At 38.3% G+C, this 72,089-nt stretch overlaps 1 protein-coding gene and 3 long non-coding RNA genes across 8 annotated transcripts in view; 1 reads left to right on the top strand and 3 right to left on the bottom strand.

Annotated features, from left to right (window-relative positions):
* The window catches only part of LOC143207744 (uncharacterized), a 7,134-nt gene extending 2,790 nt beyond the window's left edge, over nucleotides 1-4,344 (bottom strand). The window contains exons 1-12 of one of the 4 annotated variants that reach the window (XM_076421517.1): nucleotides 4,029-4,344; nucleotides 3,268-3,422; nucleotides 3,076-3,177; nucleotides 2,878-3,002; nucleotides 2,625-2,808; nucleotides 2,379-2,482; nucleotides 2,172-2,288; nucleotides 1,973-2,088; nucleotides 1,837-1,885; nucleotides 1,307-1,492; nucleotides 1,016-1,211; nucleotides 1-902 (exon numbers count right to left, since the gene is read on the bottom strand). The exon at nucleotides 1-902 is cut by the window's left edge and continues 37 nt beyond it. In XM_076421517.1, the coding sequence (XP_076277632.1) occupies nucleotides 1-902; nucleotides 1,016-1,211; nucleotides 1,307-1,492; nucleotides 1,837-1,885; nucleotides 1,973-2,088; nucleotides 2,172-2,288; nucleotides 2,379-2,482; nucleotides 2,625-2,808; nucleotides 2,878-3,002; nucleotides 3,076-3,177; nucleotides 3,268-3,422; nucleotides 4,029-4,047 (2,255 nt within the window). In that variant the 5' untranslated portion in view covers nucleotides 4,048-4,344. Of the gene's footprint in view, nucleotides 903-1,015; nucleotides 1,212-1,306; nucleotides 1,493-1,836; nucleotides 1,886-1,972; nucleotides 2,089-2,171; nucleotides 2,289-2,378; nucleotides 2,483-2,624; nucleotides 2,809-2,877; nucleotides 3,003-3,075; nucleotides 3,178-3,267; nucleotides 3,423-3,821; nucleotides 4,000-4,028 lie in introns of those variants that run through there. The other 3 variants (XM_076421518.1, XM_076421516.1, XM_076421515.1) reach the window with 3 other exon arrangements.
* Nucleotides 4,345-15,148: 10,804 nt separating this feature from the next.
* Nucleotides 15,149-16,045, top strand: LOC143207853 (uncharacterized). Its single transcript, XR_013008778.1, has 3 exons — nucleotides 15,149-15,249; nucleotides 15,314-15,627; nucleotides 15,710-16,045. It is a non-coding gene; the product is annotated as an uncharacterized LOC143207853 (long non-coding RNA).
* A 17,033-nt stretch (nucleotides 16,046-33,078) lies between these two features.
* Nucleotides 33,079-43,082, bottom strand: LOC143208071 (uncharacterized). Of its 2 annotated transcripts, XR_013008832.1 has the most exons (4): nucleotides 42,873-43,082; nucleotides 42,680-42,777; nucleotides 35,661-35,756; nucleotides 33,079-35,494 (listed from the first exon to the last, which is right to left on the bottom strand). It is a non-coding gene; the product is annotated as an uncharacterized LOC143208071 (long non-coding RNA). The 2 variants fall into 2 exon arrangements; XR_013008831.1 differs by having other exon boundaries at nucleotides 42,680-43,082.
* A 607-nt stretch (nucleotides 43,083-43,689) lies between these two features.
* Nucleotides 43,690-45,060, bottom strand: LOC143207814 (uncharacterized). Its single transcript, XR_013008762.1, has 3 exons — nucleotides 44,631-45,060; nucleotides 43,926-44,016; nucleotides 43,690-43,851 (listed from the first exon to the last, which is right to left on the bottom strand). It is a non-coding gene; the product is annotated as an uncharacterized LOC143207814 (long non-coding RNA).
* Nucleotides 45,061-72,089: the final 27,029 nt, after the last annotated feature.

The following is a 72,089-nucleotide window of genomic DNA, read 5'->3' as shown; positions in this document are numbered from 1 at the left end:
GTTGCTCCGCTGTCACTGATGCCATCTTCTTCTTTGCGTTCTTTCAAGGACGTTGATCCGATTTCATTATTTGATATTCTTGACGAATCTTTTTTGATCGCGTGCTGTATATTGGACGTTCGAATATCCGTAAAGTCCGTATTTACATCGCAATGCTTTTCCATTCGAGAATGCATTTGATTACCAACATTACTATCTTGATTAATTAGCGTTATATCCGTATTGGATATCGAAGCTAAAGCATTATTTCGAAATACGTTAGACTTCGAACTATCATTAATATCTACATTTGCACGCAACGATTGCTTTTCGTTTTCGTATTGTATGTCAAGACTTCTTCTGACCTTCTTCGATTTATCTTCCGATGCGTGTAGCGAATTCGTAATAACATGGTAAATTGTTCTTTTCAATTGCGTGTTTAAATTATCACTACTTGAATGCGACGAATGAGGCCTCGGACTTGGTTTCTGTAACGAACATCGAACATCACTGTTGGTTTCCCGTTTTCCAACAAATGACACATCTTCAAATTCCTCGGTTGTTAAAGAAATAACATTGCTAATTTGAATATTCGACAACGAGTCACTGGAATCGCAATCATTTTCTACATTTAAACGTATCGTTTCCTCCAAATCAATGGATTCTTTATCTTGTAAACTGTGCAAACTGTGTTCCTTTAATCTGTCAGACTTGGCAACTCCTAGATTATTACTATCATTTTGTCGTACTGTTGCACTGTTCGTGTGTAACACTTCTTTTCCAAAACAATTAGAACTCTGTATCGTTGTATCACTTTCCTTATCCTTAAGGACATCATTTTTTAACGGAAAAACATTACTCTGTACAGGTTCATCAATATTAGCAATGACTATTGTATCATTCAGCGAACTGGTTGATGCACTCTGTAATATACACGTATATTTACCTTATATGTACACACATATATTTTAGTGTTAAAAAATTTTGCTAATGTAAAATCTAGCTAATGGAATTTTAATGAATTCATTATGTTTACCATTTCATCGTCGCTGTCGAGCATAATAACATCATTATTTGAAGGAATCGTTACAGATTTGCAAGTTCCGCTTTCCGGTAAGTTCGATTTTCCCGATGGAGCATGTTTCTTATTTGTATATTCCTCTACGTCTACTACATCCAAAATCGTATTCGTTTGTTCAATATCCCGTTGACTGCTATTACTCTTCTGTAATCTGCCGAGTATTAAGATACATTTGTGTCACAAGAAAAACCTCAATGTGTAATAAACAACGAAATTCGCGATGTCGCAAAACGTATTTGTACTGACTCTTCCATTTGTTTGGCAATTTCATATTGTTGCTTTAATTTGAACGTCCGTGGACCAGGACGTAACTTGATGGTAGGTGGCTGTTGCGTCTCAACTGGAATTTGTGTATTTATCGTGTACGGCATAGGCGATTCTTTGCCAACAGAAATATCACTGTCACTTTCTTCCGAGTCAGAGTCATTTCTCCTTAAATAATTCCAAACATAAATCAAGTACCAGTTAGACTCGCATATAATAATTATTAGACAGTGGATCTTTACGCAAAATAAAAACTTTTTATCTGATTTCCAGCAAACAGGAGTGAAATAGAAATTTATTTATTAATTAGTTTAATAGATTGAAAATAATATTATATTATAACAGTGTGTACTTTTAAATTCTTCCAATGTTTTTACTGTTTTAAATTACACCTACTCTTTTTCGTCATAAATGCATAAAATCCACTGTCTAATAATTATGCATTATTGTCGATTTAGCTAAAAGTCTTACTACTAGTAATTACAACAGATAAATAAACGAAAAATACATACTGTAATATACTTAGAATCGTGTTTACGTTACTATTTTGGTTGGATTTATCTGTAAATAACGTTATGACGTTACAATGGATCACTGTCGAATTTATCCTACGAAAAATATAGAATATAGAACTTATTGGTGCTTCACCTAGAATAGAAGTGCATTCTACGCATTCCCAAATTGGAGTACCCCATTTTAGTTGGCCACACTCCATGTGAATTCCCTGAGATCCACAAGTTCGACAGAGCGTTAACTCCCACTTTCTATTATAATGTATTTTGAAAATTAAAAAATACAATAGGAGAAACTTCTTCTGTGTGAAAATAAGAAATACATTCTCACTTACGCATTAATACTGGTATATTTTCTACCTTTAGGGCATAAACAGATTGGAGCATCGCACTGATCGTGTCTGTATAAAAGATCTTGAAACGCGTTTGGCTCCAGTTCCCAAGAAGCATCTCTGGAAAGAAAATCGTTATTTTATCGGTCATCGACATTTGAACGATTTACCGAACATATATCAAATCTACAGAATCTCCCTCAAACTTACTGTCTAGGAATAAAAATACCATATTCTAGCATTGCTTTCTGGAACTTCTTTTTATCATTGCACAAAGGACACTTAAAAAAGTAACCGGCACTCATAGCTAGTTGCTAAAACATAATGTTTATAACTGGATATATGCAGTTCTACGTATTTAAAAGATCATGGAGGATGTGTTCGAAAATATCTAGATATATAGAGCTCTATATAATAGAGTACTCAATATATTTCAAGAAATTCTAGTTAACTTACCTGAACACATTTTCTATGAAACCACGTATTTTTTTTACAACACGGCGCCCATATTGTATTAATTATATCAGACGGATTTACATTGTCATAACATATATAACATTTAATATCGGCGATTCGCTCTAATTCATCTCTCACCTTCAGATCTACTTTCTGTCTTGGTCTATGATTCTGACAATACGACCTACGAAATAATACTGTTTCCATTTCTAAAGAAAACTGATTTGTAAATAATAGAAAATTAAGCGAATACCTAAATTCACCAAAAAATTGGTGTAAGGATCCAGCCCTTAGCCCACAAGGATAATGAAATATCTTTTTACACCTGGAATTACAACATCCCAAAGTAGCACCACTCTTCTTACAATAAGAGCATGCCTTTAAAAAAGAAAAATACATGTTAGATATACAATAAATTACGTCTTATGTATTTCTTCGCGAGATCAATTACCAATCGTTTTCCTCTGCGTATCTCCTTTTCTATATCCGATACTAAAAATCCCAGAATTCCATCATCATCGCTTCCTTTCTGTTCCATATTAGAAGATAGTAGCTATAAAGTATATTACATATTTGAATACATTAATCGTAAGTGTATGTGCATTTATGTAGAGTGAAAGAAAATTATATATAAAGTACACACCAAACAATAATAATGCGTGACAACATCGCCATGTTCATAAAACTTCCCATATTCTAATTCATTGTCATCCGATAGACCACAAAAACAGCATCTCTTTCGGTCGAGAAACTTGCGTTTCGACATTTTATTTCCTCGAGGACGCAACATATGCATTTCTAATGAAACACATTAATCAAAATCATAGAAACTCTCCTAAGTGATTATTAGACAGCGGATCTTTATGCAAAATAAAAATGTTCTACTTTAATTGCAACAAACTGAAATGAAATAGAAATTTATTTTCTTTGTTAACATGGTTAATGGGTTAAAACTAATATAACAGTATTTTTAAATTCTTCGAATGTTATTACTGTTTTAAATCACACCTACTCATTTTTCTCATAAGTGCATAAAATCCGCTGTCTATTTAGTGATTATTATAAACTATATCGAAGTTAACCCTTATTTTTAGGGTTCGGTAGTTTCAACGTAAATTGAAAAACTCGTGTACAATTTGAAGCACCGTATTAATATAACAAACAGTCCCTCTGATATTGATACGTAAAATAGAATACTTTTTCTTAAAATACACTTCGGAATTTGTCGCTTCATAGATGCATGTTCATAAAAAGTTGAGTTGCAAAGTGTACGCGACTTATTTATGAATTATCGTGTTCGACGAAATTCAAAACATGTAGTTTCTTTTACAAGTGAACGATTAATCTGTGACAACGAGAAAAGTGATAAAATTTCGGTTGATTATTAAATACGTTAGGACCTACCTGTATGTATGTATATCATATAAAATTAGCAAAGCCACTTCTTTTCAAAAAGCGATACTGCGCGGGATAGGTTCGTGAAAGTGTATTACAACTAATAGCTATAAGTGTTCACATATTTTACTAATAATACATACAGTAATAAAACATTGATAGATTGAATAGATAGAATATTTTTTACTTTTCTCCACTACCTACATAAATAGTCAACTGTTTTTGAGTGAAAACCACGACAAAACACGCAATCGCAACATGAAGAATGTAAACGTATCCGTCATCCGTTGACACGGCAATGGCGGTATAATTCACGTTCACCGTTCACCGCTAGAGGGCTATAAGCAGTGTCGCCAGAAAGTGACCGAACCGTCACGGGGGTGGCTCTATGGCGCACAGCTCTTTGGCGCACGCTCAATTGGACACAGCTCTATGGCGCACACGGCTGTTTGGCGCACAGCGGGCCCTGATAACCAGGCCTGCCGAGGGTAGATCCTACCTAGAGCTAAGAATTGGCCCGTTCCGAGCTGCGTTATTGTTCGAGTTGCTCAAGGTGGGATTAACTCGATTTTTGCCTGGGATTCTCCGCGCGTATTAGTAGCTATTTTTGCCGTCTAATAGCGGAGGGCAATAGCCGAAGGCAAATTGAAGGCAGCCGGCCGGCCGAAGCTGAATTTGTTTAAGAGGGCAGTACCGTCGAGTCGTACTGATGTGATGATGTGATTGGCGAATATAATAACAGATCTGGGCGACGCTGGCTCGAAAAACACATGTTGCTGCAAGTTGCAGCCATTTGCAGCCTGCAACTCATCCTTTGTCGGAGTGGATGACGTGGGGACTGGAACTGTCTTACTGAGTGTAATTGAGTGTTACTGAGCAAGAGAAGGTGAGAAGCAAAGAGGATTAGTCAGAATTAGTCCTCTTCAGTCCTCTTTGGTGAGAAGCAGCAACAGCAACATGTATTTTTCGAGCCAGCGTCGCCCAGGTCTGTGCAGGTCTGTATAATAAGACAATCCTCTTTTCAACCATTTTCAACCAAGAAGAAATGCGGTGAGAGCAGCACTGTACTCGAGCGATTCACGGGAGGAGTTACGAAGAAAACTGATCTTCCAGAACCTGTTTATCAGATTTGTCCTGCAAATCATCTTCTGTGTTCGCGCAAGTCAAGGTTTGTAAAAATTTGACTAATAGTTGATTAATAAAGAAAAATAATCAAACTAAATGAAAAAATATAATATTTATTATTTCCTACTTCATTCATTTATTATCCCTTCTGATATTGAGTAGTCTGAATTTAAAATTATTAATATTTAAACATTAAAATAAGTGTATAGTAGTCATACAAAAAATATAAATTTTCTTTTCCGTCGAACGACACTTTTTTTCCATAAACACATTTCAATAAATTTCGAAATGTAATGAATTGAAATTGAACTGTAGAGAAAATGGTATGGCAATGCAATTTTTATAGTTTCCATCTCTTGCAATCTATGCAGACAATTTTTATTTCGCATAAAGATCCGCAGTCTAAGAAAAATAACATAAATATGAGAATAAGTAAAATTTGCATGTGCACAAAATGTGCATCTGTGCGTAGTGGGGAGCTGCCGCGCCTGCGCACGACCGTTTGCGTTATTCCGAACGACACGCTGATCGTATCGATTGGTGTCGATCGATCTTCTTCCTCGTGCGCTCGATTACTTCGCTGCTGACATCTGCCACATCAGTGCGAACTACCCTCACCGACGATGCGGCCCTGTAAAACGATATTAGCCAATCAGATCAGTAGACGCGACGGTACTGCCCTCTTAAACAAATTCAGCTTCGGCCGGCCGGCTGCCTTCAATTTGCCTTCTGCTATTGCCCTCCGCTATTAGACGGCAAAAATAGCTACTAATACGCGCGGAGAATCCCAGGCAAAAATCGAGAATTTGGTTATCAGGGGAATTAGTGATGGGCACCATCGACTAAAAACTATCGACTAAATCGATAGTATTCAACTACTATTTTCAGTCGACTGATTTTTTAAACTATCGACTGAATTTAGTAGTGGTGGGGTTACTATTTTCAGTCGACTGTTTACACGTCGCCATCTTGAAATTTCAAATGTCAGTGTCAGACGATGAAACGAAAAGGTTAGAAATACATAATTATGACAGGACGTGCAAATATGCAAGTAATGAAATATGTAATAGATATTTCAATACTTTAATTCATATTGGATGTTAAAATCTTATTGCTATTTATGCAATATAAACTATATATGTGATATAAATAAATTGTGTACATTTATATTTATAACGTAGTGTATGAATTTATTATTAAATAAAGACAAAATCATTCAATCACGAAATTTAATATCTCTGTACTGTCCCATACTGTCCTACGTCATACTATTCATTCAACAAGCGAACATCGAGAATAAGAGTAAATACGAGAATAACCTGTAAACGACTGAAACCTATCGACTAAATTCAGTTACTGAATCAGTCAGGGGCTAGTCTACCCTCGATTTGTAACTAGAAAATTACTAGAATCTTACTAGATTTTGGGTCGAAAATATGGGTTTCGTACTAAACGTTGTTTGACCTTATTAGAACAAATTGTGGGCTGTGTGAGGGCTCATTCGAAAGAGGAAGGTTAGACGCAGCGCGCTTTTCTCACGAGGTTAACGAGATTATGTTAATAATTAATAATATGAGGGCCCAAAGTAGAGAAAAAATCTAGGAAAAAATCCCGCAGATTTCAATGCATTTTCTGTCTCTAATAGACTTTTTTGACTTATGAGATGAGAAAAGCGCGCTGCGTTGAACCTTCCTCTTTCGAATGAGCCCTCACCCAGCTCAAAATATGCTCGTATAAGGTCAAACAACGTTTAGTTCCGAACCCATTCTTTCTAGTAAGATTCTAGTTATTTGCTAGATATTTTCTATTTACTAGAATCTTACTAGATTTTGGGTCGACTAGCCCCTTAAGGGGGTAGTATACCCTCGATTTGTAACTAGAAAATTACTAGAATCTTACTAGATTTTGGGTCGAAAATATGGGTTTCGTACTAAACGTTGTTTGACCTTATTAGAACAAATTGTGGGCTGTGTGAGGGCTCATTCGAAAGAGGAAGAATAGACGCAGCGCGCTTTTCTCACGAGGTTAACGAGATTATGTTAATAACTAATAATATGATGGCCCAAAGTCGAGAAAAAATCTAGGAAAAAATCCCGCAGATTTCAATGCATTTTCTGTCTCTAATAGACTTTTTTGACTTATGAGATGAGAAAAGCGCGCTGCGTTGAACCTTCCTCTTTCGAATGAGCCCTCACACAGCTCAAAATATGCTCGTATAAGGTCAAACAACGTTTAGTTCCGAACCCATTTTTTCGACCCAAAATCTAGTAAGATTCTAGTAAATAGCAAATATCTAGCAAATAACTAGAATCTTACTAGAAAGAATGGGTTCGGAACTAAACGTTGTTTGACCTTATACGAGCATATTTTGAGCTGGGTGAGGGCTCATTCTAAAGAGGAAGGTTCAACGCAGCGCGCTTTTCTCATCTCATAAGTCAAAAAAGTCTTTTAGAGACAGAAAATGCATTGAAATCTGCGGATTTTTTTCCTAGATTTTTTCTCGACTTTGAGCCATCATATTATTAGATATAAACATAATCTCGTTAACCTCGTGAGAAAAGCGCGCTGCGTCTAACCTTCCTCTTTCGAATGAGCCCTCACACAGCCCACAATTTGTTCTAATAAGGTCAATCAACGTCTGGCCGCAAACCCATATTTTCGACCCAAAATCTAGTAAGATTCTAGGTATTTTCTAGTTACAAATCGAGGGTATACTACCCCCATAACGGCGGATGTTATGAATAAATTTTATAAGATTTACTATCAAATACATTCACTCATTAGCGATATCGAATTATTAAAAATTATTTTTATTATTATTAATTATTTAATTATTGTCTGGTATATTTACCCCAATTTACTCTTACTGTGCCTATAATACTAAGTGAGCACTGCAGTACAATGCTGTAAGAGTGAGTGAGAAATGAGATCTATACGTAGGCATAGACTATAGCCCGCAATCTAGACGTATAACCACTAAAACGAAATTTCAGTCGACTAAAAACTATCGACTAAATATTCGATAGTATGTATAGGGTGAAAGTCGCAGATTTTCAGCCAGGGCATTTCGCCCTTACGTGATCATCTTTCGTTTGTAGCTCATTGCAATGTTGACCGATTTCGATGAAATTTTCAGTATGCATATGTAGGGATAGAGACGGGAATGCATGTGTGATAAAGACGGGAATGTATGTGTGAGTGTGTGTGTGAATGTCCGATGAGTGTCGCTTGAAGAAATGAACGAATGTTGTAAGAAAGACGATCGGCCGAGGCTCCGTGGGCAACGCCGAACGGAGAGCCGTCAGTCTTTTTCCGGAGCAGTTGTAGAAAAGTCGGAATAAATATTATCAAACTTCCCTCGAATATTACTATCTTACACATATAAGTTACCGAAATCTATAAAACGCATTTTTTAAATTATCGTTACATGCCCAGATAAAAAAGTTGACAAAACATCATTTTTTAATATTTTGTAAACGTTACACAAGTATGTAAACGCTAACGTCTTAGTACGACAGTAATGGTGTTTTGGAGTTATTTAAATTGAAATATCTCGTGAACTACTAACTTTTCGACATACATAGGTTAGTACTTTTTTTTTCAACAAATGTCCAGCTGGATCGATTGATGTATTAAAAAATACCTCATACCATTTAAAAAAGTCAAGATGACCTTGATATCTCTAAAAAAAATGACATAAAACAAAATTTTTTTTGGCATCGTGTCAGCCCCATTGTACCATTCAACTGTGTCCTTACCATATTTTACGTATCTTTAGAAACAACAAAGATATTTGAGGTACAAACGTTAGGTGACTCATCCTGTATATATTGTGATTATTACACGTTGTTGCCTCTGCTTCCCCAAACTTGTGGCCCGTAGTACGTTCTGGCATAGGCGGGATACCTCAAAAATACAAAGAAAATCAGTAATGTACAATATATGTATGTGCGTTGAATGGCATAATTAGATATACGTACCACGCGAAAAATTAGAGGTCTTCCTCTTCCCCGGTTGCCGCAGCTTCCTTCTCCTCCTTCCCTGGATAGCACATTATATTTTTCCTCCGTTCTGTAAATTAGATTTTCAATTACACAGTGAGTAAATGTGAGTATTTAATTTTCTTCGCTTATTTCTCATCTCAACGAATTTTCTAATTTCTGGTGCTACAATTACAAAAGGTCTTCTGACGTTTTTCATCAACTAATATACCTAACTGATTCAAATATTGCAATGATATTTATAAAAAATCGATTAAAGTTGAACTACAAACAAACGAATGTACTACCAGAAATGAAAAAATTCCATGATGAGAAGCAAGTGAAGAAGATTAAATACTTGCCTTACTGAATTGGTTTTAGCCATCATTTTGCCGATTTAGAATATTGTTTATATTGTATTGTAGAATACAGTTTATATCGTTTTATATAAAATATGTAACTAAGATATAGATCTAATATACAAATCTCTAATTAATATAAATTAAATATAACATTAATTATAATGATAGAGGTGTATTTTAATTTTTCCCAACCTTGTAGTTGCAAACTCTAGTTGTAAAAAATAAAAAACCCGGAAGAATTCGAAGAAATACAGATTTCATATCGAGGCGTAAATGCGACCATCTTGAATATTATTAATTTAATAATGAGGTATTGTCATCAACACTATCTCCGATTTTTTAATATTTTTAGTTACAGTTATTATTAAGTGGGTATTCTAGTCTACACCACTAAAAAAATTGATTTTTTATTTTTTGCATTTTCTGAAAGTAAATAGGACTTTTTGAACACGAGGAAGGACCATTGCATGGACCTGGGTTAGCAGACTAGTCGTAAGTATGCCATTCTCATATAACGGGTATGAGAAACTTTAAACACGCGTTTTTCTCGAAACAAAGTTTTTTTACATGGCTGACATGATATCTCAAACTCTAGTGACTAGAGTCTAGTCGACCGATTGACTTCAAAGACGTACACCTTCAGTGGATGTGCCGATATCGTCGCTGAATCAGAGTTATAGGAAAAAATGTCTTACTTTTTTTAGCTCGCTAAACATGAAACAAGCCAAGAAAATCGATATTCAATATTCAAAGTGCTACCATTATGTAAATCTCAAGAAAAATGCCACTATATGTTGGTGAAAGTTCCCTAAAAATATGTTTACACTTCTCGGCGTTCGGAAAAACTCAAAGAATAGTATCCCTGGCGTATAAATGACCCTCGGCAGACACGTGTTGGGGACTTATATCGATAAATAAAATACGTACCCCCCGTTTCAGGTAGAGACGAGTCGAGCGGACCGCTATTATGAGCCGTTGTCTATACCGCTGGTCTCGAGTTGGTATTTTTACCAGCAGACTGTATACGACTAAATGACCCTATTTATACCTCGAGAACAATATTAGTAACCACTCTTGGCCATCGATACCTTTTTAATGAAGAGGTAAAAACCCCGAAACCCTCATCGCACAGTGGGCCCAAATGCCAATCTAGCTTATAAAAAATCATAGTGATCAAACGCAGCTTCTTATTGCAACTTGTATGGAGTCGTTGTAACCGGGAGACTTCAATCTTTAAATTTATGGTAATTTGGACCACAAAAAATTTTTTTAAACATTTTATAGTCATTTACATTAATGTAATTTTAGAGAGAAGGAGCATTTCTGCGGAAATTAAAGTTACTAGCGTTTTTAGTCACAAAATGAACTGAAACGGACACTAAAATAAAAACCTCATATATATTTACAAACATACACACTTGATTAGTTTTGTACACACATCCATGCACTGAATACACACCTACACTATAAGAGAGATACTGACGATCTCTGGACAGGGAAATATAGCCATTTTTTCCAAAAATTCGTGTTTGTTTCGGGAAAAACCTTACGACCGAGGACTATTCCTCCCAACCATGATTGAGACTTCCCGGCCGCAGCCGAGGCCCCGCGGTCGCGGTCCTTATTTTATGATAGACAGGTAATTACCAGTTACTTGACTTGCACAGAAAACCGAAAGTCTTGGGGATTCTAAAAACATTTATAATAACCAGAATCCTGTTCAGAGTTTTCATCGATTACTGAGTGTTCATCTATCGCCGCGTGGACACACAGTTATCAATGCTTGTCATATTTACTCGTGCAATTTTTACTCTAATCCTGTCAATTTTCAGAATATTAAAAAAAATCTTTCACAAAACATTCTTTATATCAAATACAATTAAGTAAGTACTATAAGGTATCAGTCTTTTAAATCTTATACAGCCATCCTATTCGTTTATGTGCTGTCACAAGAAAACATAAAATTCCGTTTTACACTAGAAGTATTAATTTTATGACCTACATTGATTAAACATTTTTTACTCCTCTCAGTCAGTACTATGAACCACAAAAATCTTAAACCCTCTTTATGAGTGATCGCAAACTGTTCCAAACTTTAAAGTTACATTAAACAATTTCTGGCAAATTCTGGCAGCTGACTTTTACAAGAATTAAAAAACAGAGTCTACATTACGAAATCAAACAGGAAATTCGACGAATACGCGTAAATTTGGTTACTTACATTCGAAAAACTGAAATGCATGAAGTAAAAAATTGTCTACCTTTGAACACGGGTATTTGGAAAATTCATTAACTTTTGCAAATTCTGTAATTACAGAATGAAAGTACGTACTTTCTTCTACAAAACCCATGAAAGGCAAAATATTCGCATTTAATATTAACGTTTACCAGTAGCAAAAGCACTGGCCGTTCTGGGGGACTCTTAAAAGCCGCAGCGACTATAGACTTTTGCGTAAATATTACCCTATATAAAAAGTCTTCAGAGCAAAACAGAATATAATTTAAACATCTACAGGGATTTAAGAATGGAAACAAATAAAAAAGTAAGTAATAGTATATGATTGAAAATACGACTTTATCAGCTAGATTGGCGTTTGGGCCCACTGTGCATCGGTTTGAATGGAATAAAGTCGTTCTTTACCAGCGCACTAGTGTCAAGAATGGTTCTTTATTACTTTATTGTCGGTGCCACCAAGAATGACTCGGATATCTTTCTATGCCTCAATAGCAATGATGTGTTATACATATACTTTGCAGACCTCCACGGTCAGTTGAGAGCTGCAGCAATTCATCTTGGAGTTTTCCCATCAACTCGCACACCGTGTGCAGTGACTCTTTGACCTTTCTTCTATCTCCATGGTGGACATATTGGAATGGATTTACGAAAAATGGATTTTTTTAAGATGTTAGAAAAGTCACTTTAATAGATCATGTATAAGAATTTTTTTTTTTAAATTACTATTGCTTGGAATTTTGAAGATAAATGGTTACGATTTAACAGGTTACGATTTTTAACTTTTTTATCTGTGCCTATAATGAAAATCTAAGATATGCCTTCTAAACAGAATTGGGCAAAATATGTAATTAGATACAAATTTCGGATCACGAATAATAGATACAAAATTTGTAATTAGTTACTCTCGAAGATATAGATACAAAAGTAACTTGTATCCGATGTTTAATTAGATACTTTTGTATCCGAAGCAGAAGGATCCGAAGCTACGGATACATTTGTAACTAGTTTCTGTATCTAATTCAAAGATCCTTTCGGATCCTTCAAAATCCTTTTGACCAGGTCGAGGCTTGAATGAACACGTTCCGAGGCCCCAGGGCCGGGGGATTGCTCGGCCGTGTTTATTGCACCACTTGGCCTAGGCGCCCGAGGCACCGATGATGGGCAAAAATATTGAATTAGATACTTTTTCCAAGATATCTTCACGAGTAAAAGCAGTAAGCAGTAACCGAATTCTATCGAGTTTAGACTTTTCTTAATCGGAGGAACGCCACGAACTGTCTCGTGGCACTTTTGTGAGGGCATCACGGAAAAATAAACAAGTTCAGGATTCACTTGTCAGGGGTTTCATGCCGAGCTACCTGGCTTCACGAGTCGTGAAGATATCTTGGAAAAAGTATCTAATTCAATATTTTTGCCCATCATCGGTGCCTCGGTCGCCTAGGCCGAGTGGTGCAATAAACACGGCCGGGCGATCCCCCGGCCAGCCAGGTAGCTCGGCATGAAACCCCTGACAAGTGAATCCTGAACTTGTTGATCTTTCCGTGATGCCCTCACGAAAGTGCCACGAGCCAGTTCGTGGCGTTCTTCCGATTAAGAAAAGTCTAAACTCGATAGAATTCGGTCACTGCTTACTGCTTTTACTCGTGAAGATATCTTGGAAAAAGTATCTAATTCAATATTTTTGCCCATCATCGGTGCCTCGGTCGCCTAGGCCGAGTGGTGCAATAAACACGGCCGGGCGATCCCCCGGCCAGCCAGGTAGCTCGGCATGAAACCCCTGACAAGTGAATCCTGAACTTGTTGATCTTTCCGTGATGCCCTCACGAAAGTGCCACGAGCCAGTTCGTGGCGTTCTTCCGATTAAGAAAAGTCTAAACTCGATAGAATTCGGTCACTGCTTACTGCTTTTACTCGTGAAGATATCTTGGAAAAAGTATCTAATTCAATATTTTTGCCCATCATCGGTGCCTCGGTCGCCTAGGCCGAGTGGTGCAATAAACACGGCCGGGCGATCCCCCGGCAAGCCAGGTAGCTCGGCATGAAACCCCTGACAAGTGAATCCTGAACTTGTTGATCTTTCCGTGATGCCCTCACGAAAGTGCCACGAGCCAGTTCGTGGCGTTCTTCCGATTAAGAAAAGTCTAAACTCGATAGAATTCGGTCACTGCTTACTGCTTTTACTCGTGAAGATATCTTGGAAAAAGTATCTAATTCAATATTTTTGCCTATCATCGGTGCCTCGGGCGCCTTGGCCGAGTGGTGCAATAAACACGGCCGGGCAATCCCCCGGCCGTGTTTATTGTACTGCTATTGTGTTCTGGGCTCAGGTCTAGGGGGCCCAACCCTCGGGCCTCGGAACGTGTTCATTCAAGCCTCGAGCTGGTCAAAAGGATCTTGAAGGATCCGAAAGGATCTCTGAATTACATACAGACCATCTCTCGTCGCCAATTTTTCCACGCTTCTCCGAGCTCGCGTTTCGGTGGACCGAGTAGCTGAAACGCGAGTCGGGAGAAGCTGAGTCAACGATGGAAATGATGAAGATCCGCTAATGTAAGTTTAATTAATCATTTACAATTCAATCAAATATGTTTTTTATTTAAATGTATTAGATAATCAAATATTTCATAAATTTAATTTTTCTAACTATACAATCTATTTAAGCAAGTACAGTTTTTAAATATGTTAAATTTTGCAACAATCGTTTTGAAACAAATCAAGTTTAAAACAAATATTTTTTTATTAGTTAATATCTTTTTTTAACAGAATCTTGCGAGAAAAATTGTCTAAACAAAGTATATTTTTGCTCAGATAAAAGTTTTCGTATCCTTTTATAAACAGAATTTTCTAGGTAAATTAAATTGTTTCAACAAATATAATTTTTTGAACATGTAAATAATCTGTATTATTTTTTAAATAGGTTTAAGTAGATTATAATACATATTTAAATAGAGTAAAAAAAACCTTCAGATTTGAATAACCTGTACTCGTTTTCGTCACTCCACGTGGAGTCCGTTGTGCTATCAGGGTACTTTCGGTATTGTAAGTGATTGTAAGGGGGTAGACTGCTTTTTCCAGGATTGCAAGGGTGCGGGATTGCAATTGATTGCAATCCTGGAAACGAGTCTACCGCCCTAATGTGTATATAAATGTGAAGTCAAAAAATGAACAAAAATTGGTCATATTTCCATTCCTTCATTCTATTTGCTATTTTTCTAAATATATTCTCTAATTAATTATATTTACGTCGTAATTACATATATGTTTAAATTAGTCTCTAAATTTTACCATACTTTTCAATTCTTAGAATATATACACATAAATGGAGATGCCTACAAATACATGGACCGTTGTCCAATTTTTGGCGGACGGAACGGTAGAAGCGGTACCAAATAGTTGGCTGCAAGGCGACAAATGTTATTGGCCACCGGTACACAAATCAAAATTGAGCAACGCAATCTAACAATGTGAACTGCCTCAACCTTCGTGGGAGCACTTTTCTGTAAAGATCTTCAAAAACAGTACCTTTGGTAAGTTAAAGTAGTTACACACCATACATGTACAATTAAAATAATAATTATATAATGCTTCTAGACGACTACACGAAGGCTAGAAGAAAAGCAAAGGAGGCCGAAGAGACCAGCGACTTGTTTAATAAATACACTTAGAATTATACTGACATTTATCTTTCATTTTCATTAAATTAACAGAATGTGATATGCTACATAACAATTTTTTATTTTAGGCAGCAGAAGTGCACAATACGGGGGGCACAACAGCTACAACTTCGCCGGGAAAGTCTAGGTATCATTATGACTGACATGCTGGCATGGCGGTCTGCTATAGCTGACTGGGCCGAAAGGGCAAAAACCTGTTTGCAAATTATCGAACGGCCAGCCTTGTTATATGTAATTATCACCCTTATTTTAATATTATTATTATAATGATTATTCATGTGCAAATTAATAAACAAAGATATTCTTATTCAAGGTGCAGCGGAGAAAGCCAAAGTGGACGGCAGCCGCAAGAAACATGAACAAAGCGAGTGTGACCAAGTGATTTTAATTTCAATATATCTGTGGTTATCAGGAAGAACGCCGCATGTCACATATACTTTCACTTTCGATCGCTAATACTTTGACATAGGAGGTTGGTTAAATTGCATTGTTGTCTGAGCCTTCCAAACGTGTTTCCATGACTGTTTTTCTGGTAAATATGTACAGTAGCGGACGAAAGTGTAAGACCGCTCTAAAGAAGACGATAACTTTTTTAATATTTTACTATACGATTTGAACTTTTTTGGGAAACTAGAGCAATTAGTTTACTAAAGGACGCGAAAAGAAATTTTTTCAAAAATTGCAATTGATCGGAATTGTTGAAAAAATACTAAAAGTTGATTTTTTATTTAAACATATCCTGAAAATTTCGTAAAAATCGGTCGACGTTGCAATGAGCTACAAACGTTTAAAGATGGTAAAAATTGCAGATTTTCGGCAATAAATCGTGAAAATCTGCAATTTCTACCATCTTTAAACGTTTGTAGCTCATTGCAACGTCGACCGATTTTTACGAAATTTTCAGGATATGTTTGATTGACACAGATCTACACAAAACGTGTTTTTTAAATTTTCAATATAGGCCCACATAAAATAGTTAAAAATTCAACTTTTAGTATTTTTTCAACAATTCCGATCAATTGCAATTTTTGAAAAAATTTCTTTTCACATCCTTTAGTAAACTAATTGCTCTAGCTTCCCAAAAAAGTTCAAATCGTATAGTACAATATTAAAAAAGTTATCGTCTTCTTTAGAGCGGTCTTAAACTTTTGTCCACTACTGTAAATCCTATACTCTAAAGTCTAAAGCTCAATGAATGCATAAACTCGAATTTTTGAAATTGTGACATGCGGCGTTTTTCCTTACAACCACAGACATTATCAGTAATATTTTATTTTCACTTTTATATTTTATTTTAATTTTTATATTTTTTAATTTTAGTATACAGGGTGAGGCGCCAGAAACAGGCCCCCTGAATAAGCATTAATCAGATGTTAGTAGCTTTTTTGTAGATGGACGCGTAAATGACATGTGAAGGTCAACTTAATTTTTTTAAATGGAATGAGGTATTTTTTAATACATCAATGATGCAGCTGGACATTCATTATAAAAAAGTACTAACCTATGTATGTCGAAAAATTAGTAGTTCAGGGGATATTTCAATTTAAATAACTCTAAAATACCATTACTGTCGTACTAAGACGTTAGTGTTTACTTACTTATGTAACGTCTTAGTACGACAGTAATGGTATTTTAGAGTTATTTAAATTGAAATATCTCCTGAACTATTAACTTTTCGACATACATAGGTCCAGCTGCATCATTGATGTATTAAAAAATACCTCATTCCATTTAAAAAAATTAAGTTGACCTTCACATGACCTTTACGCGTCCACCTGTAAAAAAAATAATACACTACATAATGTACCCCTTCAGACCATGCAACTTCTGTATACAAAACTTTTTCGTGCAACGCATACTTTGAAAGTTATTATAGGTGTGCAAGTTGCGTGAACCACCCTGTATACTGATTCTGATGTTTCAACTGTATATTTTATTTCAATTTTTATATTTTAATTTAAGTATATTAATTTTAATGTTTTAAGTGCGTGATATTTTATTCTGAATGTAGTATTTTATTTTACTTTTAATAACTTAATTTTTATGATTTGTCTATCTGTGGTTGTAAGGAAAAGCGCCGCATGTCACAATTTCAAAAATCTCAGTTTATGCATTAATTGAGTTTTAGAGTATAGGATTTACGTATTTACCAGAAAAAAGTATATATGTGACATGTGGCGTTCTGCCTGACAACTACAGATATAATATTATAATATAGTATATATATGATATTATAATATACATTATAAAATAGTACATATATTATTCTAATAAACTATTTGTTCGTTTACTTTAAACTATTATCGTAAAATGATTTTTCCCTCCCACTCCCTTTTCGCATAAATACGTCTCTCTAACAAACTCAAGAGACATTTGAAAGTCGCCTAAAAGATGCCCGACAGAGTCGTGGAACATGTCTGAATTGGTCTGAATGATGCCTTAGTACGGCTATGAAATATAAAAAATAAGTCTCTACAATGCCTGAAACACGACTAACAGTCGTTCTGAAGACCACTTTAAGACAGGCAAATTTGTAACAAACGACCTTCCGGAGCACATCTTTCTGCTATCTTTGAGCTGTATCTGTGCTGGTTGGGTTGTTTTATATTATTTGGATTATATTTGTCTATGTATTATAATATTTGTGTTTTTTGAGTGTGTGTGTAATAAATGATATTAATTTGTGATAATAAATGATTTTTTGATTTTCGATTAATTGTTTTGTTTCGCCTTTCTTTTATTTTCCAGTCCATATGTGTGTGATAATCGATTTTGATGAAATTTTCAGCATGTGTGTAACTACTATAGATCTACAAAACATATATTTTACATTTTCTTTAATGGCTCTAATAAAAAAGTTTTAAAAAGTCCCTTCTTTATTTTTGCATATAACCTTGTAAATTATAATTTCTGAAAAATCTTTTTTGCACATCATTTCGTAAACTAATGCTTCTAATTGATTCTAAAAAATCAGGTCGTTTGGTACAATTATAAAAAAGCTATTAGTTTTTCAAAGGTGTACGAATACTTTGTACACCCACTGTAAACGTTATGCTTTATATTCAATTTTCCCTCTCAGCGCCATTAATCGAACTTATATTGCGGTAACGCTATCTTAACTATTTTCGCGTGATCGACGGGTCACGCTACAGACACCTAGACGTAGATACGCTCAGATACGCTTTTATGGGGGTGGCTCTATGGCGCACAAAACGATGGCGCACAGCTCTTTGGCGCACGCTCAATTGGACACAGCTCTTTGGCGCACACGGCTGTTTGGCGCACAGCGGGATTGCACACCACAGAATGCGAATGGCGCACATGTAGAATTGGACACAAAATGGATTGCGCACAGAACGAGAATTCAGCTGTTGTTCACTATCATGAGTTGTGCTGAGTGATTAGTTTATGGTTATATTTCCTAGTTATATTTTCTATATATGCACAGAGAGGATATGAGAGTGCTCACGCCCGGGTTTTCGTTGCCACCGGTTTAGTGCTACCCCCTCTAAAAACCTTAGCCTGGATCAGCTCCTAGACCGACAGTAGAGCGGATTTCCCCCTCCCACTTTTAGCCTGGATCAGCTCCTAGACCGACGGTAGAGCGGACGCTTAGCCTGGATCAGCACCTAGACCGAAGGTAGAGCGGACGCTTAGCCTGGATCAGCACCTAGACCGACGGTAGAGCGGATTTCCCCCTCCCGCGCCAGAGAAGATGAGATCTCACATCATTTTTGAGAAAGAGAAATTAATAGTTTTAAATACAATCTCTCTCTCTCTATTTCTAGATTTAATATACAACTTGGAGAAAAGTTCCCGAGAGTTAGAACACATTTTACTCTCAAATTAATATATATTTTGCGTAGTTTTCTGCAGAACTTGGCATAAAAATATAAATTAATTTAATATTCAGCATAGGATAGATTATCCTCTAGTTGTATGAGATAATTCAAACCATTTAATATCAATTTAATTGCTAGTAATTACGCTAATCGCGAATAATCGTATCCACATAGCACACGACGTTTTATACACGTCGTTATTACGTCTTCTTTAGGTCTCAACGTCTTACGTCCCAAAAGGACGTCTTTTAGACGTCTAAAAGAGCCATTTTGGAAACGTCGTTTTTACTGCTGAACGAAAATGCCCCTTTTAGACGTCTCATTTCAACCGTAAAAACTTAAAAGACGTGTATTAGACGTATTCCAGCGACCTTCCAGCGGTGTTCCAGCGACTTTCGAGACGTCTGAATGTCTTGCGGCAGGCGTCTAAAATATATCCTTTAGACGTCTCAGCGCCATTTGGGTAGTTGAATTACATTGTAATTGAAATTTAATGTATTTGGAGCACAATGTAATTGAAATGGAATGTAACTGAATGATTCAGAATCAGACTTCGAAAACTGTTTAATATCGATTTCGGTAACTAAACCAGTTATGAAGAACTTTTATTTCGACGAACTGTTTTACGAAGAACCGAAAGGGTTTTTCAGGATAAGTATGGTCCAGCAGCTCTCACGGCAATTTTTATGGATATCACGTGCAAAAATCAATGCTTTTAGGTTGAAAGAAACGAAAATACTCGAACTTACATCGTGCATTTTATATATTTGTTTACGCAACTGTGAGCAAATTATAAACTGTAGAAAAAAAATAAATTTTTTTAGGGTGCAGATTCCAAGCAATAGAAGCTGCTGTGTCAAAGATTGACGATGTCCCGGACGAGTTGTTCCCATTATGTATTCCTTATTCTTTTCGTTACTTTGTATTTTGAATAATATAAACAGTATTATAAACAGTAGTGATGGCCACAGTATTGTGTCATAGTAATCTCAGAATCATGATTACGGTCGTGATTTCGTAATCTAGAGTGAATTTGCTTATTGTCATCCTAATTCTTCGTATATCATACAAGATATTCTTACCAAAGGTTGAAACCATGCTGTATTTCAGGGGTGGCCAACTTTTGTGTACATAAGATCTACTTTTTATCTTAAAATAAAATCGCGATCAACTTGTTGTCATAGGCGTAGTCTAAGTGGGGTGAGAGGGAGGTGTGAAATACATACTATGTTTATACACTGTGTTTCAGTACATAGATTATTTAACGGGCCAAAAAAAAATCGTCCAGGGGAATTAAAACAACATGAGTAATTATTAACAATATTAGTTCAAATTAGCTACAGATAAAGACAGATTTAGAATTAAATCCTTTTTTTATTGCCTTAACATTAATGGGAAGACTGAGTTTGCATGTCTCTAACCAAGCAATCATAATTAGGTGTATATCCTGACAAAGATAATAATAATGAGTCTATAGTATGGGAATCAGTCAGGACAGGACGTTGTTTAGTCTTCGTTAACTGTAAGTATGAAAATGCCAATTCACACGGGTATGTAGATCCGAAGCAAGAATAGTATTTGCTACATTTGGTGGTACTGGGATATTTTTCGCGGTTGACGTATTTCCAAAAATCATCCTCAAATTTTCTGGTTTGTAAGCTCGACGTCTACATTATAGCCAGAGAGGCGGTTGATCGACCAAAATTGGATTCGCTATATTTGATGAAAACATCTTCGATCGGACTGTTGATAACAGATTAATCACTCACTGATCACGATTCGTGGTTCACCCTGTACAAAGGGTGACTACTACTTTTTAGTGTATAGTACAGTTAAGGAGACTAGAGACAAACGAGAGAGGATTTCTTCGTTTCGCCCAAGACAAAGTATTGCTTGTGTGAAATCAGGGACTTAATCCCGGTAAAATATACATACCGGACAATACCGGTAACGGTATTATGCCAAGCGGCTGAAATAACACCGAAACCGTTAATATACTTTTTGGAGCAAAAGCTTCTGAAAAAGTAAGTGTGGGCTTTTGTTGTGCCATGGCCGAACAGCAATGGGCCACCAGCCGTACCCTTAAGAGTTAATAGCCGTAATAACCATAAAGACATTAAAGACCAAATATTAATAGAACTAGGCTAGTTCTATTCATAACCCCTCATCCTATCCTAAATAACAGTAAACTTAAAAATTTGTAAGACAACCAAAATGAACGCCTATTGTCAGCCTGTTATTTATGATAGGATGAGGGATTAAGTTCTTATTTTGGATAGGACGAGGGATTAAGTTTACTGTTAGCTCCATTTCTTTTTCTGCAACACGTATTTTTGGAAGTGAAAAATATAAAAGAATAGGGTCATTTAGTCGGATTCGAGCTACCTGGCTGGCCGGAGAATTACCCGGTCGTGTTTATTGCACCACTTGGCCAAGGCGCTCCAAGCCCTCGTCGCTTCGTCGCCCTAGCCAGCAGAAATGGGTAAAAATTGTATTTGGATACAAATTTCCAAGATATTTTCACGAGTAAAACCATTAGACACAGTCCGAATTCTATTATCGAGTTTAGTTTTTTCTTAATCGGAAGAACGCCACGAACTAGCTCGTGTCACTTTCGTGACGACATTACGAAAAATAAACAAGTTCAGCATTTACTTGTTAGCGGCTTCATGCCGAGATACCTGGCTGGCCGAAGGATTGCCCGGCCGTGTTTATTGCACCACTTGGCCAAGGCGCCCGAGGCCCTCGTCGCTTCGTCGCCCTAGCCAGCAGAAATGGGTAAAAATTGTATTTGGATACAATTTCCAAGATATTTTCACGAGTAAAACCATTAGACACAGTCCGAATTCTATTATCGAGTTTAGTTTTTTCTTAATCGGAAGAACGCCACGAACTAGCTCGTGTCACTTTCGTGACGACATTACGAAAAATAAACAAGTTCAGCATTTACTTGTTAGCGGCTTCATGGCTGGCCGAAGGATTGCACCACTTGGCCAAGGCGCCCGAGGCCCTCGTCGCTTCGTCGCCCTAGCACAGATGATGGGCAGAAAATGTATTTGAATAAAAATTTCGAGAATACTTTCACGGATAAAACCACTAGAAACAATCCTAATTCTATCGAGTTTAGGCTTTTCTTAATCGGCAGAACGCCACGAATTGGCTCATGTCACTTTCGTGAGGGCAGCACAGAAAATAAAAAAGTTCAGCATTCACTCCTTAGCGGTTTCCTTATAATGTATCCAAATAAATAATAAATGGAAATTATTTTATACTTTTTAGTGCGTTTTTTCGAAGTCGGTTTAATTTTTTTTTATAAAAGTTTTTTTATTAAATACTCTTATGGTTACACTATGATATAATTTAATGAAAAACTTGTGACTGGGTATTCGGATAGTGTTTTCATATTTTCTTAGTTTTAAAAATCTTAATCTTAATAAATGTGGATTCGAAATAATCTTTTACCTCGCTCTTTCCAAAACCATCGTGACCTTAGTTGTCGGAAAGTCAAAAAAAGTCGCGAACTTTTGGATTATAACCAAATAAAAATCGGTGGGACTCGGAGTCTCAATAACATACAAAAAAATTAATAATTAGCTTTGTATGGACATGATATTTGGTCCCCTCAGGGTTTCAAATTCATTTACCAATCCTCTCCTTTTTCCACTCTCACCATCGCCTTTTCAGCGGGACCTACTGTTTATGGTGGGTTCCGAACCACCTTTTGCCAACAACACGTGAAAAACACCCTGGGTGGGTCACTTTCCGGTTTTTGACCAGACAGTCACCCATCCTAGTGCCGGTCACGTTCCACGTTGTTTAACTTCGGTGATCTAACGAGAACCGGTGCTTTCAACGGGACTACGGTTGTTGGCTCATAATTAGCTTTGTATTTTTTATAATTCAAAGTAATGTACTCACCGCACTGAATAATATCTACACTATGAAACTTTCGAAAATCAAGGAGTGCATATACACAAAAACAACAAAGAAATGAGAAAAAATTTTTTCCTTCAAATGTATGTCACAGTTCTTTCCAATGTCAGTGTTTGGGTTAAGTTCTATTACAATCTATGATCGATGCATTAATACTGTAATGTATTTCAATACACATAGATTTTTAAAAATGACATAATAAACGAATTATTGCCATGTCTTGGGGATTTTGCACCACTGTGCGAAGTACGATAGCGTAGCGGCTATAAAACATGGGCATGCGAATGGTCGGGTCATTATTGGGCGATCGACAGCGAAGCTATTTTTCAGAAAGCTGTTTTTAGCGCGTCCTATTCATAATTTTTTACTGTAAAATAATTTTTAAGTTAACACAAGTCAACACGTGTTGTCCGAGAAAGTGTCGACTTCCAGCTCAATAGTAATGACCTGTCATAAACCTCTCCATAGAGAACAGCCCCGGGAACGGCACATAAACAAATCGAGCCTATCATCGCTAGGTCTGCCTATCCCCACCACAGCCGCGCCCGTAGTCCCAATGTTTTGACTTCGACGCTGCACGCTACATGGTACCAGAATGGTACATATGTGTGGCCGCTGTAGCCAATATTTCGTCGACAGCCGAAAATGCGTGTGAAACGAGGTCTGCCTCCTCCGCTCTGATCCAATCGGCCGCTCATTCGTTCCTAGAGACACGTCACCGTAGTCCTGCCTGGTAACCTTCTTCTCAGGCTCGCATCAATACAATGTCACCAGTTCGGACCCATACGAGATGGCGCCTTGCCACCCCCGACAATCGCGTAGTATGTAGTGGGCGGTAACGGTGTAACATCTTAACCAACTCAGAGTTTTGCTAATTCAATTACACAATTGAATTACATTGTATTTCAATTATATAGTAATTCATCTACGTCATCACTGAATTACATATTACATTAAAATACAGCTCTCCAAATTATAGTCCAGAACTTTGAAGAAGTGCGGATATATTTTTATGTTTTTCTTTCATATGCTCTTGTTTGCTGTCCATGCGGTGTAGTTTCTATTCCTCGTCATCCTTCATAATACATACCGCTATTTTATAATTGTACTCCAATTGCAATTACGAATTATATTGTACTTTAATTGAATAAAGATATGAATTATAAATTACAATATGGCTGAATTACAATGTAATCAATTAGTTTGTATCAGGTCGGAGAGAAAGTCCTTACGGTTTTTGTTATTTTGATTTTAATTAAAACCGCAAGAATTTTCTTTTCGGCCTAATAATTTTGCTTCCTCGAGTAATTCAATTGTAATTCTGCACAACTCTGAACCCACTGCTGTTTCGCTATCGCTTCGTACGGGCATTGTATTGGACTACTTGTTGGACATAAACAAATTGAAAATGTTTTTTCACTACATGAAAGGTGTCCCATCTCAACTTGGCCAAAAGTGTCTTCCAGGTGGAAGACAGATAAAAGAGTCACTGTACACGGTGTGCGGATTGAGGGGAAACCCCAAAAATAAATAGCTCCAGCCTACAACTGACCGTGAGGGTCTGCAAGGTTTATAACACATAATTGCTATTGGGGCTCAGGGAGATTTCAGTCTTTCTTCGTGGCTCCGACAATAAAGTAATAACGAGGTTTTCTCTCAAAAATGGCAAGGACGTCACGTCCGTAAGAAAGGCACATTTTTCAACTGTAGACAAATATTGTGATGTTATTATAAAAGATATTGAATTGTTCTTTGCAGCAGAAGGTTCTGTACACTTTTCCGAATACAGTTATATCCAATATTAACACATTATGATTGTTTAAATATGTTTAAACAATGGTTTCGGAAAGAGCGAGACAAACGATTTTTTCGAATTCATATTTATTAGCTTAAGATTTTTAAAACAGAAAATGGGGGGGGGGGAACACTATCCGAATACCCAAAATTTCATCGAAAACGGTTGAAGCATAAAACAGATATAGTAGCCATTGAAAGATGTAAAGATACGAATCTTTGAATTTTTCTGCTTACGATTGTAATTGAGTATCCCCACATTTCCATGCGAAATAGAACTACTGTTTCGGATTTTGTTCAAATTTGGATATGTTGCAGTCTTTAGTAAAATATGGACGTATCTCAAAGAGAATTCTTTGAAATCTTGAAAATTGATGGTTCTACGCGGACGTAGAATATGAGGTGTCACAACTTTTTCATTAAATTATAACGACCAAACTAACAAAACAATGACAATTTTAGTTTTGGGTGCACATAGTGAAACCATAAGAGTATTTAATAAAAATTATTTCAGTTGAAAAAATATTTATTTTCATAGTTTATTTTGCAACTGTTTTTTAAACAGGCGCATTGCTATCATACCGCCAGGAAATTGGAAAAATAAAAATAATGATAATATAGCCCCAAGTGTCCTCTTTGTGGACCCGTTCTTAAAAATACGGATACTTGAAAATTGGCGACATGAAAATTATTTAAAATGAACGCTGCACCGTCCGACGTAGGGCGAAAAAACGAAATGATTTGATTCTCCTCCGGCGTCGGGACCCCATGGGGTTTGTCCATTGTTACCCTTCGCTGACCTTGACCATTTTGCCCGATGTCGGCTCCACCGACATTTTGAAGAGGAACACGTCCAACGTCGCCGCCAAGCTCCCAGCTCATCCGAACTCGCGTCGAGGTGGACCGAGTAGCTGAGACGCGAGGGAGGAGAAGATGCAACATTTCATCGAGATGCCGAAGAAGATGATCGAAATCTGCCGCTGCCAAATTTTGAAGAGGAATACGTCCAACGTCGCCGCCAAGCTCTCAGCCCGTTCGAACCCGCGTCTCAACGATCGATTTTAATTTGAAGTGTTTGAAAACAGTTATGCTCCTTACTGTATACAGGGTGTCCTACATAACAGTTTTCGCGATTTTTCAAGTACTTGCGATAATAACTTTATCTCGATCGACACTTTGTTAACTTGCGATAATGTTAAAAAAAAATGTTTTAAACAAAAGTTAATCAGTCTTCAATTGGCTGTACATTGCATTAAAAAAAGTTCGAATTTTTTATTTTTTTTAGTATTGTCAAGGCCTCCTTCATTTTTTTAAATGGAATGAGGTATTTTTTAATACATCAATCGATGCTGCTGGACATTCGTTATAAAAAAGTACTAACCTATGTATGTCGAAAAGTTAGTAGTCCAGGAGATATTTCAATTTCAATAACTCTAAAACACCATTACTGTCGTACTAACAATAAGACGTTAGCGTTTACTTACTTGTGTAACGTCTTACAATTAGTACGACAGTAATGGTGTTTTAGAATTATTTAAATTGAAATATCTCCTGGACTACTAACTTTTCGACATACATAGGTTAGTACTTTTTTATAACGAATGTCCAGCTGCATCGATTGATGTATTAAAAAATGCCTCATTCCATTTAAAAAAATGAAGGAGGCCCTGACAATACTAAAAAAAAGGAAAAATTCGAACTTTTTTAATTGCAATGTATAGCCAATCGAAGACTGATCAACTTTTGTTTAAAACATTCTTTTGTAAGATTATCGCAAGTACTTGAAAAATCGTGAGAACTGTTATGTGGGACACCCTGTATATGTATAATTTTAAAGAGTACTATGAAATTATATAATTTAAATTGTATTTTTTATATTCTTCTTTTTGTTGAAATAAGAGTTAATTGTTTTTGTTTTTGTTTTTAGTTAAATAAAATTATCTATTTAATTAAGAAAAGAGATTGCGTCGTCGCTTTGTCGAATCAAAAATGTCAAAGCGGTTTCTTGTATTTACCCGAGTCACAATAAATAAATTATATACATATACGCCGATTCTAACTTACTTATTAACATTTCCCTTTTATATTCCCTTCCATATTTTCATAATTCAAATTTTTATCCAAAGCCTTGAAATAAATGTTTGATCGGGAAAATAAATTATGGAATAAAGAATTAATTAATATATAGGATATATAGGCCATGTTAATTTTTACGTAGTACTCGGCCACCGAGGCAGTCCGAGCTCGTAGCTTCAGGGCTGAAGCCTTCGAATAAATCCACGGATAACACTGCTAGATACAGTCCTATTTGTACCGTGTTTACTATCGTTTTAATCAGAAAATGTCACGAGTTAGTTGGTACAAGTTCCATAAGAGAATAAAGAAAAATAAAGAAGTTCCGCAATTGAATTGGCAGTTTTTGCACATCGATATCTCTCACGACTCTTCGAACTCCGAACTTTAAAGACTAGTGTCCGACCAACAGCGTACAATGAAGCAGATAGAGAATCGAGCATTATTGACAACTTAAACTTTTATAATTTTAATACGAATAAGTTGTAGAGCTTATCTCGATGAAAATGAGACCAAATACGACATCATTTGGACTACTTAAATAAAATCATAATTTTTATCATAACACTACGTATCAATAAAAATTGTTCCATTACACTCGAGTTTGGTCCCCATTTTCATCAGGAAAAGCACCGCAATTAACTCGTAATAATTTTATGTAGGGGAGTATATTGAAAAATCTAAAAGTTTAAACTTTCATTCGTGCATGATTCCCCATCTGCTTACATTTGTTTGTTTGTTACGTTTGTTAGTCGCTGGGTCTCTGACGTTCGGCACTCGCCGAACCTCATCGCCTTTTATTCGAGCTGCCCAGATAGCACACGACGTCCTAAAGACGTCTATTTTACGTCTATTTTAGGTCTGAACGTCTTACGTCCTAAAAAACAGTGTGGTTTTTATAAATAGCCATAATCTAGCAGAAAGTATTAGCATTGGTATTATTTGTTCGAGTTAGTGTTTTTGCTTCAATTTCAATTTCAATTTCAATACCAATATCAATTTCAATTTTCACTGTGATTTTAATTGTAATTGCAATTTTAATTTTTATTATGTTTATTGTGATTTTAATTGCAATTGTTATTTTTATTACACTTTTTATGTCAATTCCACACGCGTTCTTCTAATAAAGTTATTTATTAATATTAAATTTATTAGAATTATGTATTACCGCAACGAATTTTAGCAATTTCTAATACATGGTTATATCGCACGAAGCATCGGTTGAAGCTAGTTCTGATTTATGCCACAGGCTAGTAAAGTACAGTCTTAAGGGGGTAGTCTACCCTCGATTTGTAACTAGAAAGGGACTAGAATCTTACTAGAAAAATGGCTCGAAACATGGGTTTGCGCGCTGTCGGTTTTCGTCCTTATTTCAGAAAATTTTGGGCTGAGCGAGGGCTTATTCTAAAGAGGAAGGTTAAACACACTGCGCCCTGGTTACGAGGTTAACGAGATTATGTTTATAACTAATAATATGAGGGCCCAAAGTAGAGAAAAAATCTAGGAAAAAAAACCAGCACATTTCAATGCATTTTTCTGTCTCCAAAAGACTTTATGACTTATGAGATGACCAGGGCGCAGCGCGTTGAACCTTCCTCTTTAGAATGAGCACTCACACAGCCCAAACTTTGCTCAAATAAGGACAAAAACCGACAGCGCGCAGACCCACTTTTTCGATCGAAAATCTGGTAAGATTCTAGTTATTTGCTAGATATTTGCTATTTACTAGGATCTTACTAGATTTTGGGTCCGAAAAAGTGGGTCTGCGCGCTGTCGGTTTTTGTCCTTATTTGAGCAAAGTTTGGGCTGTGTGAGTGCTCATTCTAAAGAGGAAGGTTCAACGCGCTGCGCCCTGGTCATCTCATAAGTCATAAAGTCTTTTGGAGACAGAAAAATGCATTGAAATGTGCTGGTTTTTTTTCCTAGATTTTTTCTCTACTTTGGGCCCTCATATTATTAGTTATAAACATAATCTCGTTAACCTCGTAACCAGGGCGCAGTGTGTTTAACCTTCCTCTTTAGAATAAGCCCTCGCTCAGCCCAAAATTTTCTGAAATAAGGACGAAAACCGACAGCGCGCAAACCCATGTTTCGAGCCATTTTTGGGTCGAAAATATGGGTTTCGTACTAAACGTTGTTTGACCTTATTAGAACAAATTGTGGGCTGTGTGAGGGCTCATTCGAAAGAGGAAGGTTCAACGCAGCGCGCTTTTCTCATCTCATAAGTCAAAAAAGTCTATTAGAGACAGAAAATGCATTGAAATCTGCGGGATTTTTTCCTAGATTTTTTCTCGACTTTGGGCCATCATATTATTAGTTATTAACATAATCTCGTTAACCTCGTGAGAAAAGCGCGCTGCGTCTATTCTTCCTCTTTCGAACGAGCCCTCACACAGCCCACAATTTGTTCTAATAAGGTCAAACAACGTTTAGTACGAAACCCATATTTTCGACCCAAAATCTAGTAAGATTCTAGTAATTTTCTAGTTACAAATCGAGGGTAGACTACCCCCATAAAGTCTTTTGGAGACAGAAAAATGCATTGAAATGTGCTGGTTTTTTTTCCTAGATTTTTTCTCTACTTTGGGCCCTCATATTATTAGTTATAAACATAATCTCGTTAACCTCGTAACCAGGGCGCAGTGTGTTTAACCTTCCTCTTTAGAATAAGCCCTCACTCAGCCCAAAATTTTCTGAAATAAGGACGAAAACCGACAGCGCGCAAACCCATGTTTCGAGCCATTTTTCTAGTAAGATTCTAGTTCCTTTCTAGTTACAAATCGAGGGTAACTAGAAAATACCTAGAATATTACTAGAAAAAGGGGTTGAAACATGGGTTTCGTACTGAACGTTGTTTGACCTTATTAGAACAAATTGTGGGCTGTGTGAGGGCTCATTCGAAAGAGGAAGGTTAGACGCAGCGCGCTTTTCTCACGAGGTTAACGAGATTATGTTAATAACTAATAATATGATGGCCCAAAGTAGAGAAAAAATCTAGGAAAAAATCCCGCAGATTTCAATGCATTTTCTGTCTCTAAAAGACTTTTTTGACATATGAGATGAGAAAAGCGCGCTGCGTTGAACCATCCTCTTTAGAATGAGCCCTCACCCAGCTCAAAATATGCTCGTATAAGGTCAAACAACGTTTAGTTCCGAACCCATTTTTTCGACCCAAAATCTAGTACGATTCTAGTAAATAGCAAATATCTAGCAAATAACTAGAATCTTACTAGAAAAAATGGGTTCGGAACTAAACGTTGTTTGACCTTATACGAGCATATTTTGAGCTGTGTGAGGGCTCATTCTAAAGAGGATGGTTCAACGCAGCGCGCTTTTCTCATCTCATATGTCAAAAAAGTCTTTTAGAGACAGAAAGTGCATTGAAATCTGCGGGATTTTTTCCTAGATTTTTTCTCTACTTTGGGCCATCATATTATTAGTTATTAACATAATCTCGTTAACCTCGTGAGAAAAGCGCGCTGCGTCTAACCTTCCTCTTTCGAATGAGCCCTCACCCAGCCCAAAATTTGCTCAAATAAGGACACTAAGTGAAAACCAGGAAACCCATGTTTTCGACCCAAAATCTAGTAAGATCCTAGTAAATAGCAAATATCTAGCAAATAACTAGAATCTTACTAGATAAATGGCTCGAAACATGGGTTTCCTGGTTTTCACTTAGTGTCCTTATTTGAGCAAATTTTGGGCTGGGTGAGGGCTCATTCGAGAGAGGAAGGTTCACTGCATGGGGCTCTGGTCATCCCATCAGTAAAAGAGTCTTTTGGAGACAGAAAAATGCATTGAAATCTGCTGGTTTTTTTTCCTAGATTTTTACTCTACCTTGGACACTAATATTATTAGATATAAACATATTCTCGTTAACCTCATGACCAGAGCCCCCTGCGGTGAACCTTCCTCTTTCGAATGAGCCCTCACTCAGCCCAAAATTTGCTCAAATAAGGACACTAACTGAAAACCAGGAAACCCATGTTTCGAGCCATTTTTCTAGTAAGATTCTAGTCCTTTTCTAGTTACAAATAGAGCCTATACTACGCTAGTGCTTGGGGTTTTCCAGCCATCTGGAAACCAGAAGCGGTGTAGCTTCGAATAATTTTCTGTCAGGGCGGCGAAGGCTTCGGTCGCCATGGCCAAGTGGTGCAATAAATACGGCCAGGTAACACGACGCGCCACGGCCAGCCAGGCATATCGGCATGAAACCACTAACAAGTAAATTGCATACTTTGTTTATTTTTCGTAATTGTTTCATGTAAATGACGCTAGCTGCTTCGTATGGCGTTCTTCCGATTAAAAAAAGACTAAACTCGAGATAGAATTTGGACTGTGGATAGTGGATTTATTAAAAGTCTTCGAATAACGGCACAATCAATTTTCTACCGAAACCGAAATAATACCGGTATTTTTTCGGTTTTTCCAATGCTTAGGTTGCTCCAAATGAAAAAGGAACTACATAAAACATTCAGCTAAAGACCTTCCAGATGTACCTCCCAACAAAGTGATTTTTAGCCAGCCGGAAGAAGCACAGCCGATGTAGCCAGATGTATTCTTTATAACCGTAGCTACCTGCAACCGAATATACTCCTTTGTTTCAAATCCTTGCTTTAGTTTATTAAAAGGGAGTAGACTCGTTTTCAGGATTGCAAGGGATTCGTCTCTTCTCATCTCTCGATAATAATACAAACACGGGGTTTTTCACTAGTCAAAAACGCTAGATAAAAGATCGATCTAGGACACTATCTGCCTCAAAAGTCCTATTTTTCCGTTTAGGAGGCGTAATTGGCATTATTCGGCAGCATGTATATGAAAATAGCTTGTATGCTTCCGAATAATTTTTAATTTTTCGCCTCGTAAACGGAAAATAGGACTTTTGAGGGAGATGGGGCCCTAGAACGATCTTTTATCTAGCGTTTTTGACTAGTGAGAAACCCCGTGTTTGTATTATTATTGTGGGGTTCGAATAAATTAACATTAGGTCTAAGAACGTCTAGTATTTTGTATCCTGACCATTTGGGACACAGATGGTTTGCAGGCGAGCGGCGATGGCCTGCAGAACCGTGTCCCAAGTCCCAAACAGTCCCAAACCTTCGCGGAAAAAACCGTTACGTTTATTACTCAGGTATAGATCGTGGGGGAGAAGTAAAAGAACGACTGGCGACGAGAGCCCTTGACGAAGGCTAAATAGGCATAGTGGCTCTGGAAGTCAATGCGAGCAGATCGAACTGCACAGCGTAGAACAGCTTAGTACCGAGTGGACTTTTCTTTACGATATAGTTAGTTTAGGTTAGCTTAGTATCGTTAGATCTTAAATAAAGTATATTTTCTTTTACGTTATCTTACCCTTGCAATCCTGGAAAAAGGAGATACTGGAACTGCAGTTACTCGAATTAATATTCGGACGTTCTAAAACAGACGAGAACTTTTTTAATATTGTACTAAACGATTTGAACTTTTTGGGGAGTTAGAGCAATTAGTTTACTACAGGATGTGAAAAGAAATTTTTTCAAAAATTGCAATTGATCGGAATTGTATGGAAAAATACTAAGAGTTGCATTTTACAACTTTTTTATGTGGGCCCATATTGAAAAATTGAAAAATACGCTTTGTAGATCTGTGTCGACTAAACATATTTTGAAAATTTCGTCAAAATCGGTTAACGTTGCAATGAGCTACGTTTAAAACGTTTAAAAATGGTAAAAATCGCAGATTTTCAGCCTATATCGAAGAATTCTTACATCTTTCAAGGCCTGTCGTTTTTTTCCCGCATCAACCGATTTCAATGAAACTTTCACAGTGCATATAATTTACGCAGGCCTAGAAAACGTACTTTTTAAATTTTCAATATAGGCCCGCACGAAAAAGTTGTAAAATGTAAGATTTAGTATTTTCTCTGCAATTCCGACCAAATGCAATTTTTGAAAAAATTTCATTTCACATGATGTAGTAAACTAATTGCTCTAGCTCCCAAAAAAAGTTCGAATCGTATAGTACAATATTAAATAAGTTATCATCTTTTTTAGATCGTCCGAATATTAATTCGTGTAACTGTACGTATTAGGGGATAATTAATGTATTACTAGTTTATTGATATATGTGTAGGTTTACTCTTAAAGTAACTGTAAAGATAATGGAACCGCAAGGGGGGAAGAAGTAACATAAGGAAGAGATAACAAAAAGGAAGAGAGTGCCCTGTATAACTCACGGCATTCGGCACATTAGTGCGACTGTGCTGTGCTAACAAATAAGATTGTCACGCCTTCCTTTTTAAATGAAATAAAATTTTATTCGTTTCTAATGAATATTTATATGAGCATTATAAAATAAATGTAGCTTTTATGACGAGAACTTTTTTTTTGCATAAAAAAGTAACATTCAATTTAGTTTCTATCTCTTGCAATCGATGCAGACAATTTTTATTTTGCATAAAGATCCGCAGTCTAGGAAAACTACTACAAATACTACAATAAATAAAATCTATCATTTAATTTTCCCGCCTTGAATGCGTACAAAATAAGTAAAAAGGAAGAGTTAGTGCGGCTATGTGCTGCCCTCTTACAACGGCCCGATCGTTAAACTGGGCACGATATCCCGGATTGTGGCAACGACATCATGTGCCAAGATCCGTGTCCAGGGAACACTACGAGCCCTCTCGCGCATTTGAGGCGTGGCCACAATCTAGTCATCGTGTGGCTTGGACAGCTGCGAATAGGGTCGACCATTGTACGTGACCGTTTGGTGGCGTCGCACTGTGGGTTGAAACACGAAAAACGCGGACAAAAGTCATTTTTCTGACTAAACGAAACATGTAAAATTGTATCATTAACTTGTCAGTAGATAAATGAGGCATCATTTTCTACATTTCATTTTCCAAAATTCCATATCTATATCCTACAATTAAATGCTGAAGTTCAATAAAAATTCATGAGCTTATCTTCTCCTGAATTTTTTAGAATATCGTCTCATTTAGTACGTTATAACTTAATACACGTATGAGTAAGGATGTTTTGCATGTACTTAGCTGAAAGCGTGTTTCAAGACGAAAATAATAAGCATGGATTTGATATGCTTTTGTTGTATATAGCACCTATAAACATTGATGAAACAAAGAGTAATTTTCAAGCTTTTTTTCTATTCAAATACAGTTATTAACCGAACGCCAACGATCGCCACAATAAAATTTATACAACGTTATTGGTAGACATGTGTACAATAAAACTAAAAAGGTTTCACCTGCAGATAGCAGCAGATGTGTATACTGTCTCACAAAAACGATGACGCGCGAGGTGAATGCGCGGTTGCGCCGCACAGTGGGTAAAACCGATGAATTCTGTGTCAAAATCAAAGAACTTTTGATAGAAATGAGATAGAACTATGAATTTTTTTTTTAATGAAAACTGAAACTTTGCAGAATATGGAATAATTATGAAAATTGTGGTACGAACGTTTTTTAACATTGAGAAAATTCGTTAAACTTGCACAATTTCAAGAAAATTGTGGTTTTTCCAATACTACGCACGGAAAAAATTTTTTCTTATCATGCTATATATCATTTCCAGTAGATTTTTTCACGCTGATTTCAAATCTGGTATCAAAATTTGTCTACGACCTCAGAATTTTGCAACAAATTGAATTTTTTGTGAACACAACTTATGAAATCATTTTTTCGTTTAAATGACTTGGTAACCCACTAGTTTGAAGGCATATTGTATTCTCATATATAAAACACATTAAAAATAATCATAATGAAGTATTTGAACGTTTACTTAACGAATATCTATAACATACAGTAGCGGACAAAAGTTTAAGACCGCTCTAAAGAAAACGATAACTTTTTTAATATTGTACTATACGATTTGACAATAAAAAAAAATCATAGGCCGAGTCCCTCCGTGAACCCTCTATATAAATCCGTTACTATCCGCGAACGTGAAATCACATACACATACATACACATCGGTGAAGAAGACAACAGTGAAGAGGATGACTATGGGATATGGTCCGGCGATTAACATAAAGTAAATTATACTATAATTTATACTATAAATAGCTTAAAAATATACCATTATTAATAATAAAACAATTAATAACATGTACGTCCCAATTCGAGAAAACCGTTTCTAAAAAACCTTACATAACTTTTATGGGTTTGGAATTAAACAAAATCTGATTGTTAATTTGAATTCAGCACCTCAAAATCTATAAAACGATACCATTTTTATTCATTTAAACTTAGAAATAGCTTCAGAAATGATTTTTGTCCGCGTTTTTCGCGTTTCAACCCACTGTGCGTCGACACGCTGGGCTCGAGATGTGGCTCCGATTCGCTTGGTTGTCTGGGTCGTCGTAGTTGTGGTCGTGGAAAACTGTATCATGCAGTGTTACGCATTGAAATTTATTGTATGATGCACATGTTCTTTTTGGTGTGGAGCATACCCCTTGAGTAACTGCAATGAAAAATAATGCTCAGTACTTACTGTACATAGAGATTTTAGTCCACAAACATTAACATTTCATACCACTTTCAATATCTCAATAACAAATCTTCACATTTTCTTTTTATAATATGTGTAATTAACTTAAATACTGTATTTGAAAGCTATTTCAACTTACATATACCTTCGCTCGTTGTAAGAGACTCACTATATTCCACAGTTATGCTTGCCTCAGGGACTTGCTCAATTTTTGAGGCTGACCCAGCATCATTATCTGAAATATTCATTACATACGCTAATGTAGAGGTGTAAAGGAACTTTCATTTTTACTTTCTGTTAGGGCTGCAGGCGAGCCGAGCTAAGCTCGAGCTCGACTGGTCGAGTCGAGTCGAGACTCGATTGGTCGAGCCGAGTCGAGTACTCGCACGAAGCGAGCGGCTCGCACGATGCGAGTAGCTCGCATCGATGCAAGCTACCCGCATCGAAGCGAGCTACTCGCGTCGACGTCATCGGCTCGCATCGGTGCGAGTTACTTGCATCGATGCGAGTCCAGTCGAGCTTACCGCGGCTCGCAGCGAGCGTGTGATTCGTACGAAATGAACGGCTTGCATGAAGGAATCGACTCGAAATAAATTCAAACGTAATACGACATTGAAGTTCTCGCAGTGCCACGTTTAAATTATTATGTTGGATGTGTCTTATCATGATTATTAATGTATATTTTTTCAGATTTTACAGACTTTGCGAACAGGTTTTAAAAAATTGGAAATTACCAAAAATTCGGAAAAATGCATATTTCCTATTGAAGTTTGGGAAATATCAGGTATATAAAAATTCAATAATGAGATATTGTTAAAACAACCGTTTTTAATTTTTTCCAGAATTTTTTATGTAGTGCATCGTACTTAAAAAAAATAAAAATAATCTTTTCCGATGTTTCTTTACCTTTTGTAGGTGTATTATGTAATAGTGAACATTCTTGTATTCAGAAAAATAAAGTACAAACTTTAAAAAATGCAATGCTCTTAAAAAAATAATTTTAAAAATATTTTATTTGCCTATATTTCAATTAATATGAACAATACTTCCAGCAGATACAATTAGTGCAGACGGCAAGGTCTCCCGCTGCGAATCGAATCCCGCTTTTTTTCTTTTTTGTTAACCATATAACTGTCGTAGAGATATATTAAATATATATTTCAAAGCACCGATCTCACCGATGCGAGAAGATAGCTTACTCGCACCGAAGCGAACGGCTTACACGAAACGAACAATGTATACAATGTATCTGGTGTGTAGCCGTGAAATGAGTTTTATTTTAAAGTTTCCAGAGTACATAACTCGTTTATTTATATTAATATGTTAGTTGTGTCCCATCGTGATTATTAATGCATATGCTTTTCAGATTTTCGAATTATGCGAACGTCTTTAAAAAATTGCATATTTTAAAACATTCGAAAAAAATGCATATTTCCTATTGAAGTATGGGAGATAACAGTTTTATAAAAATTCAGTAATGGGATATTGTCGAAATCATTTTTCTTAATGTTTTTCAGAATTTTATATATACCATATATAAACAGGGTGTCCCAAAACTCGTGAAAATCCCGAAAGGGGGTGGTTCCTGAGACCATTCTAAGAGACATTTTCCTTTGCACCAAAGTCAACTGCGGCTTTGTTTAGGAGTTATTAACGAAAAACACGGACCAATCAGAGCGCGCCCTGGGCCGCCGCGCCGCACAGTGGTCTAAAACGCGAAATTTAGTGACATTTTGGTATAACTTCTAAACTAATAAAGATATCGACGTGAAATTTGGGGTGTAGGATACTAGCATGTAATCTTTTTTAATAATGTATAATGTGGTATACTTTTAGTTTATTTAATAGCTTTTTTTACTATTTTTTTAACATATTTACAAATTTAACAACTTTTAGCAAATTTTTTTGAAACGGAATACATTTAACTTAGTCAATATATAATATTATTCTTATAAATTGTTGAGAAATCGCTATTTAAATAAAATTTGTTTCTTGATTTTCCATATCCTCCGGAGAAAGTTTATCTGATCCTTATAAATTCACAATCTATGGTACCTGTATAAAGCACAAAGTGAAATGTAAACAATAATAAATATAATAAATTTAGTTTAGATAAATTATTTATTCTTACTATATTAGTTAACAGTTTTTATGTAATTATCATTGCCTCAGCCTCTGGGTCCAGAGCTCTTGGTTTCTTATTGCTAGACTTTACACGTAAAGATGATATGTACGGATCAGAATTTAATAATAATTTATGGAATATATCTTCGTTGGTAGCAATTCGAGAAATTTTTCGACTACTTTTATTTCTATAATTTTTAAAATCTTTGTGTCTACATTCCAGGGCCTCCTCAGACAATTGACCAATTGGTAACAATGCGTGTTTTATTATTTGTGTCCCATGAATTAAAAGTTTGTGTACTGAGGCCGGCATATAATACCAGCCATAAAGATGTATGAAATGTTTTGCTGTATTAAAAGTGTATTCTTGAAATTTGTCAAGGTCTATTGCAGATGAAGATGAAATGACTTGTAGTATGATGTGAAGTTTCTTAATCAATGTTGCATCTATCCCTGTTATACTAGCCGAAAGATCTGAATTTGAAAAAAATTTTCTTGCGGTATTACCATCATTCGATGAACCCCATCCTTGTTTCACTATGTCCACTAGTAATCCCATTTTTTCTCTAAATTGCTGTTGGATATGTTTTTTTCGCTCATCCCGAATTTGTTTCAAATCGGGTGTACTTGCACTCCATTTTTTAAATGGTAAATTATAAGAAACATGTAGTAAGCACTCAAAGCATCTGATCCACGCATGGAGGGTAGAAAGTCCAAATGAATAATTGTTACTGTTGCACACTTTTGAGTTTATGATATCTAAATCGTTCATTTCTGTAGGCTTAGCGTTGCAAATATAGCAACGCATTGCGGATTTTGTATCGGTCAGGACATTGCAAATTTTGTTGTCCACCATTGTAAGAAGCATTACATACTCAACTTGTACATTATTTATTTTAACCGATTTTAAATTTGCTATTTCGTTCTTAATTGTGTTTATTTCTTCGTCTATAATTTGTTGTGTTTCTTTCGTAAACGCAAATTTGATCGGACGACAGAACCATGTTGAGGACGGTCGCGGATTTTTCCATATGACTTCATCAGTTAATTTATTATGTATTTTTAATGGCACTAGACTGGAAGCAAAAATACTATCGTCACTCATATTAAAATCTGTTTGAATTTTTTTGTACCTCGCTTGTCCTGAAGCACCGTCACATCCCCACTTACACGTTAATACTAATTCCTGATCATTTTCGAAATCACCTACACTTTTTAAAATTCGTTTAGCCGTGACGTTTAGCAAACTTTGTAATTCAACTTTTGCATATTTCTCTGTTATCGTTGTAGTTTCCTTTGGTGTATAACATTTTCTTTTTTCCTTTAATAACGTACAGTACGACGGAAGTTGATTGTTATTATATTGTACAGCTTCATTTCTAAATGCAATATATTGAAATTTGGACAGGTCTGCTTGTAAGGAACATACATAGAGCCTTTTCTGCCGAAAACCTTCCTTTTGATGTAGGACCACGTAGCATAGCCGTCATCTTGTCAAAGTCGCATTCATTATTTTCGATGTACTCAAGCAAACGAGCTTTGTGATACATTTTATTCTTTCGAAAGCTCATCTTTGTGGCATTTAATAGTTCCTCTAGTGTAAAAGAATTTACGAGAGATCTAGCCCTTCGTATCTTTTCTCGGCTACTGCAGTCCGATAATGCTTTCCTTCCTTTGTGGATGTGTACAGTGGACGATTCTATTCTAGGAGATTTTGTTGTTGTTGGAATGTGTGATACTATTGCACAGGGATATATGTAATCTCGCTCTAACCATTGTTTGTTACGCTGTAAAAATATTGCTTCTACATAACGAGATTCCACCCATTTCTGTTTCAAATTATAAACAAATTTTCTCAACCCTGCTTTTAATATATTTGAATTTTCGGGTGAAATATTGATTTCTTTACATATTTTCTCATGCAAGAATAGATAATTACTTAAATCTTCCGACGAATTTCTTAGAATCATAAATAAATTCAGATTTGTACGGAACGCCTCCATTCTTAATAAATAACAAATACCTGAATAATAAAGGAAGAAATGTTGAACACTGAAAATAGTTAACGTAATAAATGTCCAACTATTTATGTACTTACCAAATATTAGTAAAACGATATGTTTTATCACGAACGAGATACAGCAAACACAAAATATAAACACAAACAGGCAATAGAAATATAAACGCAATATAACAAACACAAAATATATAACAAATACAAAATATAAATTATTGTAAACAACGTATGGCTCGTGCTGAGTTAAAGTATGTTGCAGTGAGTGTGCGATGATGAACAAAGTGACAATAATATAAGTTTGGAATAGGCGTGAAATTGACGATCGGACAAATGAATTCATCGATAGCATTTTGTTCCGAATATTGGTGGGAGAAACGGTCGCATAAGATGATTGTTTAAAACGTATACAACGTTCGGAGAATTATACTTAATTCTCCTTGTATATTAATATAAACTGTACTAAACGATGGTAATACTGAACTAATGCATACAGTATACTGAGGTACGCACTAAGTATAAACTGCACAAAACAAAATTTAAATAAAAAGAAAAAAATATGGTATATAACGCTCAAAAAATTGTAGAATAGCATAAAGATTTGAAGTGTTTAGAGTCTAAAGTGTTTCTTAGTTGTCACGGAGTCCCGACGATGGATGCGAGAACCGTTACGCACAGCTGCACGGACGGCTTTAAACAATAATAACTTTTGATATAGGACGATCTAGGAAATGATTTTTGCACGACTACATAGAGGAAAGAATGCTGAAAGTACTCCATTTTGTCAAATTCTATGACCTCTTATGACTCGAAAGATATTCCTTGCGAAGTCTTGATAATTTTGTAAATTTTCTTCATTACATTTAGCGTAACATTTTTAATGCATTACAAATACTAATTTTCAATTGACAAATAGTAATTTACAGCTTAAGGATAAACCTTTCATTTAAAAAAAAATTGGAAGGAAAATATTAAAAAGGATCGTCAGGGCATCTTAAAGAAGAAAAGCAATTTTTTCCATGAGAAAGGCTATCTTCAAAACTTCCAACTTTAACTGTTTGTTACACTAATGGTTTTTATTAAATTTTATTAATATTTTCATTTTCGAGGTTGATGGATATTTAAAAAACAATAAACACTCAACAGATATCTATATGATACAGTTGGTTTTTGGGCAAAATGTCACTAAATTTCGCGTTTTAGACCACTGTGCGCCGTCACGATACGATGTCACGGCGTACCGCGACACTCGCTTGCCGGCGCGGCTTGGCGCGCCGGGCCAGGGCGCGCTCTGATTGGTCCGTGTTTTTCGTTAATAACTCCTAAACAAAGTCGCAGTTGACTTTGGTGCAAAGGAAAATGTCTCTTAGAATGGTCTCAGGAACCACCCCCTTTCGGGATTTTCACGAGTTTTGGGACACCCTGTATAGTGCAATGTACTTAAAAAAAATAAAAATTAACTTTTTCGATATTTCTTTACCTTTTGTATGTGTATTATGTAATATTGAACATTTTTAACAAACGTAAAAATGCAATATAAATATTGCTTTGACAATATATTTGAGAAATATCACTACAACAATTATATGGTTAAGAAAGAAGAAAAAAAAGTGTTTAACGAAAAAGAAAATCATTCGGTGTGGGATTCTAATCGTATCTGCTGGAAGTATTGTTCATATATTGAAATATAGACAAATAAAATATTTTAAAAATTATTTTTTTAAGAGTATTGCGTTTTTTAAAGTTTGTACAATATAATAATTTAAACGTGGCACGGCGAGAACTTCAATGTCGCATTACGCTTGAATTTATTTCGAATCAATTCCTTCATGCATGCCGTTCGTTTCGTACGAATCGCACGCTCGACACAGTGCGCCGAACCATTGACAAAAATCGAAAAAGTCACTGCTTCATATCGATTTAAAACAATGTTCATACTATGTCAAAATAAATCAGTTTTTGAGAAAAAGATTTAAAAAATTCAGTAGGAAATTAGTTACAAGCGAATCTGTACGCGAATTTTAGGAAGATCAAATAGTAGACGTTTGTTGTTCAATTAACACAGATCTACAAAGCGTATTTGTTAAATTTTCAATATAGGTCCACATGAAGAAGTTGTATAATGCAACTTTTAGTATTTCTTCCACAATTCCGATCAGTTGCTATTTATGAAAAAAATTTAATTTAAAACGAAGTTTCAGTTTCGGAAGAACTGAACTGCGAATTCATATATCTACTGAAAACCACCAATAAAACAAAATTTTGTTTATAAATATCGTTTTTTAATGTTTAAATAAATACTATATTTATAATAATATCATATTGTGATTGCTCTCAATATAAATAAAAAACCACTTTGTTTCATGTCTCTATCATAAACAGAACAAAAGTTATTGAATTTTGTCCAAGAAACAGGCATTCCGGCGCACTGCGGATCGGTGCGAGCTGAGCTAAGCTCGACTGGATTGATCGAGCCGGTCGAGTACTCGCATCGATGCAGTAACTCGCACCGATGCGAGCCGATGACGTCGCGTCGGCGCGAGTAGCTCCCCTGATAGCACAACGGACTCCACGTGAAGTGACGAAAACGATTACAGGTAGCACCGACGAGATACTGTTAAAGACTGCCAGCCTTATGGGAGTTGGCGAGCCCGAATTTTTCGGTGTTTCTTACGCCCTCTAGGATATATTCTGGCTCCATCCAGAGAAACAGAAGGCCAACGACGGCATTTTGTCGGTGAAGAAGACCACTGAGGAGATTCTCATCGCGATGCATCGGCGAGAATGCGAATTATCACGAAACTATATCGATTATTATTAAATGTTACATTCTCCGCCATATTTCAGACGATGTTTTGGCATTATTGTGGCACTATTTCGAATTTTTAGCGACGTGGTATATCAGATCACTGTAACTTTCATGTTATCCCCGCGCCCGTTGCGCCCGGTTACCGGGCTCGCTGAATAGCACAGGGGCTGGCAGTATTTAATAGTATCTCGTCGGTGCAGGTAGACTCCACCTAGAACCGTCTGGATGCAGCCCACGCGGAATGCAGTCCAGCTGGAACGCCACTCTATCCTGGATTCCGCTTCCCCGCAAGATGGCAGCACGGTCGCACTGATTGTGGGAATGCGGTATGCAATTACCAGTGCATGCTAACCACGGTAGGAAGGATGATGATTTTCAGAAGGAATTGGGAGAGTCCCACATACCTCTCCACGTGTTGGATGTGAAGGAAATTGAGAGTTATAACGAGGCTCAGTCACCAGTGTTTATTCACGATGACGGTCAATATAATCATCAGTCAGAACTATGACTGAGAACACACAATAGCATCAGAATGATGCAGGAGCAAACACATTTATAAAACTTGGCTAACACGCTGGGGTACACGCTGACAATGTTGAGCACGTCTGTACTCATTGAACGTTCGAACAGAAGAGAGCGAGCGTTCGCTGCGCTCAGCAATTTCGGCGGAAAGCCGCGAGTGCGCAGGCGCGGTGCCCCCCAAGGATCGGGGTAAAGCCGAGCCCACATATTAATAAGGGCAGATCGCACTAATGTGGCAGATGTCGATAAAGTAAATTTCTATTGTACAAATATGTAGCAGTTTTCCTTTTTACCGACAATACTGATTTTTGAATGAATATTCAGTCACATGCAAGGAGAGAAAACGAAAAAAAAAATAATCTGTGCAAAATAAAAATTCTCTGCATCGATTGCAAGAGATGGAAGCTAAGATTAAAATGTCCCCATGCAAAAAAAGACAAAGTGTCATATAAGGGAAAAGAAAATTTACTTTTTCTTATTTTTTAATACGCCGCAGGGAGTTGGTAAAGACACATGGACAATGACACAAGGAATATATATATATATATATATATATATATAATAAATATTATAATTTTTTATTATTACTATGCTTTATTATTCGACGAACACCTAAATATCTCTTCAGGTTATTGTGATGCAAAAAATATTTGTTACGTAATGTGCATGGTGTCAATGGACCAAATATCTGGCACACCATGCACATTACGTAACAAATATTTTTTGCATCACAATAACCTGAAGAGATATTTAGGTGTTCGTATTTAAACGGAACACCCTGTATATTGTGATTATTACACGTTGTTGCCTCTGCTTCCCAAAACTTGTGGCCCGTAGCACGTTCTGGCATAGGTGGGATACCTAAAAAATACAAAGAAAATCAGTAATGTACAATATATGCATGTGTGTTGAATGGCATAATTAGATATACGTACCACGTGAAAAATTAGAGGTCTTCCTCTTCCCCGGTTGCCGCAGCTTCCTTCTCCTCCTTCCCTGGATAGCACATTATATTTATCCTGCGTTCTGTAAATTAGATTTTCAATTACACAGTGAGTAAAGGTGAGTATTTAATCTTCTTCGCTTATTGCTCATCTCAACGAATTTTCTAATTTCTGGTGCTACAATTACAAAAGGTCTTCTGACGTTTTTCATCAACTAATATACCTAACTGATTCAAACATTGCAATGATATTTATAAAAAATCGATTAAAGTTGAACTACAAACAAAAGAATGTACTACCAGAAATAAAAAAATTCGATGATGAGAAGCAAGTGAAGAAGATTAAATACTTGCCTTACTGAATTGGTTTAAGCCATTATTTTGCCGATTTAGAATATTGCTAAGCTAATTCTAATCTGAATGGGCCAAAGCTGAATTGTGTTGGATTTGTTTAAAGTGATAAATGATAATAATGATAATGAAAAGAGAGTGATAAAGTGATAAAGAAACAAACAATTTACTATTTTGGACTCTACATTGAAGTGAACATACTCGCCCCGTAGCACCTCATACGTGATGGCCAATGGCACTGTCGCGTGGTGTGCCGACAAGCGTTCTCACGCTTTTTCACGCGAAGATTTTGGGAGACATTTGAGCAAAATGAAACCGATTAACCAATATAAATATGTACAAATACCTTCCGTTCTTCCTGCCTTCCACGTAGTGCACGTAATCCAAGTAATCCACGTAATCACATAATCCAAGCAAGTCAATCTAATAAATAGTCAAATAGTCAAATGCCGCAACGCAGACCGCACTCGCGAGTGTAACGTGTAACCACAGAGCGAAGTTATGTAAATATATCTGTGATTGTGTCAAGAAAAACGCTGCATGTCACAATTTCAAAAAATTTCAGTTTATGCATTTATTGAACTTTATAGTGTAGAATTAGGTATTTACCAGAAAAAACGTCACGAAAATCAATTCAAAAGGCTCGAAAAAATAATACAATTTATAACCAATGTCCTTGTCAAAGCATTAGTGATCAAAACTTTAAACGACAATATCTTGAAAGTGAAAGTACAATGTGACATGCGGCGGCGTTCTCCTGACAACCACAGATATTACGACCGAGCTAAGCGAACGAGCACTTGAGAACTGTTGAGAGTTGAGAGAATAACTGAAAACTGCTGAAAACTGAACGGCAGTTTCCCCTTCCCTGACGTATCGTCGTATCCGTGAGCGGTGTCGACCGCGCTTGCCCGTGTTGGTGCATGTTCGATTGCACGCGCGCTACACACCAAGCGTACCTCTACTCTGTCCGTGTGAACTACCTGCTCGAGTGATCTACGCCGACGCGTTCCTCCGGTTTTCACGTTACCGAAATTTCGAAAGCATGAGGCGAAAAGTCGGAAACGGCAAGCATTTGAATCTCGGGCACAGCACGCGGCGCGACGCACATTTTGCTATAACTTTTGATCTAAAAGAGATATCGAAGAGAAATTAGGCCTAATTTTTTTTGAAAAATCGGTTTTAACGATGTAAAAAGAAATATATTTTGTATTTTTTAAATAATGTTTTCGTTGATTCTTAAGGTATAGCCGGAAAAGATGGTCAGAAGTATCCAACCAAATTTGTTTTTAGTCACGTTATGTTCAACAGAAAATTATGAAAAAATTCATGAATATTCTACCGAATAGCATACACTACTGAGATTTTTTTCAAAATTTTTGGTTGCAAAATCGATTTTTAAACAAATCGGAAAACATAAAATTGCCGATTTTATGTATACAGGGTGTCCCAAACTAAGTGTAAGTCCCGGAAATGGGAGGTTCCTGAGACCATTCTAAGAGACATTTTCCTTTGCGCCAATGTCAACTGCGGCTTTGTTTAGGAGTTATTAACGAAAAACACGGACCAATCAGAGCGCGCCCTGGCCCGCCGCGCCGCGCCGCGCGGGCAAGCGAGTGTCGGTGGTACGCCGTGACATCGCAACGAACAAGAGTTTCTCGATTATGTGAATGCTCTCCGATTTCAATGAGCTTTGGATATGTGGTCAAGATCATTATTCTGAACAACATTTCTCTTTAGACTTTTTGGCGATCGGCTTTAGTTTACGAGATTATCGCGAGAAACTTTACTTGTAAATCCATGGGATCGATGTACTACTAGCTTCTATCCGATTTCAATGAGCTTTAGATATGTGGTCAAGACCATTATTCTGAACAACATTGGCTTTAGTTTACGAGGTTATCGTAAAAAAAGAGAAGAAGCAGAAACTGATTGTATTAAAAACTCACGTATTCAGCCGTAAATCCATTTGCTGCTTCGAAATGTGTGTCTTGAAATTTCTCCACACTCACAGTCACTGTTCACATTTGTCAACACATAGTTATGCACTAATAATAATTGCCATAACCCTTGTACTGCTGCACAAATCACAACAATCAGGTAATGCAATCACTAGACCTCGGATTTCATGCATTTGTAGCAAACATGAGTAGGTGCATTTTAATACAGTAGAGAGATTAAAATAATTTCAAAACACCATAGTATTATTTTCAACTTCTTAAACTGATCACAGTGAGAATCAAATATCTGTCTGGCTCCTGTCCCTTGTAATAGCGGCAGCCAACATTAATTTTGCATAAAGATCCGCAGTCTAGTGATTAGTTTAAATATCACTATCAAAAACACAGCTAATAGCAACCGTTAGCTTTGAATTGACAAGTCTTTGGAGATGTTCTCTCTACCGCGGCTCGAACGACACTGATTTTCCGCAAGATTTTTCTAAGGAATTTAGGAAGGGCATTTAGAGTGTCGAAATTCGAAATGCACGCTGTAGCACGTTTACGAAAACGAAGGGACGGTTAGACGAAAAATAGGATACGAGAAGGACAGCTTAAAGATTTATGGCAATCACATGTTTAGTTTTTCTTGCAGATTGGTACGCAGAGTCGATGGGTAACCGTTCGAAAACGTCGTCTGTCCTTCTTTTAGAAAGTTTCTTAAGGAAGGTATAGGACAATAGGGATGGTACGCTGACCTGACATTTTTACCCCGTGCTGGGTAAAAGGACGGATGACGTTTTCGAACGCGCGGTTACCCATCGACTCTGCGTACCGATCTGCAGGAAAAACTAAACATGTGTTTGCCGTAAATCTTACAGCGGTCCTTCTCGCGTTCTGTTTTTCGTCTAACCGTCCCGTCGTTTTCGTAAACGTGCTACAGCGTGCATTTCGAATTTCGACACTCTAAATGCCCTTCCTAAATTCTTTAGAAAAATCTTGCGGAAAATCAGTGTCGTTCGAGCCGCGATAGAGAGAACATCTCCAAAGACTTGTCAATTCAAAGCTAACGGTTGCTATTAGCTGTGTTTTTGATAGTAATATTTAAACTAATCACTAGACTGCGGATCTTTATGTAAAATGAAAGTTGGCTGCCGCTATTACAAGGGACAGGAGCCAGACAGATATTTGATTGTGATCATTTTAAGAAGTTGAAAATAATACATTGGTGTTTTGAAATTATTTTAATCTCTCTAGTGTCTTAAAATGCACCTACTCATGTTTGCTACAAATGCATGAAATCCGCAGTCTAGTGATTGCATTACCTGATTGTTGTAATTTGTGCAGCAGGACAAGGGATATGGCAATTATTATTAGTGCATAACTATGTGTTGAGAAATGTGAACAGTGATTGTGAGTGTGGAAAAATTTCAAGGCATCTGTGTGAAATAAACATACGAATTATTTATCGAATCGAAAGTGAAAGTGAAATTCTGGATCGTCGACTTGACCGCGCATCCCTTAGGCCTTCTACCACCGGCTGTGCAGTTCGTCGACCTGGCCGTACGTCCCTTGACTTTCGGTACTGTCGTATACCTGAAGACATCTGTGCAGTTCGTCACCGAGTGACCCAGCGACACACATTTCGAAGCAGCAAATGGATTTACGGCTGAATAAGTGAGTTTTTAATACAATCAGCTTCTGCTTCTTCCCTCGTTCGGGTAACGTTGCCGTAAGTCGGGTAAAGAGATCCACCCATATGAATTGACAAGTAAAGTTCTTCCGACCGACAAAAACTGTAAAGGGTAATGTTGTTCAGAATCATGGTCTTGACAACATATCCAAAGCTCATCCAAATCGGGTAAAAGATAGTACATCGATCGATTTACAATTACAAGTTTTTACAATTATGTATGTCGTAAACTAAAGCCGGCCGACAAAAACTGTAAAGGGAAATGTTGTTCAGAATCATGGTCTTGACAACGTATCCAAAGCTCATCCAAATCGGGGAGGATTCACATAATCTCGAGAAACTCTTGTTCGTTACGGCATCGCGGCGTTACACCACGCTCGTCTCCCGGCGCGCCGGGCTGAACGTGCCATCGCGCGTCTAGAGCGCGCTCTGATTGGTCCGTGTTTTTCGTTAATAACTCCTAAACAAAGCCCCGGCTGACATTGGTGCAAAGGAAAATGTTGCTTCAAATGACCTAAGGAACCTCCCATTTCCCGGAGTCGAAGGGGTTTTGGGACACCCTGTATGTATACGGCTGGGAATCTTCTGGCCCCGAATCGAATCCCGCATCTATAATCGTTTTGTTCGGTAAATACTTATTGCTTCGAGTTTTAATGAAAAGTTTAACCAGAAACATTTTTTAATTGTCTACATTTATTTTCAACTTGAAGAATTGATGCAGTTCGCGCTGTCGACTTTCGCTGTCCACTTTCTGTAATTGAAAAAAAAGAAACACAATTTAAGTTATGATTGCGAAGTGCAGAATGGTTTCGAGGTATTCGAAAATACCGCTACAAGTGGTCCCCTGTGTATCTATATCTTCGAGTAACTAATTACAAATTTTGTATCTATTATTCGTGATCCGAAATTTGTATCTAGGAGAAAAATTAAGGGCAGATTCGGAATCAGCGCAAAAAACTCTATAAGAATCATCCAACAGTAATTGTTGAAGAAATTTGGTGTTGCGGAGACTGTAAATCAAATGGGAAACTTTCTTCCAGTAGAATCTATTAATGGGTCTATTAACTTTTTTCCGTGTAACATTTTGTTTATTTTCTCGTTTCTTTGTTATAATAAATGGAAGCTTATGTTAATTTGTTGTTCTTCATTCTTTAATAAGCCCCTTTTAATTTCCCATCAGTTTCAACTCCATAAAGTAATAGTTTTCTGTAAAATCCGTATCAATGCCTCCGGATCGGAAACTTTCTGCCAGGGGTTGTATTAATTCGAGTAACTGTAACTTTTTTAATGTTGGACTATATGGATTTGGACTTTTCGTGAGAAGTTGGAGAAATTAGTTTACTGCACGATGTGAAAAGATATGTAGTGGACATGGCGCGTTGGAAAGAGGGACTTTCCGGACGCGGAAATGTCATCCTTCTCAAGTGCGCGCTGTGGACGGTTGCGTTGAGGGTTCGGTCGTAAAAGTGACGATTACCAGAACCCTGACTCAACCGTTGCAATGTCCTTGGCAGCGACGACTTTGAATTGTTTTGGGGAAGGAAACTTTCTCCTTACTCTTGAGGAACGGAGAATTCCTCCCCTTATTTTAACGGTCTTTCTCACGTTGCTAATCCTCCCACCAAAAAGGATTTTTACCAGTGGAAAAAAAGCTTGTGGCACTCGTTGAGAACGCATCGCTCTAGAGTTGCCCGCGCTACGTTAATTTATATCTCTGTACTTTGTTAGTACTCGATAGTCATTAACGTTTATAATCTAGTTTTCTCGTTATTGTTATTATTATTACATCTTGTTTTGTTTTGTTATTGTTACGTGTTATTGTTTTAATAAATATCTATATCGTTGTCTGTTAACCACGCGAAACATCATAGACACTGAATTACCCGTCACCCTAAAGATATTTTTCCAGAAATTGCAGTTGGCCGGAATTGTAGAGAAAATAGGTACTAAATGTTGCATTTCACAACTTTTTTATGTGGGGCCTATATTGAAAATTTAAAAGATAGTTATAATAATTAACCATTTGCAGCTGTTTTAATTTCGGAGCTGTTTTAACTCGAAAATGAAACATCTCGTTCTAGGTAGAATAATTTCGTTCTATACGATTCTTTTCATTTGATGGATATGAAATTGATTGTAATACCTCATACAATAATTAAAGGTTTAGTAATTGATTAGCTACCAACATGTTTAACAATGTAAACAATATTTTGCATAATGGGACAGCAATTTTTAGTGGTGATTTCGAGTCACCACTGGAGTGCTAAGGGTTAAAGATGGTAGAAATTGCAGGATATTACAACAACGACAAATATTATAAAGCAGATACGCTAACGTTACCGTTATCGCGTCAGAAGGAATAGCTGCAAGCTGCAAGTACAATTGTATAGAGTATAGAATTTCGGGGAAAACTGGGAAGAGAGGGAGGGTTGCCGGAGGATTAATTATGGCGTGGAAGAACCGACGCGACGGTGCCCGTAAGGATAATCACCGTCGCTTAGAGTGGCCGGACTATGGCAGGGTAAGACGTGGTTTCCCTCGGGTCTCAATTATCCATCGGGCCTTAATTTGTCCGGGCTGTTTGTCTCTCGATCAAGCCGGTTCGTCGAGGTCCTGGTACTGTACATTGGAAATGAAATGGATGATTATGTGAAAATTTGCTTGTCAAACGAACATTCTGGGAAAAGGTTCAGGTAATTTCGTGCAGAAAATCCAGAGTTGTTTTGGTAACTACCCAGGACTTATTGGCCCTCGCGACGGTCAAAGTAATTGCCCAGTTTTATCGACGTTTTATTACTTCGTCGCGTACCCTGGTATAAAGCAGCGAAAGCAATTTAGATATCGTGAAACGATTCGAATTTCTTTTCTTGCTGTTCTTGGAAATTCTGAAATTGTCAACTCAGTGGTCGGCACGAATGAGACTTTTCAGGCCGCCTCCTTTCACCGGCCGCACGTCTCGTTCTCCGTAACGGCCTTTATCCTCGAGGCAGCTCAGGCCCGTATCTATCCCAGACCGTGCGAACTGCGTACAAAATTTCTGTTTATGAAACATTAGAAATTCCATTTCTTTATACACATATTTTTAGCGTGTCTTTCTTAACATGTATGAATTAAATGAAACGAGGCTCCATTAACTGATCTATTTTTATTGAATGGAGTAGAATTACACTGTCCAACAAATTTCAACTTTTTTTATGTTCCCCAATTACTGTAGGGTCCTTCTTATAGAGTTTTTCGCGCTGATTCCGAATCTGTTTTCAATTTTTTTCCTATACGCACAGTTTTTCAGGAACAAGGCTTTGAAAAAAAAAACATATTTTTCAACTTCAAACAAATATTGTGATGTTATTATAAAAGATATTGAATTGTTCTTTCTGGCAAAAGATTCTGTAGACTTTCCCGAATACAGTGATATCCAATATTAATACATTATGATTGATTAAACATGTTTAATCAATGATTAAATACGGAGAGATTTCGTCGCGTCGGCGCACAGTGGAAAATTTGGACCAGACTCGATTCAAAATCAAAGAACTTTCGATAGAAATGAGGTAGAGCGATGAAATTTTTTTTTAAAATGAAAGCTGAAACTTTGCAGAATATGGGAAAAATAGGGAAGTTATGGTACGAACGTTTGGGGACTTCCGTTTCCGGTTGTGTGAGAGGCTGCGGTGAGTTACTAGCTGAGCGTGATTTTTGTGTGAAAGAGAGCAGGTAAAGAAGTGTGAGGGGAGAAAGTGGTAATGAGGGGTTAGTGGAGTGTAGGGATAGGAGTGGGATATAGGGCTAAGGGTGAGGGAGCGAGGGAAGGAGCAGTAGGGAAGGGCTAAGTAAGTGGAGGTTAGGTTCGCGTGGCGGTTGGCAGGCGGGCGCGGGTAAAGGAAGGAGGGAGGTGGCGCTAACTAGTGGGAGAAAGTGTGACTGGGAGATAGATAGAGTAAGAAGCGGGAATTTTTGAAAAGAGTCTTATTAATTTTGGGAAGATAGAAGTATAGGGAAAATGAGCGAGAGAGTAGAGGTAGACAAGGGGATGGGAAAGGAGGAGGGGAAAGAAGGGAAGGGAAGATTGGGGTTGATTCTGAAGGATAGCACTATAGAGAGGTGGTTCAGCACTGAAAGTGTGGACAGTGTGGGGAGAAAAAGGGGAATAGGGGAAGTAGAGGGAGAGGTGGGAGTTGAAAATATAATCTTTAAGAAAAGTGACACGACGAAAAGATCACCGCAAAAATCTAAAAGTGAAGGGGGAGGGGTTTTTAAAGAAATGGAGGAAATGTTCAGAGGGTTAATGGGAGAAGTGAAGAGGATGAGGGAAGAGATTAGGGGGGAAAGGGAGGAAGGAGAAAAGATATTAGAGGAGTGGAGGCAGGAAAGGGAAAAGTGGAGGGAAGAGAGGAGGGAGGAAGAGTTAAATAGGGAAAGGATGAAGAAATGGATAGAAAGCGGAGAGGGAAGGGTAATAAAGATAGAAGGGAGACTAGAGGAAATAGGGAGGGAGGAGAGGGACGAGGGTAGGTGGGAGAATACAGACAAGAGGATAGATAGAGTAGAGGGAAAATTGGGGAAAGTGGAGGACTGGATAGGAAAAAAGGGGGAGGGTAATGAAATAAGGAGAGAAGAGGCTTTAGATGAGAATAGGAGAAGACTTAGGATTTTGGAAATTAGGCAGGACAAGCGAGAAAGAGAGGAAAAGAAGAACAACATAATAATTAGGAGGATAAAGGTGGAGGGAAAAGATTTAAAAGTTGAGATTAGGAGTCTGTGGGAAAAGATGGAACTGAATGAAGAGGGAATTAAGGAGATTAGGAAAATAGGGAAGGTCGATAAAGACGGAAGGGGTATGGTACTCGTGAAATTGACCGACAGAGAAAACAAAAGAAGGGTAATGGAGGGCAAGAAAAAGCTTAGGGGCAAGAAGAATTGATAGCTGACGATCTTACAGAAGAGGAGAGGAGGGCAAGGTGGAAAATAGATAGAGAGGCAGAAAAAGAAAGGATGAATGGTAAAAATGTACAGGTAGGGTATATGAAAATATGGGTAAATGGAAAAATGAGAAAATGGGATGAAATAGAGGAAAAATGGGAGGGGGAACAGGGAAACGAATAAGGGAGGAATCAGGGGGGGGGGGGGTACGTTGGGAAAATAGGAATAATTCAGGTTATAGGATAGGATTCTGGAATGTGGCAGGACTGACTAATAAGGGGGAGGATTTTTGGAGAGGGATAGAAGAGTGGGAGGTGATTATATTACTGGAGACATGGCTAGAGGAAAAGGGATGGAATAGAATAAGATGTAGGCTTCCAAAGGGGTACAAGTGGGAGGTGCAGTGGGCGAAGAGGGAGGAAAGTAAGGGAAGGGCTAAGGGGGGGATGCTAATGGGAGTGAGGAAGGAGTTAGAGAGGGAAAAAGGGGAAATAAGAATGAAGGAGGGAATGATAGGGACGAAAGTGAAGTTGGAGGGGGGATGGTGGTGGGTGGTTGGGGTATATGTAAACGGAGACCTAGATGCTAAGTTAGACGAATTAGGAGAGTGGACGGACCGGAGAGAAGAAGGGGTAAGGGTGTTAATAGGGGGGGATTTTAACGCGAGAACGGGAAGGGAAGGAGGAGAGATAGAAGAAGGGGAGGAGGAGGGGGGTAGGGGATACAGAAACTCAAAGGATACGAAGATAAACGGGGATGGGAAGAAATTGTGTAGTTACCTGGGAGAGAAAGGATGGGGAATTATGAATGGGAACAAAAAGGGAGACGAAGAAGGGGAATGGACATATGTTGGGGCAAGAGGAAACTCGGTGATAGATTACATATTGGGGAACGAGGAAACGAGAGAAGGAGTAGAAAAGATGGAAATAGGGGACAAAATAGATTCTGATCATCTTCCCATAACAGTGTGGCTAAAAGGGGAAGCGGGGGAGGAAAGAGGGAGGGAGGGGAAAGGGAAAAAGAAGGGTAGGGGTTGCTGGTCGGAAGAGGGAATACGGGACTTTAGGGAAAAGTTTGGGAAAAGGGCAAACATAGGGGAGGGAAGTCAGACTGATTGGAAGGAATTGAAAGATAAAATAAAGGAAGTACTGGGGAAGGTAGGTGTAAAGGATAAAGTAAAGAGGAAAGGATGGTGGGATGAAGAATGTAAAGTAGAGAAAAGGAAAGTGAGGGGGGAATTAAGAAATTGGAGAAGGGAGGGAGGGGAGGGATTAGAGTTTAAGAAGTTGAAAAGAGCATACCAGAGATTATGTGAGGAGAAAAAGAATAAGGAGAGGGAAAAATGGGAAAAGGAGGTGGGGGAAATAAAATCGGAAAGTCAGGTCTGGAAGCTTGTGAATAGGGAAAGAAAGAGGGGAACAAGGGTTGACGAAAACATAGGGATGGAAGAATGGGAGGAGCATTTTAGGAAGGTAACGGGAGGGGTGGGATGGAGAGTTAGAAGGGGAGAAATAACGGGAAGAAGAAAGGACGCGGAAAGGGATATAGAGATAGAGGAAATTAGAAGGGTAATTAAGGGACTGAAAGATGGGAAAGCCGCGGGAGGGGACGGAATCCCGAATGAAGTGTGGAAATATGGAGGTTGCGAGATAGAGGAGTGGTTAATGAGGGTGTGCAATAAGGTTTGGAGGGGGGAGGGATGGCCGGAGGATTGGTCAGAGGGGGTAGTGATACCAGTAGCAAAAAAAGGGGACAGTAGTGTTGTAGAGAATTACAGGGGGATAACTCTGACACAAACTGCTTACAAAATTTACGCGGCGGTGTTAGCGGAAAGGTTAAGACAAGAGGTGGAAGGGAAGAGTTTGTTGCCGGCAAGCCAAACCGGTTTTAGAAAAGGATTAGGATGTATTGATAACATTTACGTGCTTAATTATTTAATAAATAGACAGGTGAAGAGAAAAGTAAGGAAGTTAGTTATATTGTTTGTGGACTTAAAGGCGGCGTTTGACACTGTGAACAGGGATGTACTAATAAGGGCAATGAGGATAAGAGGGGTGAGGGAAGGGTTGGTGGAGAGGTGTGAGGAGGTATTAAGGGAAACTAAAAGTAGGGTGAAAGTGGGGGAGGAAGAAGGTGACAATTTTTGGACTACAAGGGGGGTAAGGCAGGGGTGCCCGTTAAGCCCGCTACTATTTACCTTGCTACTAGCGGACTTGGATGAGGAGTTAGAGAAGGGGTGTTGGGGTGGGGTAAAGCTGGGTGATAGAAAAGTTTTCACACTGGCATACGCCGATGACGTGGCCATGCTAGCGGAAAGCGAAGATGATATGAGGGGCATGATCGGGGTATTAGAGAGATATCTGGAAGGGAAGAGACTAGAACTCAACACAGAGAAATCCAAGGTGATGAGATGCAGAAGAGGAGGGGGGAGGTGGAAAAAAATGTCTTGGAGGTGGAAAGGGAAAGTGTTAGAAGAGGTAAAAGAATACAGGTATCTGGGTTACACGATTACAAGAGATGGGGGTCAAAGAGCTCATGTAGAGGAGAGGTTAAGGAAAGGGGCGGCAGCTATGGGACAAATATGGGCGATAGGAAAAAGGAGATTTGCCAAAGATTGGGGTAGGAGATTATGGTTATTTGACAGATTAATATGGGCTGTGATAAGCTATGGGGTAGAAATATGGGGCTGGAAGGAGAGGACAGGTCTAGAGAGACTTCAAGAAAGATATTTGAGATGGTTGCTAGGAGTAGGTAAATTTACGCCGGGGTACATGGTAAGGGAGGAATTACAAAGGGAACTACTTAGAGGGAGGGCAGGCATAAGGGCATGGGGGTATGAGAATAAATTGGTGCAAGGTAAGGGAGGGGAGTTAGCGCGCCTATGCTGGGAGGAAGTGAGAAGAAGAGATAGAAAGGGAGGGCAGAGGGACGGATGGGAAAAAGAGAGATGGGATTTCTTTAGGGAGAGGGGGTGAACGGAAGAGGAGATTTCGAAACTGATAGAGGAAAGGCAAGAGTCCATAAGCGAAGAAATAATAAGAAGGGAAAAGATAAAACAGAGAGAAGAAAGATGGGAAAGAATTAGGAACGCGAATTTTAATAGTTGGTATGGGAGGGTAAAGGGTGAGGGGCTGCCGGGATATCGAAAGAAAGGGTGGGGGGAGAGTAGATGGAAGAGAATGGCGAAATGTAGATTAGGCAATGGAATGAGGGGGGAGAAGTACTGGGAGGATGAAGAGGAGAAAAAATGTAGAGTGTGTGGTTGGGAGAGGGAAACATGGGAACATGTATGGGAGGTATGTATGAGAGTGGATGAAGAAAAAGGCTGGCAGGAGTGGATAGGGAAAGTGTTAGAAGATGAAGGGGGTGGGGAAGAGTGGCTGAGGAAATTAGAGGAATGGAGAGAAAGAATGGATGGTATGAATGGTAAGAATGGAATGAATGGTAAGCAACCGGAAGAGGAGGTCCGTTTTAGCATGTAAGATTAGTATGTAAGATTTAAAGCATAAGTGATAGGTTAAGGTATGTAAATCATTGTAAATAGTGTACATAGCGTCTTTTGTATACAGTATGTCTCTCTCTCTCTCTCTCTCTCTCTCTCTCTCTCTCTCTCTCTCTCTCTCTCTCTCTCTCTACGAGATACAGCACCAAATGATGTTGAAATTAAATCCGGCAGTCATAGCACTGTCGGAGACGAGACTGACTGCGGAAATCGAAGATAGCGAAATAAATGTACCGGGGTACAGTGTGGTCAGATGCGACGCAGAAACAAGGAACACAGGGGGGGTTGTTCTATATGTAAGAGACGATATTAAATATGAAATAGTGGTATCAAAAAAATTAGAAAGAATCGTTTGGTGCGTGGCAATAGAAGTGAAAGAGATATTGTTTAAAGGAGTGGTAATGGTTATATATCATTCACCGAGTGCGTCGCATGGAGAGTTTATAGGATTCTTAGAGGAGATAGTAGAAGAACTAACAATAAAAGAAGAATGTATAATATTAGGAGATTTTAATATAGATTGTAAGACCGACTCGTATTATACTAATAAGCTTCTAACGACTATGCAAAGTTTAGGAATGAAGCAACATGTAGACAAACCAACGAGAGTCACCAAAAATAGTGAAACAATTATAGATCTAGTTTTTACGAATAAAGAAATAAATGTAGTAGTAAGCTATGAACCCAAGATAACGGATCACGCGTGGATAAAAGTCGCCATAAATACAAACAAGACTGTAAATAAATATAAAGAATTCAGTGGCAGGGATTATAATAGATATAATGCGGAGGAATTTGTTAAGCTAGTGGAGAGTAACCTTGGAAAAGGGCAAGAGCTAGACATTAACTTAAGAGCAAGGAAACTAATCAATAGTATAGTTGATGCCCTAGATACCTCGGCACCTAAAAAAATCTTTAGAATACCGAAAATATGGGAAGGGAAAATATGGTACTCCAAGGAAATAGAAGAGTTAGCGACTAAAAGAGATGAGGCATATAGAAAAGCAATGTACGATAGCACGGAACAGAACTGGCACCTATTTAAAACTCAAAGGAACGCAGTGGTAAATTTAATTAGATCAAAGAAAAAAGAATATCATGAAAACATGATTGATCTTAATAGAAGCGATCCCAAAGCTATGTGGAAAGCATTAAAAGAAATTATTAGAGGAGGATCAACTGGCGCAAAAAATGTAGAAAATGTAGATTTCGAGATATTAGACAATAATATAGAGTGCAAATTAGCCGACAAATTTAATTTATATTATATACAGAGTATTCAAAACATAATAAAATCTATAGGCAGGGATAATACTACGAGCCCAAACGAGAGAACTACTTATTGTATTGAAAAGAAGGGAGAGATGGAAAAATTTGAGTCAGTTAAGGCAGAGCAGTTAGAAACAATCATTAGGGAGTTACCAAAAAAGAAAGGAACGGAAGAAGGAATAACGAGCGATATATTAAAAACGGTATTTAGTGTGATAGGTAAAGAATATTTAGATATAATTAATAAGTCTCTGAGTGAAGGGTGTTTTTTGAATGAGTGGAAAACATCCACGATAATTCCAATACCAAAAGTAGGAAAACCTAAGAGGGCAAGTGACTATAGGCCTATTAATATGTTACCGATATATGAAAAAGTGGTAGAAATAATAGTAAAAAAACAAGTTGAAGCGTACCTAGAAAGTAACAATATCATAACGGAGCATCAGTCGGGGTTCAGGAAAAATTACTCTTGTGAAACAGCCATACAAACCGTTATAGATGAATGGAAATTATTCATCAGTGAGAGACAAATAGTAGGAGTCATTTTTGTAGATCTTAAACGGGCATTCGAGACAATTGACAGAGGAAGATTGTTAGAGAAACTATATCAGTATGGTATTACAGGAACGGTTCTAGAATGGTTTAGGTCTTACTTAAAAGATAGAACGCAGCAAGTTCGACTGAATGAAGAATGGTCAAAGATATTGGAAACAGAATATGGGGTGCCACAGGGTTCGGTATTAGGCCCATTGTTATTTATAATATATATGAATGATATTGTAAAAGCGTGTTCGGAGGTATGTAATATAAAAATGTTTGCGGACGATACCTTAATTTATGTAATAGGTGAGAGTAGTGCGGAGGTTGAGAGAAAATTGAATATTGCGTTTAGAACAGTAGAGTTATGGATGAACACCAATAAACTAAAGTTGAATGCGGGGAAAACGAAGTATATGTTAGTTAGAGGTATAAGAAAAGAATTGAGAGGCAATACTACTGTGAGATGCTTGGATGGAAATGAAATTGAGCGCGTAGAAATAATAAAGTACTTAGGTGTAATTATCGATGACAGACTCAAATTCAACGGACATTGTGATTACATGTTAAAGAAAATAGGGAAAAAAATAAGTTTTTTAAACAGAATGGGGAATTATATCTCGGCCTACACTAGATGTACTGTATATAAGTCAATCATAGCTCCTCACTTCGAGTATTGTGCAACACTACAAATTGATATGGGAGATACACAGTTAAGTAGGCTCCAAAAAGCGCAAAACAGAGCGATGAGAGTCATACTGAAGTGTGACAGGCGTACAAAAGTTGATTGCATGCTTCAAACGCTGCAATTTATGAACGTAAGACAAAGGCTGTACTACAATGTGTGCATATTTATTTTTAAGATCGTAAATAATATGATGCCCATGCAACTTAGCAACAGGCTTAGAATAGTAGGGGAAGCCCGCGAAACTAGGCAGGCAGGGAATATTGTCATCGAATTTCGCAAATCAAGAAGCGCGCAAAAAAGTCTATTTTACGAGGGTGTGCGAATGTACAACGCATTACCAATTGAAATAAAACAGTGTGATCGATTAGTAATGTTTAAGCGAATGTTGAAAGAGTTTGTAATGAATGATGTGTAAAAGTGTGCATGTATGTATGCATGTATTTATATGTGTATTGTAAATAGCTGAGAAAGCTAATAATAAATCTCTCTCTCTCTCTCTCTCTCTCTCTCTCTCTCTCTCTCGAGATGAAAGATAGTGAAAGATCGCTCTACGAATACTGTGCATTTATGGTGAACCAGAAGTGAATAAAATTATACAAGGGTGTCGTGGCGTTGAGAATACACGTAAGGACCAAGTAGGAAATAATTTCTCAAACGGGAGTGTGTGGCTTTCAGAAGAACGCGGAAACATTTCCCATGCGGGAAACATTCCGCGAAAGGCAGCCATTATTAGCGACGTGTCTTGACTACACCTGTGTGTGTGTGTGAGGGCGCCCAAAATCAAAACAATCGACGTCAGTCGATACCTATTGATATGGACGAGGAATACTCGGAATATAGATGTGCCGCATGTAAGAAGGCGATAAGAAGCCTGGTCGTACAATGTAAGTCGTGCCTTAAGCTTTTTTTTCACCCTGGATGTGCAAGTAAACATAAGGTGTACGATAAAAATCGAGAATATGTGACATGTCCTGGCCCATATGAGAAGTTTACAGTTGACAGCGAAAAAGATACATCGACGCGAGGCGGAAGAGAAAGACAAAGTTCGATAGGATCGTCAGAAAGTGACGTAAGCAGAACGGTAGGTTTGAACGCGAGCATGGATATGAAAATTGATTGGGTAGTAAGAACCATGAGAGAGATGAAAAATGAAATGGCATGCAAAAGAGAAATAAAAATGCTAATTAAGGAGACAGTGCAAGAGGAATTAAAAGGTATCAAACAAGAAATGGAAGAATTACGAAAAATGTTTCGAGGAAGAATGCAGGTGTCAGACGTAAACGTGCACGGCAGTGTCAGCTACAGTGAGGCGACGAAGAAAAAGAAGGAAAACATCATAATAATCAAACCGAAGACTCAGCAAGAAAGCGAGACCACTAAGAAAATAATAAAAGAAAAGGTTGATATTAAGAATATGCCAATGGGGATAACAAAGGTACGAAAAGGAAAAGAAGGAACAGTAATTCTAGGCTGTGAAACCGGAGAAGAAATGGAGAAAGTAAAAGACGTAGTACAGTCGAAGCTAGGTGACAATTATAACGTTACTGAATCATTTCAAAAGAAGCCGAAAATAAAAATTGTCAATATTAGCGAGGAAGAAATGGAGGGGGATGATGATGAACTAATAGATACAATCAAGAAGCAGAATAGTATTGGTGAATCTCACATTATCATAGTAAAAAAAATCCAGAAAAAAAAACATATAGATGATAGTCAGACTAGAAATAAAAGTAAAGAAGGTAGATCTATAATAATTGAAGTAGATGAAGTAACACACGCAGTGATGTTAAAAAAAGAAAAGTTGAATATAGGCTGGAGAAAATGCCCTGTGTACAATCACCTCAGTATAAAGAGATGCTTCAAGTGCTGGGGTTTCTACCATATTGCTAAAAACTGTACGAGAGATGAATCGTGCCATAAATGTGCAGGAAATCATAAAGCAAGTGAATGCAAAGAGGTTCATAATAAATGTGTGAACTGTATGTTTAAAATAAAAACATACAATTTGAAAATAAAGGACGACCATGATGCTATGGATCCGGAATGCCCATCATATAAGAGGGCTATCGAAGAAGAGAAGAGAAGAGGTGGATGGGAAACAAAAAAATAGCAGCTACAGATTGAAGAGGATCAGATAGTATATACAAATGCACAAAGTCTACTGGCACACAAGGACGAGATACAGCACCAAATGATGTTGAAATTAAATCCGGCAGTCATAGCACTGTCGGAGACGAGACTGACTGCGGAAATCGAAGATAGCGAAATAAATGTACCGGGGTACAGTGTGGTCAGATGCGACGCAGAAACAAGGAACACAGGGGGGGTTGTTCTATATGTAAGAGACGATATTAAATATGAAATAGTGGTATCAAAAAAATTAGAAAGAATCGTTTGGTGCGTGGCAATAGAAGTGAAAGAGATATTGTTTAAAGGAGTGGTAATGGTTATATATCATTCACCGAGTGCGTCGCATGGAGAGTTTATAGGATTCTTAGAGGAGATAGTAGAAGAACTAACAATAAAAGAAGAATGTATAATATTAGGAGATTTTAATATAGATTGTAAGACCGACTCGTATTATACTAATAAGCTTCTAACGACTATGCAAAGTTTAGGAATGAAGCAACATGTAGACAAACCAACGAGAGTCACCAAAAATAGTGAAACAATTATAGATCTAGTTTTTACGAATAAAGAAATAAATGTAGTAGTAAGCTATGAACCCAAGATAACGGATCACGCGTGGATAAAAGTCGCCATAAATACAAACAAGACTGTAAATAAATATAAAGAATTCAGTGGCAGGGATTATAATAGATATAATGCGGAGGAATTTGTTAAGCTAGTGGAGAGTAACCTTGGAAAAGGGCAAGAGCTAGACATTAACTTAAGAGCAAGGAAACTAATCAATAGTATAGTTGATGCCCTAGATACCTCGGCACCTAAAAAAATCTTTAGAATACCGAAAATATGGGAAGGGAAAATATGGTACTCCAAGGAAATAGAAGAGTTAGCGACTAAAAGAGATGAGGCATATAGAAAAGCAATGTACGATAGCACGGAACAGAACTGGCACCTATTTAAAACTCAAAGGAACGCAGTGGTAAATTTAATTAGATCAAAGAAAAAAGAATATCATGAAAACATGATTGATCTTAATAGAAGCGATCCCAAAGCTATGTGGAAAGCATTAAAAGAAATTATTAGAGGAGGATCAACTGGCGCAAAAAATGTAGAAAATGTAGATTTCGAGATATTAGACAATAATATAGAGTGCAAATTAGCCGACAAATTTAATTTATATTATATACAGAGTATTCAAAACATAATAAAATCTATAGACAGGGATAATACTACGAGCCCAAACGAGAGAACTACTTATTGTATTGAAAAGAAGGGAGAGATGGAAAAATTTGAGGCAGTTAAGGCAGAGCAGTTAGAAACAATCATTAGGGAGTTACCAAAAAAGAAAGGAACGGAAGAAGGAATAACGAGCGATATATTAAAAACGGTATTTAGTGTGACAGGTAAAGAATATTTAAATATAATTAATAAGTCTCTGAGTGAAGGGTGTTTTTTGAATGAGTGGAAAACATCCACGATAATTCCAATACCAAAAGTAGGAAAACTAAGAGGGCAAGTGACTATAGGCCTATTAATATGTTACCGATATATGAAAAAGTGGTAGAAATAATAGTAAAAAAACAAGTTGAAGCGTACCTAGAAAGTAACAATATCATAACGGAGCATCAGTCGGGGTTCAGGAAAAATTACTCTTGTGAAACAGCCATACAAACCGTTATAGATGAATGGAAATTATTCATCAGTGAGAGACAAATAGTAGGAGTCATTTTTGTAGATCTTAAACGGGCATTCGAGACAATTGACAGAGGAAGATTGTTAGAGAAACTAGATCAGTATGGTATTACAGGAACGGTTCTAGAATGGTTTAGGTCTTACTTAAAAGATAGAACGCAGCAAGTTCGACTGAATGAAGAATGGTCAAAGATATTGGAAACAGAATATGGGGTGCCACAGGGTTCGGTATTAGGCCCATTGTTATTTATAATATATATGAATGATATTGTAAAAGCGTGTTCGGAGGTATGTAATATAAAAATGTTTGCGGACGATACCTTAATTTATGTAATAGGTGAGAGTAGTGCGGAGGTTGAGAGAAAATTGAATATTTCGTTTAGAACAGTAGAGTTATGGATGAACACCAATAAACTAAAGTTGAATGCGGGGAAAACGAAGTATATGTTAGTTAGAGGTATAAGAAAAGAATTGAGAGGCAATACTACTGTGAGATGCTTGGATGGAAATGAAATTGAGCGCGTAGAAATAATAAAGTACTTAGGTGTAATTATCGATGACAGACTCAAATTCAACGGACATTGTGATTACATGTTAAAGAAAATAGGGAAAAAAATAAGTTTTTTAAACAGAATGGGGAATTATATCTCGGCCTACACTAGATGTACTGTATATAAGTCAATCATAGCTCCTCACTTCGAGTATTGTGCAACACTACAAATTGATATGGGAGATACACAGTTAAGTAGGCTCCAAAAAGCGCAAAACAGAGCGATGAGAGTCATACTGAAGTGTGACAGGCGTACAAAAGTTGATTGCATGCTTCAAACGCTGCAATTTATGAACGTAAGACAAAGGCTGTACTACAATGTGTGCATATTTATTTTTAAGATCGTAAATAATATGATGCCCATGCAACTTAGCAACAGGCTTAGAATAATAGGGGAAGCCCGCGAAACTAGGCAGGCAGGGAATATTGTCATCGAATTTCGCAAATCAAGAAGCGCGCAAAAAAGTCTATTTTACGAGGGTGTGCGAATGTACAACGCATTACCAATTGAAATAAAACAGTGTGATCGATTAGTAATGTTTAAGCGAATGTTGAAAGAGTTTGTAATGAATGATGTGTAAAACTGTGCATGTATGTATGCATGTATTTATATGTGTATTGTAAATAGCTGAGAAAGCTAATAATAAATCTCTCTCTCTCTCTCTCTCTCTCTCTCTCTCTCTCTCTCGAGATGAAAGATAGTGAAAGATCGCTCTACGAATACTGTGCATTTATGGTGAACCAGAAGTGAATAAAATTATACAAGGGTGTCGTGGCGTTGAGAATACACGTAAGGACCAAGTAGGAAATAATTTCTCAAACGGGAGTGTGTGGCTTTCAGAAGAACGCGGAAACATTTCCCATGCGGGAAACATTCCGCGAAAGGCAGCCATTATTAGCGACGTGTCTTGACTACACCTGTGTGTGTGTGTGAGGGCGCCCAAAATCAAAACAATCGACGTCAGTCGATACCTATTGATATGGACGAGGAATACTCGGAATATAGATGTGCCGCATGTAAGAAGGCGATAAGAAGCCTGGTCGTACAATGTAAGTCGTGCCTTAAGCTTTTTTTTCACCCTGGATGTGCAAGTAAACATAAGGTGTACGATAAAAATCGAGAATATGTGACATGTCCTGGCCCATATGAGAAGTTTACAGTTGACAGCGAAAAAGATACATCGACGCGAGGCGGAAGAGAAAGACAAAGTTCGATAGGATCGTCAGAAAGTGACGTAAGCAGAACGGTAGGTTTGAACGCGAGCATGGATATGAAAATTGATTGGGTAGTAAGAACCATGAGAGAGATGAAAAATGAAATGGCATGCAAAAGAGAAATAAAAATGCTAATTAAGGAGACAGTGCAAGAGGAATTAAAAGGTATCAAACAAGAAATGGAAGAATTACGAAAAATGTTTCGAGGAAGAATGCAGGTGTCAGACGTAAACGTGCACGGCAGTGTCAGCTACAGTGAGGCGACGAAGAAAAAGAAGGAAAACATCATAATAATCAAACCGAAGACTCAGCAAGAAAGCGAGACCACTAAGAAAATAATAAAAGAAAAGGTTGATATTAAGAATATGCCAATGGGGATAACAAAGGTACGAAAAGGAAAAGAAGGAACAGTAATTCTAGGCTGTGAAACCGGAGAAGAAATGGAGAAAGTAAAAGACGTAGTACAGTCGAAGCTAGGTGACAATTATAACGTTACTGAATCATTTCAAAAGAAGCCGAAAATAAAAATTGTCAATATTAGCGAGGAAGAAATGGAGGGGGATGATGATGAACTAATAGATACAATCAAGAAGCAGAATAGTATTGGTGAATCTCACATTATCATAGTAAAAAAAATCCAGAAAAAAAAACATATAGATGATAGTCAGACTAGAAATAAAAGTAAAGAAGGTAGATCTATAATAATTGAAGTAGATGAAGTAACACACGCAGTGATGTTAAAAAAAGAAAAGTTGAATATAGGCTGGAGAAAATGCCCTGTGTACAATCACCTCAGTATAAAGAGATGCTTCAAGTGCTGGGGTTTCTACCATATTGCTAAAAACTGTACGAGAGATGAATCGTGCCATAAATGTGCAGGAAATCATAAAGCAAGTGAATGCAAAGAGGTTCATAATAAATGTGTGAACTGTATGTTTAAAATAAAAACATACAATTTGAAAATAAAGGACGACCATGATGCTATGGATCCGGAATGCCCATCATATAAGAGGGCTATCGAAGAAGAGAAGAGAAGAGGTGGATGGGAAACAAAAAAATAGCAGCTACAGATTGAAGAGGATCAGATAGTATATACAAATGCACAAAGTCTACTGGCACACAAGGACGAGATACAGCACCAAATGATGTTGAAATTAAATCCGGCAGTCATAGCACTGTCGGAGACGAGACTGACTGCGGAAATCGAAGATAGCGAAATAAATGTACCGGGGTACAGTGTGGTCAGATGCGACGCAGAAACAAGGAACACAGGGGGGGTTGTTCTATATGTAAGAGACGATATTAAATATGAAATAGTGGTATCAAAAAAATTAGAAAGAATCGTTTGGTGCGTGGCAATAGAAGTGAAAGAGATATTGTTTAAAGGAGTGGTAATGGTTATATATCATTCACCGAGTGCGTCGCATGGAGAGTTTATAGGATTCTTAGAGGAGATAGTAGAAGAACTAACAATAAAAGAAGAATGTATAATATTAGGAGATTTTAATATAGATTGTAAGACCGACTCGTATTATACTAATAAGCTTCTAACGACTATGCAAAGTTTAGGAATGAAGCAACATGTAGACAAACCAACGAGAGTCACCAAAAATAGTGAAACAATTATAGATCTAGTTTTTACGAATAAAGAAATAAATGTAGTAGTAAGCTATGAACCCAAGATAACGGATCACGCGTGGATAAAAGTCGCCATAAATACAAACAAGACTGTAAATAAATATAAAGAATTCAGTGGCAGGGATTATAATAGATATAATGCGGAGGAATTTGTTAAGCTAGTGGAGAGTAACCTTGGAAAAGGGCAAGAGCTAGACATTAACTTAAGAGCAAGGAAACTAATCAATAGTATAGTTGATGCCCTAGATACCTCGGCACCTAAAAAAATCTTTAGAATACCGAAAATATGGGAAGGGAAAATATGGTACTCCAAGGAAATAGAAGAGTTAGCGACTAAAAGAGATGAGGCATATAGAAAAGCAATGTACGATAGCACGGAACAGAACTGGCACCTATTTAAAACTCAAAGGAACGCAGTGGTAAATTTAATTAGATCAAAGAAAAAAGAATATCATGAAAACATGATTGATCTTAATAGAAGCGATCCCAAAGCTATGTGGAAAGCATTAAAAGAAATTATTAGAGGAGGATCAACTGGCGCAAAAAATGTAGAAAATGTAGATTTCGAGATATTAGACAATAATATAGAGTGCAAATTAGCCGACAAATTTAATTTATATTATATACAGAGTATTCAAAACATAATAAAATCTATAGGCAGGGATAATACTACGAGCCCAAACGAGAGAACTACTTATTGTATTGAAAAGAAGGGAGAGATGGAAAAATTTGAGGCAGTTAAGGCAGAGCAGTTAGAAACAATCATTAGGGAGTTACCAAAAAAGAAAGGAACGGAAGAAGGAATAACGAGCGATATATTAAAAACGGTATTTAGTGTGATAGGTAAAGAATATTTAGATATAATTAATAAGTCTCTGAGTGAAGGGTGTTTTTTGAATGAGTGGAAAACATCCACGATAATTCCAATACCAAAAGTAGGAAAACCTAAGAGGGCAAGTGACTATAGGCCTATTAATATGTTACCGATATATGAAAAAGTGGTAGAAATAATAGTAAAAAAACAAGTTGAAGCGTACCTAGAAAGTAACAATATCATAACGGATCATCAGTCGGGGTTCAGGAAAAATTACTCTTGTGAAACAGCCATACAAACCGTTATAGATGAATGGAAATTATTCATCAGTGAGAGACAAATAGTAGGAGTCATTTTTGTAGATCTTAAACGGGCATTCGAGACAATTGACAGAGGAAGATTGTTAGAGAAACTATATCAGTATGGTATTACAGGAACGGTTCTAGAATGGTTTAGGTCTTACTTAAAAGATAGAACGCAGCAAGTTCGACTGAATGAAGAATGGTCAAAGATATTGGAAACAGAATATGGGGTGCCACAGGGTTCGGTATTAGGCCCATTGTTATTTATAATATATATGAATGATATTGTAAAAGCGTGTTCGGAGGTATGTAATATAAAAATGTTTGCGGACGATACCTTAATTTATGTAATAGGTGAGAGTAGTGCGGAGGTTGAGAGAAAATTGAATATTGCGTTTAGAACAGTAGAGTTATGGATGAACACCAATAAACTAAAGTTGAATGCGGGGAAAACGAAGTATATGTTAGTTAGAGGTATAAGAAAAGAATTGAGAGGCAATACTACTGTGAGATGCTTGGATGGAAATGAAATTGAGCGCGTAGAAATAATAAAGTACTTAGGTGTAATTATCGATGACAGACTCAAATTCAACGGACATTGTGATTACATGTTAAAGAAAATAGGGAAAAAAATAAGTTTTTTAAACAGAATGGGGAATTATATCTCGGCCTACACTAGATGTACTGTATATAAGTCAATCATAGCTCCTCACTTCGAGTATTGTGCAACACTACAAATTGATATGGGAGATACACAGTTAAGTAGGCTCCAAAAAGCGCAAAACAGAGCGATGAGAGTCATACTGAAGTGTGACAGGCGTACAAAAGTTGATTGCATGCTTCAAACGCTGCAATTTATGAACGTAAGACAAAGGCTGTACTACAATGTGTGCATATTTATTTTTAAGATCGTAAATAATATGATGCCCATGCAACTTAGCAACAGGCTTAGAATAGTAGGGGAAGCCCGCGAAACTAGGCAGGCAGGGAATATTGTCATCGAATTTCGCAAAACAAGAAGCGCGCAAAAAAGTCTATTTTACGAGGGTGTGCGAATGTACAACGCATTACCAATTGAAATAAAACAGTGTGATCGATTAGTAATGTTTAAGCGAATGTTGAAAGAGTTTGTAATGAATGATGTGTAAAACTGTGCATGTATGTATGCATGTATTTATATGTGTATTGTAAATAGCTGAGAAAGCTAATAATAAATCTCTCTCTCTCTCTCTCTCTCTCTCTCTCTCTCGGATAGGTAGCACCTATCGAGGGATGGTCAGAGCGTATGTCGCACCTGGCCACATTACGCCATTGGGTCACCGAAAACTTAGAGCGAGCGTACGAGACGCAGGCGAAAAATTACAACCTGCACCGAAAAGACATCCGTTTCGTGGAGGGAGACCTCGTCCTTCGTCGACAGCGCGTCCTCTCGTCCGCCGCGCAGAACATCGCGGCCAAATTATGCCCAAAGTTCAGCGGCCCTTTCCGAGTCGCGAAAGTACTGTCGTCGGTCGTTTACCGACTAAGCACCCCGGAAGGGAGGGACGCCGGGAAATCGCACGTATCCGACCTGAAGCCGTACACTCCACCGTTCAATGACGAACGAAACGATAACACCCCAGCACCCCACCTAATTACAGATGGAGGATCTAGACGAACCTCGTTATGTACATCGACGACGAGTTACGCTGGGTCACCAAATCCTGGAGATCCAGGAGGAGCTGGGTTACCTGCACCATCTGGTCCAGCTCCTGTCGCCCGGGGTCGCAGAAGAGGACATCCTCGAAAGTTGCCGGGTGATAGAATGGAAATGGAAGGGGGTACGCGAGCGAACCAGGATGCTGGGGAGGATCGTCCGGACGCCGCCGGAACTCCTACCGGTGGTGGAAACGGAGGAGGAGTCGTTCTCGAGCGAGGAGGGGAGCGTGGTCCACCAGCCGACGGAGGAACGGCCCAAGGATCGCGAGGACGCGGAGAAACCGCTACCGCCGCGAGGAGGAGACGCGGAGAGTCCGCTGCCGCCGCAGGAGCGGGACACGACAACGGGGAAGAACCGGACAACGCCGCCGCAACGGGAGCAGGAGGCTGCCACAGCCCAGCATGCAACCACCCCGCGGAAGTTCGTCGGAACCGTGGATAAGACCCGGGAGGAACGGACCTCGAGCTGGGGGCAATTCGAACAATGGACGGCGAACAAGGGGTTCCGGCCGAAAGATCCAGATGCATGCTGGAACTGTGGCAAGTACGGCCACGACCGTAAGACGTGCCCGGTAAACGTCAAGACGCACTGCTTCCGCTGCGGTCGGTCGGGGTGCTCCGTCCGGACGTGCCCCGTTTGCGGCCCGTCATGGAGAAAGGCCCAGCAAGCGCGAACCCGTGGCAAGGGGGAGCCCCAACCACGGCCCCTCCGAAGAGCGTGAGGCGGAGGCTCTAACGGGCCGTAGGAAGCCGGACTGGCCCGGTCAACGGGCAGGTGGCCCTCTCGTTGAGAGGTCGAAGAACACCCCTTTCGTCCAGATCCGGACTGTTTCTCGGAAGGTTATATGTAAAAGATAAGGCCGCTCTCGGGAGCGAGTGAATGAAAAAGAAAAGTTTTTTTTTGTTGTTTCTCTTCGTGAAGAGTAGGTCCTCTCGGGAGATAATAAAAGTACCTTAGTTCCTCCCCCGCAAGGGATAAGTAGCGTGAAAAATTTCTTTCGAAACACCCGATCCCGCCCACAGGTCGGCCGACGTCTATAGCTCGTCCAAAGTTCGAGTGCTGCCACCGAGGATCGTCGTTCGCTTGTTCTGTCTGTGTTTGTTGTAGGGTATTCGTAGGGCGTGGTTGTCGCTTCGTGGTGAAGGCTCCGATTGTAAAGGACATCTCTTAGGGAGGAACGCTCTCTCACCTGTCAAGCCGCGGATCACGGGGGCGACGAAACCGTGTCGGTCCGGTCCATTTTAAGGGGGGGGGAGTTGTGACGTTGCAACGTTTGCGACGTCCCTTCTCCGTTAATTCCGCGCATATTTTCGAGAGCGATAAAGGACCGGACCGCCCTCTAACGGGACACGTACCGAGACAGGATTCGAGAGCGCTCCTTTAAGAGATCCCGATATTATCGAGGACCTCCTAATGACATCTGTCGCGCGTGCCGAGAACGGCAAGTTTCAGGGCCGTATATGGAACGCGCAGAAGGAACCACCGACCGTCCGAATTGTCACGGGAAATGAACAATCGCCCCAAGGTCAGGAAGCGCCCGACGGAAAAGCGAATGGCCGTTTCGAGAAATTAGAGCTTGGTGCGAGGACACTCGGCAAGCAAACCGGAGGCGCCGCCAGGACAGCAGCTTGCGAACATCTCGTCCGATACGGACTGACGGAACACCCTGACGTCGTCTCGCCCCATCAAGGAAGAGCTGCCCCGGGGTCGGTGCCCTCGTAGCCAAGAAGAGGAAGCCCCTCCGCTGGTCAAGTCGAGCGATAGGCTCCTTGACCAATTTCGTGATTGCCCGGGGCCCTAGGGCGCGAAGAGGGAACGCTCCTGTGCCGTCGAGTCACGCCGTGGAAACACGCCATAGGCAATTCGGAAAAGCGGTCGAGTGGGGGGAACCGCGTTCGATCCGCTAGGCGGCCGAAAATCGATGGATCACTGTCGCGCTGGCTATCGTCCGACGTACACGCCATTGTCTCCCGAACTCGTGCCACGAACAATCAGTAATTGCGCCGCGAAAAGTGCGTGTCCTGTGAGGGTTTCGTGCGCCTAGGACTCCGTCCAATCTAGCCCGGCCGTACAGCCAGCTCTATCGGGAGCCGTTCGATTCCACCCAGAGCGAAAAACAGCACGAGAAACGGTAAGTCGCACTTGTGATCCATTCGGTATTTTCGTTGCGCGCCGGCTCGACCTTCGTTGTGCGAGGACGAACGCTTCCCGTTCCGTCCTCGATAATTCGCTCGCATTCCTCTCGGAATGCTTTGAGATTGTTCGGGAATATTTCGGGAGAGTTTTCCTCTGTAAATTGCGTGCGGAAGAGTGTCTTCCGAGGAGTCGCGTTCGTGAGAGTAATTCAATTCGGTATCTTCGCGTTTCTCGAATCCTGTGTCTCCTGTCGAAACGCGTATTCTGTCCGTCGGCGTTCGATCGCGTAATCGATAACGTACGCGTCGGGGCGATTCACGTGCGGAGGTCATCGCGGCAGTCTCGCAGTTCGCCGGTCATCTGCGCCTCGCGTTTCCGAAGTTTGTTGTGAACGGAACGACGATAATTGTCAGCGGTATCGTTGCGAGCGAAATCGGTAGGACAACCGCGCGGCGAACGGCCATCTTTTCGCTATCTTGTATGAAGAGCGCGGGCTCTCGGGTCGCGGCCACGTGGCCGCTGATTTTGTAAATCAACGACTGCTACAATAAATAGCTCGAGACCATATCGTAGTCGAATTATTCGATTCCCTGTGAGATCCGTCCTGCCGAGAGGGCTGTCCTAGTCACCCCGTGTTCGAACCATCTGGCCTAGTCGCGACGTCATTTTCGATCCGCGTATCTCGAAGATTCGGCTCTCGACCTCGGCGTCTCCGAGCTCGAGCAGAGTTTTGCGTTTCGTGTGGCATCCTTGCGGTGCCTGGCGCCCGAACCTTTAGCTTTCGTGAGGAAATCGTCGAATCTTCGAGTCTCGTATTGTCTCGGGCGGACCGCGTGCACTCGGCTTGCACGCGGCCTGGTCTCAGCGCCTGCAAGGCCCGAAGGTAACCGGCTTCCGCGGGTCTAACAGCTCGTCGGAATAGGTTAACGTGACAATGTATATATATATGTAAGTTTAAGGCACATGCAGATGCGCCTTGAAGGATGAGACGTTACGAAGGTGGCGCCACGAGATGGAAGGGAGTAGAAGCTGTCGAGGAAAGACAGAAATAGAGAGAGAGATAGAGATTTTGAAAAGTGCAGTGCT

The sequence above is a fragment of the Lasioglossum baleicum genome, chromosome 4 (assembly GCF_051020765.1).
Source record: "Lasioglossum baleicum chromosome 4, iyLasBale1, whole genome shotgun sequence".
NCBI lineage: Eukaryota > Metazoa > Arthropoda > Insecta > Hymenoptera > Halictidae > Lasioglossum > Lasioglossum baleicum.
This window is presented reverse-complemented; position numbering and strand designations above follow the sequence as displayed.